This window comes from Homalodisca vitripennis, chromosome 4, assembly GCF_021130785.1.
Source record: "Homalodisca vitripennis isolate AUS2020 chromosome 4, UT_GWSS_2.1, whole genome shotgun sequence".
Lineage (NCBI taxonomy): Eukaryota > Metazoa > Arthropoda > Insecta > Hemiptera > Cicadellidae > Homalodisca > Homalodisca vitripennis.
The window spans coordinates 144,886,514-144,958,602 of NC_060210.1; positions in this window are offsets into that span (position 1 = coordinate 144,886,514).

The window sequence follows — 72,089 nt, forward strand, 5'->3', positions numbered from 1 at the left end:
GGCTCGGAGTCACTCATGAAATAGTGTAACGCCCGGTAACGTTACGATGCCCGTCCAGTGGGTCCGCCGCACGGGATCCGCACGGGATAAAGCAGATAACTGTGGGTCCGCCGCACGGGATAAAGCAGATAACTATGTTTATTCGTGAAAATGTGGAGTGCTTAGATTCGTCATTTACAACAACTACAACAATAAAGGTAAATAATTGTACACTGATATTTCATTATCGTAAACTATGATTGATTGATTAATTGTTAGATTGACACAAAAGTTGAGAAACTGAGTTTATAGGTTATGTCATACTATTGACAAATGTTGATAGTGTTAAGTAAATTATTAGTTTAAATCACTCTGCAATCAATCGTAATTCAGTCGATTGAGAAGAAACAGCGCGTATTGCTAGTCAAACATTTAAAATAACAAATTATAACCTCTAACCTGTCATAACAGTGCGACCAAACAAACGAACTAAACCGACCAATCACCACGCGCGGAGTTAGAATTTAACTGTGTTCAGCAAGAATTTCAAATTCCAATTTTAGTAAATGTTTTATTCAACTTTACCATTTACAATAACAAATTTTAATTAATTTCAAATAATGTACAATGTTTTAGTAAACAAAATATATTTCTATAGTTAAAATTTGTGCAATTCTTATTTTCATTCAATTCCTTGTTCCTATTGTGCAATTTAATAATATTCATATCAATAAATATTCTACCGAGAAAAAGACGTTGTCACGTAAAATCTTCGCCCGTAAAACCGACTTTACAGGCAACCATAATTTTTTAATGTAAACTACAAATTGTATTTCAAATAACAAAGAACTTTTTACATTATTTTTTGTTTTATTATCCTTTTTAAAACGTTTAACAAATAATACTGACTGCTTTAAAAAAACCATGCACACAAAATTTTCTAAAATTTAAAAACACAAAATAGAATAAATAACTGGATGAACCTATATATATTACATGTTTAGTTCTTACATTTTCCAACACCTTTAAAGATTTTAAAAATACCAATCTTTATTATTACGCGCCTCAAAACTTAAAAACAAAAGTATGTTATGAAGCACAATTATTTACAATATTTTTTAATTTTATACGTTTTAAAATGGTTATCAAATATTCCGTTCATGGAAATGTTTTTTAGATGTTCTCTCTCCATCTTAGACCATGTCGTATCTAGATCCTATTTATATTAATTTCATAAACTAGTTGTTTACCTTTGTGATTAACTTATAGGTGGGATATGCTCTAGAATGTATAAAAATATACATAACTTAACCCCTTAAGATTAATAAAAAAAACATTTCCCCAATTTATGTTTTGGCGGTGTTGTTTTATATTCTAAAAGTTTGTATCGAGTTTAGAACAATCTGGAATGTCTAAAATTTAAATAGTCTGAATATCTAAAAGTCTTGTAATATTAAGTAGCTGTGCCTATTATCTCAGAAGGGATATCTCAGTAACATAATTTCACAGCACAATAGACTATTATTTTCTCAAGCAAGATACGGTAAAGTAAAATATGTTAAACGTCACTGGTATTGGGATATCCTGGAGAGAGGCGGAAATCTCCGCTTATCCTCATCTTATACTACTTACCTCAGTTTTCTCTAACATGAGTTATTTTTATACTCCTTTGAAAGTTTAAGTACTATATTGCTGAAATACTTGGAAATATTGAGGTATTATGGATTATTAATAAAATGTGATTTTAATTAAGAATCAAATGTAATAACTATAAAATAAGTTGACAATGTGTACTGTACCTAACTGTTACTTTCATACGTCAAATTGTAAAAGAACTAGGTAAAAAAAAAATAAAAAGTTAGTAAGTTCAATGGCTACTAAAATTTTACTTGAGAGGTATTGACACAACATGAAGTGAGTGTATTCGTTTTTTGTCAGTAAAGTAAGAGTTATCACCCAAAAACTTTGGAGGACTAAACAGTGAACACTTAATTTATTATTGTAATAAACCACAGTTATTAAGTTAAAATAAATGTAGCTTTCGCTAGGTGTATAAATATGAAAATGATATCTCCAACAGATATTTGATAGAGATTTATAACTATTATACATTTTTGAAACTACACACAAACTGTGTCAATAACCACGGAAGGGTAAATTATCTACGTACGTGATTGCAAAAACCAACAGACCACAAGGTGATCATGCGTGGAAACGAGAAGTAGAATCAGTGGCCACTGTTATTAACCTCAGACTAATCAGTTACAGTAATCAGTGCCAAAAATCGCCTATGGTAATAGAATAACTAAGAAGGGTCGTGTATGCCCTACTGCTAAAAAGTGTGTGTGTGTGTGTGTGTGTGTGTGTGTGTGTGTGTGTGTGTGTGTCAATGGTAATACAAGTAACATAGTTATTGTGGGAAGGGTTGTAACAATGTGAATGTTGAGTTTAGCTCCAGTTCACCTTACTCTCAGTGAAGCGTTTTAAATCTGGTGCTGCTACAGACTTGGCTCCTGGGATCTGGAGTTATTTTCATCTAAAGAGGTCCAAAAATATATTATTCATCAGGCTAGAGAAGCAAATACTCCAAGTTAGTCGGAAATAGAATTAATTCCAACCGGGAAGGGTTGCTACAAGCGCTAAACCAAGTGCCACAATTTTTCTTGACCTTTTTAACTCAGAACGCTGAAAAATATGCATGCGATTTGTTTATTTCCGTTTCTAAAATAATATTCTATTTTATCGTTTCCATTACAAGTACTTTCACCTAGGAAGCTAAGTGCTTCGATTGTATGGTTCATCAATATCGTTTTAAAATATGTCGTATTAGTGAAATCGTCCTGAAGTGTTTATACATTTTTTTTAGAAGAGGCCGATTCTCTTTCACTATCTAACTTCAGGGCCTACTTTTCTTACTATTCACGTATAAAATATTATAAATACGGAGACTTACGCATCAAAAATAAGTTAAAAATGTTAACAGCCTTGGAGAACACAACGTTTGGTTGTGGAGTAATTATAAACTAGATTAGACCTCGTGTCTAATGTGTTCCAACTGTTCAGTGCTCTGCTGGAACAGCGTGGGGTGGGTTGTATAGGATGAGTATAAATTTTGAGTAATTACAAACTTGTTTAAGTGAGATTTAAGAGAGAGGGTGAGATGAGAACCTCGTGTCTCCGACTGTTCAGTCCTCTGCTGGAAGAGCGTAGAGTTATTTATGGTGGTGGTGTGAGCGGTATAGCTTAGCGAGGGGATGAGGATAAACTGTGGCGTTACACTTGACTCGGCTGAGTAGCTTGTCGTCGTCTGGAGATCAACAGTTATATATAAGAACATGGTTTTTATTGTACAAAAGAAACAATAAAATGTAACAACGGTTATTATATGTAAATAGAGTTATATTTTGATTGATATTATGCAAGTATGACTTTTAAATACTGAAAATGTAGTAAATCGTTACAATTAAAAGTGTATTATTGGAAAACGTCAAATTATCAAGAATATGATACATAAGGACATATTGATCTTGCTTATGTGAAAATAATGACGCATTACATTTTTTTCAGACCTAAAATAGGACTTATCCAAAGAATGGAGGTGTTTTTCAGAGAATAAAATCAGGAAAATAATATTGCATGTTACATTACAAAGAACACAAAAAAGTAACGGTTTTTACTTTAAAATAAGTATACATGAACATATCTGTCCATCCTTAATAAATGAATTTATTTTATGCATTAAATGTATATATCTTTGAATAACTATTACCACGAACAATATATAAGTGTTACGTGGTAAACGCTTTTCAAAGATACAAGCTTTTTTCTTACCTATAGTAATATGAACCGTAGTTATCATTACCAGTAAACCCGTTTATAAAACTACAAATAAGTTTCAACTGTGTTAGAAATTACTATATTACTTCTGAACATTTATGTCAATAGTTCAATTTGGTTTTTAAATTTCGTATTTTGTAAATGTTTATGAGACTTGTAGCTTTTAACTTATATACTATTAACGTATTATATACCATTAAAACATATGTAATTTCTCTCTTTTTAAATTATTCTTGTCTGATACAGGCAAATAGGTCTAACGGATATCACCGTACTTTATACCGGAAGTGGGTGTGTAACTCAGGCACGTACAAAATTGGATTCACGATCATTGTTTTATCCTATTACAAAATGTTATTATTAATTATTACATATATTAAAAATTATACTTTTAATTATTGTAACATAAACATCTCAATATAGTAATACTGTTTGGATATCCAAAACAGCTGTACTTTATGCATTTAGATATACTTCAGATATACTTGCAAATTCAGCTTACTTTCTCTTGCTCCCTGACTGACTGACTTCTTTTGATTTTGATCAAAAATATTCTGCACAGTTTTTCCACAATATCTTCGAGGTTTGAACTGGAAGGCCTTCCGGATAAGATTTTTTTCTCAAACTACCAATTTCGAATCTCTAGTTAGTAGGTTAGTTTTGAACCTCTGCTTTGTATCTCTGTGATATATGTTTTTCATCTAAGAATGTACTTTTTCCATTTTCAATCATATCTGTACTTAAACTATATAGCGCCAACTCCATATCTAGATACAGTTTTAACTCTTTTTCAATACTTAGTACACCAGCTATAATAACCTCAAATGTGACAATGTTTATTTTACCAACGATGAAAATAATTAAGCATGTAAATGCATACATTCAAATATTAATTAAGTGTTATGATATGTATTAAGTATTATTATGTCATGTTCTTGTCCAGTTTCTTTATTACATGAAGTAATAAATGGGAGGCATCTAGTAATTACAGATTCAAAGCTACACATCATCCGCCCTGTAATCACCATTCGTCAGCTGTTACAATGGAATTCCAATAATAGCAGGAATATTATCCTGTCTTAAACTTCACCACTGCAGGTCAAAATTAATGTCGGTATGGCCCACCTTTTAATTCTAATGTACTTCCATTTGTGGTAGAACTACAATAACATCAATATTCTCAAATAATCCTCATGGTACGTGATAATACGAATGTAAATCGACTAGGTTAACATGGAGATATCTAAATAGTCCTCTACTAACAGCAAAAAATCGAGAAAACATGAATATATTTTATACTCTGTTTGGTAATGCCGATTTCCAAGTTATCTAACACGTTGGACTTTGGATCTGAGTTAGAGTTAGAGAGGTTCAAATCCTATTTGTAACGTTTTTATCAGTAAACAACGACCTTGTGCTCTTACAAGCTTTGTTCGACTCTTCCCTCTTATGCTGTTTGATAAGATCTTCGCACAGGCCAGCGGCTTATGAGTAAGACTCCAAAGGGGATCGTCCTCTCATTAAAAATATAAAAGAATAAAGGGCGATTAGACTCGGAGACCACTTATCTTTCGGAGACCACTTTTTATCTTTGGATAACGGTTTTAATCCTAAAGTAGAAAGTTTCGAAATATTAATAATAACAAGTGAATAAGTTAATATTAGTGTTAATATTTATAACAGGAGAAACATTGAACGCTTAAATATTAACTTACAAGGAACTATATTGTAATTCATTCATTACTCAGGGCCTTTGTATTTTTGAGAGGAGAGGTTTTATAAAAAGATTGATTTTACGCCTTGTTTTTACTCTATAGCACCTTACAATTTCTTAAATATTTTAACACCCACTACAAGCGAACCGAGTTCTCATTAGTTTACTTAATTAGGTGGCGAACAATGTAGGATTACATATAATAGTGTTGTATTACATAATATATGTAGCCTCATCCATAAAGTGTCGTTTATAAGTGAGTAAACTATTCAATATCGAAATCTGAGTGACAAAAGTTGATTCTTTGCAAGCTTGATAATTAGTGCATATATATTAATATATATATATACATATATTAACGAACAATTACAACATTTTTTACAATCACTGAACACTTTCTGTAACTTAAAATTTAGATGGGAGATATCTGATTCAATTGTGAGTTTCCTGGACATAGATATTTTTATTGAAAATCAGAAGTTGAAAACTAAGATCAATATAAAAAACACCAACACATTTCAATATCTACATTATGACAGTTGTCATCCGTCCCATGTCAAAAAAGCCATTCCAAAGAGTTTATCTAAAAGAGGCCAAAATTTATGCAGTGACAAATATCGCTTAGAACAATATATTGATAATTTATTATCAGCATTTTCCAAAAGGGGTTATCCACGCAAACTTTTAAACAACAAACTGAACACTAAATCACTATCAATTGGAACAAATAAATCTAAATTTGACAATAATGGTCCAAAGTTTTTAACAAAATCCACCCTGGACTTTATAAAATTAACAATATACTTCGAGTAGCATACAGTTTATTGGACAGCTCTGCTTCAACTAAAAACATTTTCAATTACATTCCAAAAATAAGATCTAGAAAACCACCAGTTTTGAAAGATATTTTAGTCCATCCAAATTTACCTTAGCACAAAGACCAAGAAACCATGACAGTTGGGTCACATCCGTGCAATAAACCCAGGTGTTTAGTTTGCAACATGTGCTCTACTTCAAAAACATTTACAAGTAGTTCTATAAAAAAATCATATAGTATATTTGAAGACTTAACATGCGAATCAAAAAATATTGTTTACCAAATTCAGTGCAAGTTATGCCCTGAAGATTATATTGGCTAAACGATAAATTCTCTTAGAACAAGGATGACAGGGCACAGGTATGCATATAAACATAACAAGACAGAGCAACCTCTAGTGGCACATGGTTTAATACATAATTTAAATTTTGAAGACACATATTCAGTTAAACCAATTAGAAAAATATCAGAAAATTTAAGTACAAACAGTCTAAGAACCATGGAACAAGCCCATCAACTCGTCACTAAATCAAAATTTCCAAGTGGATTAAATTTGAGGTGACTTAGTCAACAAAGTGAATTTATAAAATTAAATCATATGTTTACCATTCTACATAATTCATTCTTAATTTTCATTTTCTGTGTTGATGTTTTGTTTTATTTTTATTATGTTCTTATAGCCCTATTTATATGTTTGTAATTTCCTGAAGACGGCTTAAGCCGACATATATAAACTGTTACTGTAATGCATTTGAAGATTTCTTATTGAAGATTAATATATATACACCAATCAGTATGCACTATTATTAAGTTTTATTAATTCTTAATAATGTTAAGAGATATTCAGTAATACTTTTCTCATTAGTATTATCTCAAGTTTTAACAATATACCTTAGCCCTAAATGCATAAAACGACATTTCATTGTCATAACACAGTCCTGCAATGATATGTCTCATACTAGGTTTATAATAGTCAAATACTCAGTGCAATAAATAAAGAAGTACGATTTAAATATAGACTTGGTTCATCTTACTACAGAAACATTAAAAAGTTATTAATGGATCTCTGATTAAATAAAAGTTATTTACTAATATGTGTACGTTACAAAATTAAAGATCTGCAAATAACGGGTGTATTTTAAGTTTATAAATACCTGTAACTCAACTTTTACTTAATTATATCATAATAATAATATAACGCTTAATAGAAATAAATCAGTGAAGGCGAAACAATATTAATTCATATGTGAAAAACAAAAATATCCAACTAATCGAAGAACGTATTAGCAAACTCGATTTTATTTAAACTATTCAAGAATGTTTAATTGCCATCGAACAAAATAGCGAAGTAAATAAGAGAAATACCCATTGCAGTAGTGTAAAGCAATATAGGACCAGATCTGTAAGTAAAAGGTAGGTGGCATAGGGAGTTTTAATACAATAATAGAACCTACGAGGATAATTCCCAATTATACATAGGGAGAACAGCCACTAACTGTCAAAAGGCTATGGCATGTACAAACCTTTAGTTGTTTGCTCTAGCTCCAGTGTTTAAATGTTAGTTTTATTTCAGTTGTAGTTTACCACATACTCAGTATCGAAAATTTTTAAAATAAATAAAAGCCTCAAAATGTTTTTTGGAACATCATATTCCATTAGGATATCCACCCAAAGATATAAATTACTTGAAAATTATGTTCAAAATATATAAACCTTGCAATAATTTTGAAGTTAAGTACCATTAAAATAACTTATTTACGCAACTATTAAATACTTTTTATTCAGACAATTACTTCTTCTCAGCCTATTATTATTGGATGTGGCTTTCATACTCTAATTTTCGGTTTCCATTAGGGCGACGTTCTATTTTAAGTGACACAAATAGGTTTTAACTAAGACGCTAAAGTAGTATAAATACGTAGGAAAGAAAAGCTTATAATCACATAAATTCAGAATGCTCTGTGAATGTATGCCAGTGGATCAATATTTCCAAGAATTCTAATAAACTGGATCTAGGGACTCAGAGACGATATTAGAATATTTAGGAAAATACCTATGGAATTCACATCATCAACATTCTTACTATTTTACATGGAAAGCAAAGAAAACCAAGGATTGATAATCTCATTAACAAACGGTCGTTCCGACAAAGTCGCAAGAGCAGGTAGGTTTTGTGACAAAAGAAATATTATTAGTTTAATTGTTATTAAATTCACATCTAATTAATATCTCCAAAACTGTTGGAGAAAAAAACATTACTTAATACAAATCATTTAGGAAATATCATTAGCATTCCGAAACTACTTTTAATGTAATAGATCAGTAGTAAATGCTCAGAAATTTTAACTGCCTCTATTAGCAATAGATGTATCAACTTTACCAAGATAAGATCAGGTTTTGTACCATGTTTCAGAATAATTATGTTCGACATGTTATGTTAATATATATATATATATATATATATATATATATATATATATATATTAACAATATATCTAAAATAAGTGTCAAATATGAGCTTCTCTTATTTGCTGATGATACGACTTTGGTCTTATCACGCTGGACGTGGGACGAAGCTTATAACCAGGCCTCAATAACCTGACAAAAATAAATTGGTTTCACCATTATTCCTTTACATTGAAAAAACTAAGTGTCTGCCAATATTTACTAAAAACTTAATTGATCCAGGTATGAGAAATTTAAAGCTACATTCATGCATTTGTGAACGTATTACCGGTATAACTACTTAATTGTAGATGAAATGAGCTACACGTTCAATATGTTAAAAATACTTTGAGAAAGTTTATCTAGCCTTTAATCAAGAATTTGTGATAGAAGATAATTGTTGATTACAATAAGTGTTGAATATTGAATACGCATTTAAGATCAATTGTTATTGCTTTATTCGTAAAGCCATAAATAACGAAAAAGTTAAGTTTTGAAAAGTTTAATGGCCGCTATATTGGCGAACCAAAAATTTAGCATGGATATTTAACAGATAGTTTTGTTTTTATTAAGTTTCAACTTATTTGGCCTTTTGGAACAGTTATAAATTTTAAAAGCCGTTTTATATAGCATATAACTATGCAAATATTTCAAAAATATAGATACTATATCGTTCCTACTATTTTAAAGTGTATGAGTTGAATTGATACGGCAAGACTTTATTACAAAGAAGGGTGATCCATAATCTCTTAAGATTGATTCCACTTGGGAAACCACAAATATTACCAAAATTATTTGTTTATCAAAGTCTTAAGCACTATTTTTTGTTACATAATTCAATAAATATTAATGGTTAAAAAATATGCACTATTAATATGGAATACACCAATCTAGGAACACTACTACACTGAACAATCTATTAACAATAATTTATTCTCATGTAGGAATGATACCAGAGCATCAACTGTGCAAAGGTAGTTGGCGGTCTGGTAAAGCATTCCGGGTTAAGCCTGACTTAAACTAATGTTATAAGTAAATCAAGATAATTGAGGTATTTATTTGGGTAAGGTTTAAATGGGCGGCTTTGGGATAACAATGACGCCGCCGTATCTGGAGGGGAGCGAGAGTTACCAGACACTGATACTGTCTTTAGTTACTGCTATTAAAGTTTGTTACTAAACCATTGCAAATTTTATCAATCCGGAATTATAAGTCACGTATTCCGTGTATTATTGTATTGAAATGCGTAATGGAGATAACAAAAGGTTTTTACGGTGATTTTACTCCTAAAATATTTTAATTTTGTAAACTAAAACAAATCTAATGAATACCATTGTAACTAGGTTATATTTCTATATTTAAACACATTATTTCACATTACCAATCATAAAGTTTAGGTATAATTTAATAATAGTTCATAAGACCCGAGATTTTATGACTTCCGGCACTGAGCTAAGTGACTCATTGGAGCTTTTGGAGTATAAACTATACTAATTGTGGAACAACCTGACCTCTAAAGATGCAATTAACTAATTGGCTGATCGTTAGTAAAGTTTATCACCCGAGAGACTGGAAATGACTGGAAGAAATGTATATCTGTCTGTCCATCTGTATATCTGAAAAATGAACTTAAGCATGGATTAATAATTTTAAATGTCATTTTTATTTCTATATAAGCAACACTAAATCCAATGATAATACATTCATCCCATGGGATTTGGTAGAGCGTTAACGAACATTTTTACTTCGGTGTTAGGGGTATCCATGGTGGCAACGAGAAAAATCGCAGAATAAGTAAATCTGTAATCAAACTGAGTTCAATCACATACCATTCTAACGTGTTGTAACACAGGTAACGCTATTAAATTGGTTACAGGTATGAATTTTTGCAGACAAACTCAGCGTATCCTTTTACGCGACGCGCGGTGTGGCGGGGTTCTCCTACCTTGTAAATGCTAATAATGTCTAAGTATTATTATACTTACATAATTCAGATTTGCTTACGTATTGTCTAAAATGGTATATTCACGTATGTTTATGAGTTCTGGCTTTCTGAAATATAGCCCAGGATATCTGTATCTTGTACAATGCATTCGCATTGTAGCTTCCAGTCTCTACTGTATCTCTCAGTTCTTGGGAGTTCGCATTAACTGGGATTTTGACCTCTTTATACCGTTGAAAGGGTTTTTGGAACCTCTAAGCTTCCTAATACTAAATTCCTGCCTCTATAAATTCTCAGCCAATAGAAGGGTCTCATAATATTTGATTTGAGGGTTTTGGACATTGGTAGTTATTGGCCTCTTTGTGAGTTTCTTAAGTATGAAAGCCCCAGAGAGATTTAAAATTATTTACTTTAGTGGTTCCAGATTTTTTTTTTAAATTGCATGGAATAGGACTGCTAAGATACCGTTCATTTCCAATTCCAACAACTATACCACATATGCTAGGTAAATTAGGATGTTTATACTATTCAGAGTGATGTTTCCTGGTGAAGTCAATGTGGAATCCACCCTGCACAACAAAATGGGACAGAATAGATAAAGTGTAGAGATTTATTTTTTTATAATCATAAGTAACTTAAATAGTGCTGTGGGTAATTTCTAAGTATATATCTGATGACGCTCCTCTAGTAATCTTTTGAAATATGAAGTAGAGCAGTGAGATGGAATACGTTACCGAGATCACTACTTGATACCAGTAAACATACGATTTTTCACACTGATTTTACGAATAACGTCCATTTTGCTGGCACGTTCTGGATCTGTGAGGCTGGATAGAGTGCGGAAGTTGAAATTTTTCAAATTTCCAAAAGTCGCCGAAAAGTCAGTTGCCATTGGAATTTTAGGAAATTACAATGGACTTCCAAAGAATAGTATGATGAGTTATTGACATTGTCCTTTTCTAGAAATGACTATCAATCATTTCTCATTTATATTAAAGTCTCTATAATTTATTGTTATTTTGATTTTAAATGTTTTTTTTTTTTACTTTTAGTCCCTTCATTTTATTACAATATTTTCTTTTATCGTAGGTAAAGTACAATATTATTTGTAAAAGAAGTTGTGTCTCCATTAGGGCTTATTGATTGATTTAATCTCCATTCAAGTACGTTATATAAACTATTTACTTTGAAATTCTCTTCAATGGGTACCAAGTTGTTAAAATAATATTGGAAGCGAATATATTCATAAATAAAATTATTTTATGAAGTATGCCAATCTAGACAGTCATAGATGACTAAGACTCTGTATTACAATGATAATAATACATTTATAATAAATAGTTCATTTCAGTAAATTTGAAATATTTTTTCATACAATAAAGAAACTATACAACCCAAACGCAATTATATTTTTCCATTTCAGATTCACTGAACCCGCCTACTATTTAAAGTTTTCTAAAAAAGTAGCAACGAGGTTTGAAATTTCATGTCCATCTTTGTAATTAAAAGTTGTAAGTCAGATATATGTTCACTTATCCGTTTTTCAGTACTTTATGAGTGAGTCAACACACTTTGACACAGGAGACATTTGAGATTCGGAATCAAGTGATAACTTCTCTATCTTCCCTAATAGCATACACTCGAATCTGAAATCTGCGTAACTAAAACTAACAAGAGAACTAAGTTTTGCATTAATTAACGATTTCCATATAATGAAAAACTTAGTTCCCTTGTTTTAACCAGAAAAAGATGGGATACGGTTAATTATTATTGGTTGCTTTCAAAACATCTACTACTGGGTATGAAATGATAACATGTAAAATTTTAATAAATGTATCTCAAATACAAATTATAACCCGTTTATTGGATATTTAACAATACATCAAAAACATATTAATTTGTTTCTCCAAATGAATGGTGTGTCCCCTTTAAAAATTTCTAACGCGTAATACGAGAGAGCACGTAACTCGCACTAGCTATTTAAAAATTACAGAGTGTAGCTTATATTAAACACATCCTACCCCACTTAGCTTTATCACTTATCTTATTTGTTTTCTTAAGCTGACTGCTGATCTTGAAATATTCTTGATCAGTTACAGATCCCTATGTGATAGCTATTATAGTCTTCTTGTAGTCTTTAAGAAAAAAATCGGACATTAGAAAATGTTCATGAACTAACAATATCATAATATTTTTAGAATAGTAGTAACAGCATTATCATAATATCAATAAATCATAACTATGAATAAAGAAACATGAGAATAATCTTAGAAAATCAATAATGCTATCCAATCCTGTACAATATAAACTCCATTATACAGCAAGACAATGGGGTATATTATTCTGAATTGTTCTTTCAAAGTGAATATCAGTGTGAATATTATGGACTAATGGAGGATATTTCTTTATGTAGAGAACTTTCCTCGACAACTCCTCGGGTATAAATCAACCTGATTTACTGCTGTGTGTTTCGTTGCGGGGGACACTACTTTGTATAAGTTTCTAAATGAATGCGTAATAAAGGAAACCGGATATAAGCGTCTAAACTGGAGGTAAATAATTTAAAGATATAAAAAAATTATATCTGTGTTTTAAGATATGAACCTAAGACTAGATTATTAGCCTCTTAAAAACAAAAATAAACTTAAGAATAACAAACCTTAAAATAATTACATACTGTGAATATAAAATAATATTCTTTTATTTTTATTTTGTTACTTTTAAATTTTCTAAAAAGATTACAAATTCGTCTTTTCAGTTAGATGTTTAATGGTTTTTATAAAAGTCTAGACTATTTTAATACGTAGAAATTTAAAAATATTCATAATAAAGTTTGTAAAGTTTGGTTCTGATGTTTTTTTCTTTTAGCATAGTAGTTTATATATGTTATAACATTGTATATTACAAACATTTAGTTTTTAAAACTCACAGTGTTTGTATTTCTTCAGGGCTTTTAATTATTCAAATATTAGTTTTATAATTTTCTATTATTTTATAAAAGAAAACTCACAATTCTCCAGTTTCTATATTTTAACACGAGACCTTTCGACATCGAAGATGTCATCATCGAGTGTGAATCAATAATATAAAACAAATATCAGCTGAGTAAAACTTAAGACAAGATTTATATGGTTAAAAGTAAAGTAAAATAAATATTAGTATATGTATAAAAGTTTTGGTCAAAATAGAATTTAGTTATATTTTAAAGGAATGATCAATTCTAAATCGGTCCAAAATCATTGTTTAATATTTTATCAGATAAAATATAATATTTTTAAAGATTCTTCAGATTCTAATTCTTTAGCAAGTGGCAACTTGAACTTCAGCGATGAATCACTCCAGCCCTAGACACTACTATTTACCACTGTCCTATTAATAACACACTGAGATATAAACTACATATAAACAACGTAAAATTTCAACTTAAATATTAACTTTCATTTTATTCGTTGATTGTATTTCATACGTTATGGGGAAAATAGTATTGTTAAAGATTAGGTAATATTTAATAATTTGAAATTAGCGTCATAAAATAAATAATAGTATGAAATGGGTTAGCATTAGCCACTGTATTTTACACGGCATTGTTGCTGAAATAGTTGTTGTAATTTATTTTAATCATAATCCTAACATTAATAATATCATGATTATTAGAAAATTAAAATAAAGAATAAGTGTGGTTTGTTTCTACTGTTAACGATGTACACAAATTTGATAGTAATATAAACCTCATCATGAAAATTATGAGGATAAGATTAATAGCATCGCATTCGCCATAGTATCGCGAAAGGGCTTAATATTATAGTACGACCTAATGGTTTTATTTTCATAGAAATACTGTATATAGAAGGTCAAATATTACGTATATCGAAGCATGAATGTGTACAGAAACATACAAAGGCAAACTTTTGCGTATTTAGTGTAATATACAAAATGATAGTGTTAGTTAATAACTTCTCAACTGTGTAATAAAATCCATCAATAAAATCATATTTTACAGTTTTAACTGAAATTAACGATTTAGAGCCAGTCTTGAGTTCTTCAGATATGAACTTATTTCGATAAGAATTTATTTGCATCAGGAAAGCCATTAATCGAACAAAACATTTTAGTCTTGTTTGCATTCTAGCTCACTTCACTTCATAAACAGATTACTTGGCCTTTGATCGAGTTATATCCAGGTTACGTAGATAATAGAATAGATTGTTTTGTGATCAGATTTTTTTCATTCCAATTACCTAAGACAATAAACTGATTAAAGGTCTGATTGTTTAGCGCTCCTTTAATAAGAATATTAGCTGGAGATATGTTAATAGATTTCCAAATTGATCCATCTCACCCATCTTTTATGTATATTTATAATTCAAAATCAGTGGATCACAGTTGCTATCATAGTAGCACTTGCTGAAAATATCTCCATATACATGTTTAGTGAACAAAACCCCAACGCACCAAAACCACCTCCAGTTACAGAGTATACATTCGTACGATCTCGGCTGTTTAACGCCACTTGTGGAAACTATAACGGACACGCTAGGGGCGGAAAGCAGTTGAAAACGTTCATTTTAAATATAACTTAACAAAAAATTTAAAAGTATGATTAACACACACACACACACACGCACACATATATATATATATATATATATATATATATATATATATATATATATATATATAACTTTATAATGGAATTGATTTTGAAACTGGTTGCATATATATTACCATACAACCATAGACTATATAGAGTCTATTACAAAAATGTATAATTTCTTGTTAATATTGCTTGAAAATGAAGAATTCGTTTGCTTACTGAAGAAAGTGTACAGGCATTATTAAGAAAATTAAAGAATCTGTTCGAAACACCATACCAAGTGGACTTAAAATATAAATTAATATTTTTAACCAGAATTTAATCCACTAAACCTTATAATTTTCCTCTGATTTATTCGTAAATCTGCATTAGTCACCCATATTATGAAAATTAATTTCATTTATCTCCAACAATCTATTTAACTCTCTTTAGGTCCATTCTAACCACCAGTTACTATGATCTGAAAATATCATGTACTTTCAGCACCACCATTCTACAAAACAAGAAGAGCTTGACGTTTGCTACTAGTGAACTAAATATCTTAGAATATTACGAAGTTACAGCTGTTTGTTCTACACTGAACTATTGTTTGTGTTCGCGAATGTAACACTGCTTTCCCCAAACTTCAAAACTTCTTCGACCTAACCTATGTATACCTTTCATATTATAATCTGTTAGTGTGATTCTAAATATGATATACGTTTATGTTATCTCATAGTATGTGAAAGCAATGGTTAACGTATATAAACTTGCAATAGCAGTTAAGTAAATCTTCCCATATTGGGCAGCATAACTGTTATTCATTGACTCATAGTCCTAAAAAATAATTCAATTTTCTCTTCATGCAAATTTGTACTTATGATGAATTTTCAATACACATTTTTTACAGTTTTTTAATTTATTTTGGTTACCTCTAGATAGTTTAAAAAGGTTTATACATTAAGGTTTTGGATATTTGTGCTATTTAAAAACTTTGTTCCTGCTTTAAAGGCATTAATACAATTTATGGAGTTTGGAATAAATTCTGTGCAAAGTGCTAATTGGACATCATCACTCTTTGTTATTGTTATTCACTGAGGGGGACTGAATTGGCCAAGTACATCTTCTCGTTAGGCTGCCACTCATGAGTGAGGTAGTGAATTATAACCAGTAGTTATTGACGTAGGGGTCAACAAACCGGAGCTGTGAATTCGCAACCCCAGATTACAGAACACATCGTCAATCTTTGATGTTTTGTCTTCTGAGGGCGACTGAGTTGCACCAAGTATGTCATCTCTTTAGGGTGCCTTTCAAGGGCAAAGTTCCGGCGTGTTGTTCAGCCTCTGCAGTTCTAGTAGTCATTTACGTAGTGGTCAACGCACCGAAGCTTTGAATTCGGGACCTCAGAATACAGAGTAAGAACGAAATACAGGTACGAGATGTGAGATAGTTCCTGGAACTATACTACCAGTGCTCGCTGTTGACAGTTGCATAGTGCAATTTAATGTACATTGGCTTTGATTAAGGGTTCATTTTGAGGATAAGGGTCGGTGCCTGATAAGGCAGATATGGCTGTTATCACATTGTAAAGCCACGTGAGCTACAAGGTTTATATGCCTGATCAGACGTATCCACCCCTTACTTTCTGTAGATATCAAATGAAAAAATAAAGTCCTTAAATGTGTGTACCAGTTCACATTTTATTATTATTTTCCCTTTTTATTTCCTTTATGACCTTCATTTCTGATAATGTTGCCAGATAAAACAAATAATGAAAGAAAAAATTAATCATACAAATTGCTCCAACTCATTATTCATATTTAATACTAATAACATATCGAAATTTGACATATTATATAATATATGCAGTTTAATTTAAAGTGTACTATAGTATTGTTGTAAGTAAAATAATTTATTTTCAGTTTTATAGTAGCTAACAAATTTTATTTTAAATACCAAATCATTGTTTAATATATCTGCTTTTTATATTGTCATTTTTAAAACGTTTAGTAAATATTAGTTACTTCTTTAAAAATGTATTACAAACAAAATAAAAAACTTATGAACTTAATTAAATAAATATGAAGTACAATAAACAGCTGAGTGAGCTCTATATATATATATATATATATATATAATATATATATATATATATATATATTATATCACTGCACAATATATATCGAGAAAGGAGTCACTACATACTAGGCACAAGGCAAAGGTAGTTCGACAATAAATAATCACAGATTGTATTGTAAAACAATGACCACCACACAGTTTCGTTTTTCTCAGTGTTGTACGAGTCGTTACCTTGCTTCCATTTATCTGAAAATGAACTATCCTGCTTTACTACTTTTAATAAGTTAAACCATCCTGTAATTGTTACTAACATTAATTATATCAATTAATTCTGTAAAACATTACACAATGGTTACAATTTCCAAACAAAACTAACTTAATATGATAATTACATTTTAACTATGAACTACCTGAAATCTATGAGTTAACGTAGTCTATAAGAGAGACCATCTATCTCGATAAAGAAAGAGCTATCGGAGAAAGGCACTGAAGGTTGTAAAGATGATATAGCACTGGGTAGCTCAATTTCAGACAGACGGTAGTTTGGAAGTCACATAAATCTGGAAGTTCAGTTTAACTTCCAAACTAAATTATTTGTATTGTATGACGAACAAGTCATTTATTCAGGATCTCCCGTCATTTGACAGTAATTTGAACCTTAGATTTTTAAAGGAATTTCTAAATGAAGGTCAGATGATAAAATGAAAATGTGTCGAAAGGGATTCACCAATTTATTACAGTTATAAGTATGTCCTTGTACTTTTAATAAGTGCATAATTATCACACACAACATACATAATATTAAACAGTTAATACCATTTATATTTTATTATTACTCTAACTAAATAAAATAGTAGATATATGAATATTATTGCTGTGTTAGCACAATATATTGATACAACTATATACTTACATACATTTGAACGTCATGCAAACAAATTTAGACAGACCTCGGATGTAATGAAACAACCTCGAGCTTTACCCCGTAATATCTCACCCTTACTCTTGATCATTCTTTTTTAATATTCTTGACAAATATATCAATATATTTTTAAAGATATACTAAATCCTTTAGGCGATAAAAAACAAATAAGCATTTTACTGAATACAAAAATTAAAAAATGCAAGACACATTCTGTGATTAAACATAAACATGTGTCTTAGATTAAAATTGCTTCAAATGTGTAGATTAAAATAACATTGTATATTTTAAATACGCTATTAGATAAACACTAAACGTAATTTGGCGCAGAGTATTGTTCAAACATTCATCATACCTGTAATATTAAAGTAACTTTTCACAGCAAAATTTACCATATTTTTACAATTGAGTAGTTACCCAACAACAAACGATTGATTTATGGAGCGGTGTCAATTCTGTGCTCCGGTGATATGACTAATGGCACGATTTAACATTGTCCTCGCAAAGACTTTGTACATTAGCGCTGTGTTTTTACAACCTGCGGGAATCAATTATTCAACTTTATGATTCAGGCTTCAAAATATTCAAGTCTTGATTTGCTTTATGTATATTTTTTTAATTATACATTTCCAGTATAACAAATATTATAGTGTGTTAATTATTGGGTAACGCTGGTAGTAATTAATAACTGTATATCAATTAGTGAAGAAGAAATTATGATAAAAAATATTATGTCATGGGAGAATTCATACAAATTAAATTAGTAACAGAAACTTATAACAATGTGTTTTTTTGTACATTCAAGATTTTGTTTAAAAAGTTACATAAAACATTGCAGACCTAAAACGTATGGTATTCAAATATTTTTTATATATTAAATCAATTATTCATAACATCAGCACGTATTTATTAACTATTTCCTTATTACAAAAGTACTAAAATTTTGTAATTAAAACGAAAGTCGAATAAGAATCATAGTTGCGAGGCATTTTTATTTAAAATTTTTGGCCAAAGTGAAATACTGTCAAATTTTTGTTTAACATGAATGCATTATAAGTTAGACTAATATGAAAAATGTTTTAAAGTAAAAGTAAAATGCTATGTTAGCTTAGTTATAAGACGTTATTTTACAAATTACAGTTAAACTAATCAGATCAGATTTTAAATCGTTCCAGACAATATGTATTATTTTATTATCTCGGGAATGTATGGAACTACAGGGAGGAAGTTAGTTACAATCTAAAAATAATAATAGTTTTTACAAAATGTTCATATATAATGACTCTTAAAATAATGTACTTCAGCATTTAATTAAAAATATAAGCCACATGCTTCTACCTATACTAATAGTCAGCTTATTAAACAGTCAATAGCATTCAGGACAGTACAGAATGGGGTCTTTTATAAGATCGGCATCTGGCGAATGAAAATCGCTTAAAACACACCAGTTTTTAATGGAATACCCTCACAACTGCCATATAAAATCAGCTTGATGTGTACGTGTTATGGATGGTAAAATTTACATTCAAAACATATTTATGAGGATAATTATAATTAGTAGTAAATTATTAATAGTTCATCAACAAATCATTGAAGATAAGCTTTTCACTAAACCGGAGCTTCTAAAACTGATGCCTTGATTTGACCATTAGGCTCTTGTTGTCTGGCCTTAGAGATCTCTTTAGCGAACTATGTTGGGTATACGATATCCTTCTCCTCTATCGAATTGCTCCTACACCAGATTTCAATAAATATTATATACAACTACAACCTTATGCAGGTTGTTCATGCTGCATCACACGTTTGGTGCGAAAACTATGAATTCGATGACATTTATTAATTGACGCCTTCTCCTTTTTTTATTATTTTTAGGAGGTATCTATTCTAAAGTAAGCAAATTTAACTCAACCCGATCCTAATTCCCAAAGGAAACAGAGCCTATTCTTGAGTTTAGGACAGTGACACGTGGATTCTTCCAGAAGACCACACCAAAGGAAAAGACAATTTCCAGGGGCATGGTGAAAAAAAACACTAATTACCAAGGTGAACTTGAGAGCTGTAAGATGGTTTAATTAATTTTACCACTCAAATCGAAAGACATAATGTAGAACTTTGCTGGTGTGAATGTAGACCAATAATCCTATGCCGTCTTCTCATCCCGATTCTGAATTGCTTGAGAACTCCACTTTGACTCAACAAAAATTATCATCCTCAAAAGCCAATGAATTTTCTCTTGACTGCCTGCTGCGAGTATCGCTCGTTGCGCCTTCAATTTATACGCTGCTACACTGCTGCTTGTCTGCCTTGCAGTTTGCCATTTTAATAATGCAGGCTGCATATTGCTGTTCCTGCCTGAGTTCACTCTGTTATTTAACTATTCACGGAAAATATCACACCATTTGCAAATATATTACTGACTGATTTTATTTACTTCAAGAAATTAATTTTATTACATAATTATATCATCGTAATAAATAAAATTACTCTTACAATTAAACAAACTAATAAAAAAACCCTGTGTGGTTATGGGAAAATATAAATACCGAGAATCATATGCAACAAAGAATGGTGATGTGACGTGGCGATTCCTTGCCCGTACTTGTAATGCTGCTGTGAAGACCAACGCAGGACGAGACGAGGTTCTGCACCACGACAACCGTCACAGTGGCCCGCACCCGGCCACCATCCGCACAGTCACTCTTACACCGTCTCCTTGTCGGACTTCTGTGAGAGATTCTGATTTGCCCCTCTCGCCTCTAATCTCCCAGCTGATCATTAAGAAGGACACCAGAAATGCATTCACGGAGCATTGTTTTTGGAATCTAAGGGCGACCTGGTACATAAACTGCAGGTCTTGAGATCTGCACAGTCTTCCCTAGTAGACGAGATTCAGCGTCTGACTCTTGAGTTGGAGAAGGCTCAGGGGATGATCGCTGGTCTTACAGCATCACAATCCAGCGTAGGTCATGACCTGCATCCCCTGCCAGTGGCTCTGAATTCTATTGCGACGCAGACTGAGTTACCTTTCCATCCGCAATCCAGCGTGGTTCATGATGATGGTTGCCAGCATCAGCATCCCCTGCCAGTGACTCTGAATTCTACAGTTACGCAGACTTTAGACCTTTCCACCCATTGTCTGTGGCGCCTGTCGAGCTGCGGTGTCCTGTCCCGCCACCTTCCTCCGGCACAACCTTGAATGGTGCCCAAAGTATGAGTTTGAGGAATAAAAACTGGCCAAAGACTGGGAACTCTAGAGTTAAACGAACCACTTGGATGACCTGAACTCTGACGAGGTACTAGTGTTGTCTCCAGCTGAGTGCCTTGATATTAGGTTTCTTTACTCTCAGTCTGAGCCCTCCTTTACTACAGGTTCTAAACTCTTGCTATCCCCCATAAGTAACTCTACTTTTCCTCCTAAGCATGATTCCACGCAAAATCTACAATAACACTGTAACAGCGTGGGGACTCACTGGAGTTTAATTGTTTTGAACAGGGTTGAGGGCAAGTATGTTCACTTTAGATTCCCTGCGAGGAGACAACAGTACTTGTGCTCTTGATTTTTGTAACAGCCTTGACAAAGTCCTCAGTAACCAAAACATTTCGTTTGAAGAAAAAAATTGTAAGCAACAAAAAGACAGTTTTAGTTGTGGTTTTGAGTTGATAAAAAATGCAAAATCATATGTCTCTAAGTACAATCAATCAATAGGTCTTAATGGAAACTCTAGTAAAGTAATACTAAACAAAGCATCACCAACAAGTAATACTAATGGAACCCCATGAGACAAAACTGTTTTGTCTAATGAGCCCGGACTGACACCAAAATGTAAAATTCATATTTATGGCGATAGTCACTCCAGGGATTTTAAAGAAAATTTACAGCCCCTTTTAAGAAATGAAGAGTTTTTCGAACATTGTTACCCAGGCGCCCATTATTATGGCATTTGTTCTTTTGAAGCTAAGCAGTTGTAGGAAAGCTTTTAATGAAAATGGCATTATTGTTGGAGGCACTAACAATACAGTATGTGAATAATATGTACATTTCTCTGTCAGTAATAACTAATAACCCCTCTGGTTGTTTATATCTCTTCCTGGCCAAGAGGCTTTTTGCAAAGAATGGCAAGCATCTAAGTAAAACAGGCAAGAGTCTTTCTGGTGTTAAACTATTTTAGTGGCGAATGCATTGTTTCCTGAGCAGCAGTTGAGGGGCCACCCCGGATCAAATTTTATATCCTACCAAAACAATTGTCAAACTGCCTCCAGTCCCAGTACCTTTCCCAGCTCTTCACATCATATCCTCTGTCTGACCTGTCTTTTTCTGCATCAAGTCCCTATTATACCACAATCACAACCATCTCTTGTTCTGAAAAGGAGCAAACTGACCCCATGGTTCTTCCGTCGGCCTCGCCAATGTTCTTGGATACTAGCAACTCTTTTTTATAGAGTCAGTCCAACAAATTCCGCCTATCAAGATTCTACACCAAAACATTCAATCCATTTCCATAAAAACTGGTCCTTTAGAAGCTCTGCTACACAGTAGGAATGCCGACATTGCTTGTGTAACCGAGCACTGGCTATCTAAAAACAACTTTACTGCGCTGAATGTTCTATTGTTCTATATGTTCTGAGCTATTGGGTGGCGGTTGGCTTCTGCAGGTCTGACAGGGTCATGGGCGGAGTATGTGCTCTGGTCAGTGATTCTTTTTCTTCTACCGTTGTGGAAAAGAAGGTTATCTCTCACCTGAACTTAGAATTTAATTTTGAATCCGACCACCATTCACATAGTTGAATGAAACACCACAGTCATCACCATTTACAGATCCCCCAGGGCGATTTTTCATTGTTTTTTAAATGTTTTGAGGAATCGCTTAGAATCATACATAAACCTGATCTAAGAATATTTGTCTGTGAGGATTTCAATGTTCATTTTGATAGGCAATATGGTAGGCAGTTTTTACTATTTTCCGACATTTTTTCAAAGTTTTTCAATTAGAGCACAGATTTCATCAGTGACCCGCCCATCACCAACAGGAGGTTCATGCATCGATAAAATTTTAACTAACATCGAGCCATGTGACAGCTGAGGTGGTCCCTTCCTGTTTGTCCGATCAGAAGCACAGCTTGTTACAGCCGTAATTCAGCAAATTACATCTAAGGGGTGTAACTCTGCCCCTTACCGTGTTTTCTCAGACAGAAATATCAATGTTCTTTATGAACTTTTATATTCAGTTGATTGGGATAATATCTTCTTATACGAGGATATAAATGACCAATACGCGTATTCCACAGACAACTATCATCCTGCTTTAACCAGGCCTTTCCTTTAGTCACATCGGAGCGTAAAAAACGTCAAAGGCCTGGTTGGTTGACAGGAGAAGTTCTCTTGACTAAAGAACGTCTCAAGAACCTGTACATTCTGCAGCGTGACTCCTTCTGAACAGCATAGGATATTGTATAAGGTCAATAAGAGAAACTACAAGTTACTAGTTTCATCTCTGAAAACATCTCAGATCGAAAGCCGTCTGAATAAGAGTAAGAATATTGCCAAAACTGTATGGAGCATAGTGTCTGAGAACTCTGGAAAGCAAACAGCTAGAAAAAGACACATTCAGGAGCTACAAGATAATGGAGCTGCATTCTCTGACCCACGGCAAATCGCTGAAATGTTTAACATTTTTTTTATGAGTGCTCCACTGGCTAGAACCATAAACGGAACAAATAGTTGCACTAACAACTCTTCTAAAATAAACAACTGTCAAGTTTCTTCATAGCCCCAACAACACTCCTTGAAATGCACAATACTATTTCATCTTTGAAAACCAGTTCAACACCTGACGTTTTTGGAATGAGTCCTTCAATAATTAGACGGGTTGCTTCACTCTTAAGCCCTCCTTTAACTCAATTGATCAACACTCAGTTCTTCAGGGGAAGTTTCCGTCGGATATGAAGCTCTCTAAGGTCATTCCGGTTTTCAAGAAAAGCAGTAGGTCTTCGCCTCAACAGTATCATCCCATATCAATTTTACCAAACATCAGCAAAGTCTTCGAACGTCTCATTCATGTTAGACTAACAGACTTTCTAATAAGAAATTCCATTCTGACTGACACTCAATTTTAATTTGTTCCTTCTAAATCCACAACCGATGTTATTGCCCAATTTTCCAAATATGTATTTACTCATCTTAACAAACAAAATCGCGTAGCTGGTGTTTTTTGCGATCTCGCGAGAGCGTTCGATACAGTTAACCAGCTGAAACTCCTTAATAAGCTTGAACTTTACGGCATCATGCTGTGGTTCAGGTCCTATCTTTCAAATCGTTACCAGAGTGTTCAGGTTACCAACTCCTTTGGTACGGCAAAGTCAGATTTCGTTGAGGTCTCCATGCGTGGGTGTTCCTCAAGGTTCTATCTTGGGACCTCTTCTCTTTGCCTTGAATGTAAACGACTGTAAAGTTTTGTGTCCCTGAAGCTCGCGTCACTCAATGTGCTGATGACACCACGGTCATTGTTTGGGCAGACTCTTCTATAGCTTTAAATCTTCAATTAAACGCTACAATCGAAAAAATGAATTCTTGGTTCATTCGCAACAATTTATTCCTCAATGTAGACAAAACATCCATTCTTCACTTTCGATCTCAGACAGTGTATAAGGGTTTTGTTGCTTTAGACGAGGTTGACATCATTGAGGTTGATTCAGTATGTTTCTTGAGCGTTCACCTGGATGCTGGTTTTTTCTTAGTGTCAGCATGTAGAGGCCCTTTGCTCTAAGCTCAACTCTGTATTGTTTTCCTTAAGGTGTCTTTCCAATTTCCTGAAAAGTAGTGCACTGAAAATGGTATAATGCTGGTAACTTTTACTCTGTGATGTCATATAGCATAATTCCATACCTCAGTCATGGGGAACTGCTTCATCTTCTCTGTTACAAAGAGTATTCAATTTGCAAAAGAGGGCTATTCGTTTAGTGTTTGGAATGAGGGGCCTCGAGAGCTGTAGGCAAGTGTTTCACCAAGAACATATACTAATCCTCCCCTCCATTTTATTTATTCCGTTTCAATTTACACTTTTAAATACATTACCGATTTTCCTACCCACAATCATATATATCCCACCAGAAATAAAAATAGTTTAACAGTACCCCACCATAGTAATAATATGTTCCGCAAATCAGTAGAATATTTAGGAACTACAATTTATAATAGATTGCTAGATTATTTAAAAGCCAGCACTTCACTTGCATCTTTCAAGAACAAGCTAAAAGACTTCCTTGTAAAAAACTGTATTACTCACTCTCTGAATTTTTGTTCCCACCCAACCTTACAAGTAAAAATTTCAGTAGTGCTGTTTTTCAATATATTTCTTAATTTGTAGTTTTACCAGATATAACAATAACTTTGACAAGAATATTTGTAGTATTTAGTTATTTATACATATTGGCCATTCTCGATACATGTTAATGTCAATGAGAAATAAATGATTTTGATTTTGAGTTTCAATCGGAAATGGTGTTATTACTCACGGTAAGTGCTTCAAAACCAAATTAACAGCGAGAATAACAAAACTTTGATAAATGGTCCCCCCGTGCTAGTTAACTAAGTACAAGTAAGCCACACCACGTGCCGTATAACCGCCTTTTAAAGGCCTCATGCAAAATTTAGTCTACCGGTACTAATTCTCATGTTAAAATGTTATATGATTTTGTTTAGTTTATTTATAAATTGATTTACTCTATGATTTTCTCGTTGCCATTTTGGCTACGCATAAGACCCATGTAAACGTATTTACTAACGTTTAACAACATTATCTGGAGTGATATGCACTTTCATTAAATTCAGAAATGATCTCTTATGCAAATTGTTAAGCTTATAGTTTAGTTTTATTTAGATATCATTTTTGAAATCTAACCCTTCAAGTTATCAACGCTCAACCACTAAAACACTCCAAAAAACCTGCTCATAGACCTTTGAAATGTGCTTTGGAAAACCATGTAGCACTTCAACGCCCTTCGAGCAATGTAAGACAACCTACCAACCGAAGCCAGCAAAGAGGCCTTCTAGAAACATATTTATGAGAGGTCGAATAAAAATGCTATTTTAGATGATAAGAAAATAAATGCATTAATCAACGTTCCTTTCTGTTACTACAATAATTGAAAAACGTAACTCTGCAAACACCATAGCTTTTTCCTCAGCAAAAATCTCACTTCACATCAAGTCCGTTTCAAATATTTTTATCTGGCCCTTTCCTCAAAAAGATTCTCCCTTTCTGAAACTGTCAACCTGAAACTTAAAAAAATTCGTTATCAAATGTTTTGATGGACGTCTTTCAAACCTTGTATGAAGTTAATGAGTTAATATATAAATATTAAATTATATAAAAAAATGCATACCAATGTTTTTAAACCGTATTTAAATTTAAAATTTAAGTAATTTATAAAATAGTAAAATTAAGGTCAAATTGTATTCATGAGTCCACACTCACAGGTAAAGAGTATACGAGTTGACAGTATAAAACTACGAGAAATTACTCGTGATGAAGGATATTTAAGAAGCCGACAAAATATTGCATCGTTAGTCTATTTTTAGTTTAATTGATAAAAAATATTTCGTCTAACAAACACAAGGATTCCAAATCTTCCTGATAATTTAAGTAATCGATAAATATAACTCGTAGTAAAGTACGATTTTAGAGTTGACAAGTACAACCTATCGAAATATATATATTTATAAAATGTCAAATAAATTTCATACTCAAATATACATTTATAGAGTCAATATTAGAATTACTGAAATTTACATATGCATTTGCGAAACTGTCAGCAAAATTTATAATTTTACTTTCTTACACATTGTTGAATAATTTAATAGTCAAACACACAGTTATGAAATTGACTTTATGTAATATGAGGAAACGAAAAGGGTAATTTGTGTTCCACAATACTTCTAACGTTTACACGAACATTTATTAACAATCATATAGATATATCTCAAGTTTTTATAATACTAAAACTCTTACTCTTATTATTATTTAGACTAATAAACTATAAGTATAGACTGAGTGATAATAGAAATACTCTATCAAGGTAAATACTTTGAAGTGCATTTTTTTAGTTAACATATAGAAACATCAAACATGTGTATGTTCATAGATTTCTTACATATGAGTTCTTCAAGATCCAAAACGCAGAAATATATTAAACATAATAATATGATAAAGTAATACAGAAGATCGCTTTAAAGTAGAATTTTGCAACTGGCAACAACATTTAACAAACATTATACACCACTCAGGTTTAAGACAATTTTAAGGTCAAACACACAACTATATATCCAATATAAAAAGAAATACAGGCTATAACGATAAATTACTATGAATTATATCTTTGTAGTTGACACCAATATAATATATCATAAAATAACATACACCCAATGTATGATTACAAATGGTGTATGGTCATATTAAAGCTATTGAGAGTTAATTCCCTGTGTATAAAAGGAGGCCAAGGGGTCACGGTGATATAGTACACCGCTGTGGTTGACGTCTCCACCTCAAATGCACATTTGATGTGTTGTGTGTGTGCTTACATTTGACCGTTTATGAAGGCGAATAGTTTGTGCATATTGATTAACTCTCAACATAATTCAACTCAAAGTTATTATAATTAATATGATTATGTTTATAATATTCATTTTTTTAAATAACGCACTAATTATTATTATACCTAATAAAAAAAATTATGTGCTAAACGCATGAAATAAAACTACTTCAGTGGAGACAAGAAAACAGTTTAGTAAAACTAATTGGTTTAATATTACAATTCTTTATGAAATTCCATATTAAAATTAATCTTATTTAATATAGTACACTTTATTTAAAATGGTAAAAATTAAATTATTTTCCTAAGGTTATTCGATTCTAAAAGAACTTCCATTTAAGTTTTTTCCAAGAGATCGAAAAGTTACAAAATATAATTTTGTTATTAGATGAGTTAAGAATCGAAAAAGTCATTTAATATTTTATATATAATATAATTAATCTACGTTTTTTGAAGTGAAAAACTTCTTTAGGCGCGTTGAGCGTTTTGGTAGAGGGTAAAATCCTCGGTTCGCGTCACCGACATGCTAATGATACTAACCTGCATGAAAAAGTCAGTCTCGCTGTGTTTTTTAACCGTAGACTTGGCCGCGGACTACTAACCTGCATGAAAAAGTCAGTCTCGCTGTATTAAAACTGTCCCGGCGGAGTATGAAAACAGACTGCGAAAATCAGTGATCTTTACGGCTTCCTCTCGCGATTTAAAAGTGAAGCCAATGTCGTACAATTATGTAAGATGCGTCAAATTAAAGCTCTTAATATTGGCAATCTATTGGTTACATTTTTAAATATTAAAAAAATTTCGAAATAATTTTGATTATTGTTTACATTTTACATAGCGTTTACAATGACAAGAAAAAAGTAGTAAGCGAGGATTTTTTTAATTTTTGGTCAGACAAAATTTGTCAGCGAGAAAGTTGTGTGAAAATAGATGAATATTTTTTTTGTAATTTATAATTTTTTTATTGGAAGTTTAGTTTAGCCTGTAGTAGCGTATGAAGTGATGAGTGAACGTTTCTGCCGGAACTGTAGTTGGCGCATTGGCTCACTGATACCGTATTAACTCAATAAATTAGTTTATTGTGCAATAAAAATATCTTTACGAAAGAACCAAGTTAATTTAACTAATTTATTAGTTTTAAAAATATTGTGGGTTTAATTGTTATTGCAATTATATACTTTATCCGTAAGTAAAGTTAAATTGACCACGTGGGAAGTTCAAAAGTGAGTATGAAACATATTAATATTTTTATACAGATAAATGAATAATGAAAACAACGAATATATTTTTAAACATTTTTAATATTTGTACGAATATTTGTATTTAAAATTTAGCATTATTCATTTTAATTAGGTTTTTTAATATTTAACCTCTTCATCATGAAATGAGTATTATTATGGTATAAGATTTATCTTACTAGCGTGGTAAAATAGATTTCTAGTTATTTGATAATATTTTTTCGTGGATTTTAAAATTGGAAAATTAAAAACGCGTCACATTTACAATTACAGATGTACTGCTACTATAACGTATTGTTAATTACTCTCAACTTAATAGTTCCGTTTTCACTTCTATCGGCAGTCCCACTACTGTTTTTTTTTATAATTTTCAAAATATCCATCATTTGAATTTTCTGTGTGGAAAATTTTTAGGAATCAATTTTTTTATTGTTTTCCAAGACGAAAAATGTTCTATAATGATCTATTGCGTACAAAATTTAACGAAGTTTTTTTTTTAAATTAAGCTGTATGATGAACTTGTCTAAGATAAGCGGGTATACTATTATAATAATTTTGTTAGGACTCAAAACTTCTTTATATGTGTTTTGAAAAAAAACCAATTATACTGAAAACTCACAAAATCTCAACATTTCAGACAAACGTGTTGTGAATATAAGCCAATTTTGTTTCTTTTATGATGTATAACAGTGAGTATACAACTATTCTTTCTTATATTTCTGCACAATCAGAAAACTTGTGGTATTTATAAGTGTGAGGCTAATTAATTGTTAGTAGTTAAAAAAACTATTTTATATAGTTTTATAATTAATGAGAAATATGCCGTATACTTATGTTGCACAATACAAATGTCGATATCCTGAAACACCTTATTGAATAAAAACTTGATACAACCTTAATAAAACCATGAATAAATACTATTCGTGATGGATATGATAAGAGACCGAAAAACCAAACGATTATATCTGTAGAAATTGTAATACTTATATCAGAAGCAATGACTTCGTGTTATATTGATCGCTTCAGAAAAGACATTCTTTACTTTATTGCAATGGAGCATCACATAAAAGACTAAAGTCATAAAACGTTATATCTCAGTGTAGCAAATCGAAAGGTTTCCAGTGATTGTTTCTCGATACAGGCTTCATCATAGTCTAACATGTCTTACCAAGCCATGCTTCTCGATAGTCCGTGATCATCTCTACAAAATGTACTGTTTTATTATAAATTTATCTATATTCACATATAATGCAATCAAGTCTTTTTTAATAATGCACTCCGTCTATTTAAAATAAAATATGTATTAAACCAATTAATTGCAAGAAAATAAAAAAAATTAAATAACTTGTAAAATATAAAAAATCAAGATGAGTTGTTTAGTAATAAACAAGATAGAATAGAATAATAAACTGTTTAACATATTTGTTTCTTAATGAATTTTTATTGTTTGAATAGCGTTCTAGATTAATAGCCTTTGTGGATAAATACATTGTTGAATACTTCATAATTTTAGTTAATATTATATAAGGTAATTGTTAATGGTGTACAAAATTGCGTAGTATATATATATTTTTTTAATTACAGCATATACTTTTGTTATACGAATACTACGTTTCGTTGATTAGCATATATGTATTTATTTCTAAGGTTCTAAGGGCACTCCTAATATTCTTGTATAGCGATAAACTAGCCAAAGTCAATATCATTTATAAACAAAAGAAAAGTGGTACTGTACATCTAAAAGTTCAAACCTCAACCTGATTTCTGTAATTTTGTGAGAATTGGATGTTATGGTCTGCACAAAATAGACGCACAAAAATAGAATGCTATCCGTATAATCCACGAGATAAGAGACTGAAGATAAGTCAATATTGACACATTTCGTAATGGTGCATATGAAACAATGGTTGGTAGTGATTAGGGGTAGACCCCTTCAGCTCTACGTTATTTTTTGTAGCTCTCAAAGTAATGGCGTGTGTTCGAATTTTATATATTAGTACGTTAGAATAATTTCTGAAGGTTCTTTGATTTTTAAGTTTGAAAACAAATATACTTGTCTTTTAGTTTACACAATTTTAAAAATAACTGCAACTTTCCTGTTTGCTGGTACCGTATCAAAATAATAATTGTTTTAAACAGTACTTTCAAAACAAACAAATTCAGGAGATATTGACCCACAAAAATGTTCCTTGCGTTGATGCCTTTATACTTAACAAAATACGGTATCATTTGGATCGTGAGCGGTCAAGAGCTTCATAAGTCTAAGGTTTATGTATTTTAAAGAGAGACATAATATCACAGATACGACAAATTCCACTAACAAAGTAAGTCTTTCACTAATTCAACATTATTTTGAAACCTAAAGTAACCTTTCTTCAGCTGGAGGTATTGTTTCTACAAAGCATTGCTATTCTCAAAACCTCATTTATATTGTATATTTTTTATTATGTGTATAAGAACACATCGACAGTACTTCTATAAATAATATACGTATAAATAGTATAAATATCGATGCGTTACTTGTATTTTCTCAATGTAGATAGAGCTTATATGAACTCACGTGTTCTATGTACATTTCATATGTTCACAGCGAGTTTACACTACCTCCCAGTACATTTGTAAACTGAAACAATCAGCTTTGCATACATTATGCTTATCTTAACAATTCAGTTTATTTTATGTCTTTATACATAAGTGACTATTCATATACTGTTCATATTAATACTGTATATTGAACAGTTCAATAGTTTTTTTTGCGCTCTTTTTATGTTGATACACGCTATTGTAAAAAATATAAATAGTAGAAACTTATTTGTAGCCCTGTAGTACTACGGCTCTAAAAACAGGCGTATAGAACTTAAGTAAAGCTCTCCTCCAGCTATACTAATATTAATACACAAAATAATAGTTACTTTAGTACTATATTTTCTATTAGTCACTTATGTAAAAAGACATAGAATAAACTGAACTATTAAGACAAGCATAATGTATGACATCAGATGCAATATATGACCTCAACTACATATACATCAGCACTGACATAATGATTTTAATTATTGCCTATATAAAATAGTGGCACAAGTAATCCCAGTAACCTCAATATTCCTTATCTCAATAATAATTATTGTTATTATTAATGTTTATTGTATAAGTTTCAGTATTTTATTAACTTTTTCCTAACTAAGTAACTATTAGCAACGAAACCTTATTATCCCGTTTAAGGGAGTAACAAGTCGTATGCTTATTCATGTCAAATTCTTTCTCCATTGATCTCAACTTCGGTTCAAAACTTCATTATTTATATGACAATCAATAATATCAAACGTGTTATGGAAATAAGCGTTGGTTTAACATTTTACAAACACCTTGTTTAAGCTCTTTAAATAGTGTTTTGAAGTAAGCAATGCTTTGTGCAAGCTCAATGTCTTCAGTAGAAGAAAATCCGCTTTAGAGATCAAAATGATGTTGAGTTAGTAAAAGACTTGCTTTGTTAGTGCAATTCGTCGTATTTGTGGTAAAGTTCAAAGTACACTGTTTCTCTTTAGAAAGACACAAATCTTTGACTTATGAAGCTCCTGACCGCTTTGCTCTGTTAATGATACAAGAGACGTATTTTGCTAAGTAGCCTATTAACAACCATAGAGAAGAGTTTTAAATATTGTAATTTGTTGGATTATGTAAAAGTATTTTAGTGAAGTTTAACTTTATTCACATGAAGTTCGTATTTAATCAAGATTGAAATTTCAATCATTTACATCATTTGAGCTCAACAAATTGGAATAAATACCAGTTATATAATATACAATAATATATTTTATTTAATAAAATCATCTAAGCATTCAACAGTTTGACAGTCAGTCTGTACCAAACTAGTATATCTTAATGTTATTAAACTATCATACAACTATTTTAAACAAGGAAGACGAAACTATTTTTATCCTACTTCAAAAAAGGAGATTACATAATTCAACCTGTTTCTAACTTCCACTTTTACGTACGTCTATCGACCTTTGCGAAACTACTGAACCGATTTGCCTACATCATAGTGGTCCCATGCTAAACATTTGAAGGATTTGACAAATGTAAGTTCAGTAGATAAATTTGAAAGTTTTACATTTAAAACAATACGGAGCAGGTAAAAAAAATTACAGGGCATTATCTGCATTATCTTTCAATTATTACGACTTGTCTCAAAATTACTAGGAAACACTACTTTTTATGTTTAGCTTTGGAATGACGTCCTTATTGGACGTAATGTATAAAAAATATGCAACCATAATGAAGTAGGCTAACTGGACAGGATTTATTCCTGAGTTTGAAATTTTCGAAATCATTATATATTACCTCAAAGCCAAATTGAGAAGTTTCATGGTCTACATCAGGGTTCCAGAAAAGACTCCTACAGAATTACTTAAAAATATTCCATGAATTAATGAATTTCGGGTAAACACATGAAATTATTTAATAGGTACCCCGCAGAAACTCATGTAATATTTCTCCATACTCCATACGGATTCTTCCAGGAGGCCTCTCTGTAACAAGATAGCGCTTACAGGCAATCACAAAAGAGTTTACGTTGTACCAGCTTCTTTCTTATAGGAATAGATTAATTAATTTTAAAACAAACTGTTTGCATTTTGATGCTTTGTTTTTTCATAGTTTTTTAAATAAACATTGTCATATTTCGTGATATTACGGCTGATGTACTCAGTATTGAATAAAGAGACCTGATATTAATATCTTAATGTTATAAGTAAAACTTCTTTGACTGATATATAAAAGAGATGCAATAGTTAGTTATCTCTAGTGAATTCAAGCCTCTCCCCTTCTACACAGAGGTGGGAATCAATAAGCTCTTGAAAACACTCATACGAATATTTTCTGAGGAAGAGCCAAATTTTACTTTCTCGGGCTTCACTAAGATAATTTTGTATGGAAAATATCGATCATAAACGCTCCTTGTCAGAAGCGAAGGCCCCGGTTGCGCTCCAGGCTTTTAAAAACATCGTATCGTAATCAGGCTACTATTGGCAGCTATGAAAGTTATCGTTGTTATCTGATTTGAACTGACTCGGCATTATATCTTTACGTCTGGTGGCGACATTAAGTGACCGTGCAAAAATGCAAATACCCAACCATATTCAAAATTTATAGTATACTTTCGTTTCCCTTAGTATAAATCCATACATCTTCATAATAATAATTATCAAAATATTTCTGAGCGGTATGTCTGATAATTATGTCTGATAATACTGGGACTTTCGTAAGTAAACTTTTTTACTACAAGCTCCAACTCTTTAAGTGACTTTGACCTCTGTGTGATCTTCTTTACCCCATCACCACACAAAGAATCCGCATTAGAATAAGGTTTTCCAGCAGGTCAGTCTCCGGGTTAACTCTACCAATCCAATTTATGTGGTAAATGTTTTCAAGACATCACTTGCACTCAGTGCATAATGTGGAGTTGGTCCATGTATCATAAAAATTATTTAACTAGAATTGTTCCAAGACGACACTTCTGGCCATACGATTTTCGCTGCATGATCATACATATGACACTGTCTATGGCATCATGAAGAATGAAGGACCCAAGAAAGCAATCTACCGTAAATTCGATTTGCACCTGGTTTGCAATATCCCTAAAAAATTGTATACACCCGATTTTTATGATAACCAATAGTAATTGTGTCTATTGACAATCCCTCCTTAACGGAACGGCTTTTCCTCTGATCATACAATTTCTTGAACAAATTTCGACATTTAACTTTAAAATTTACCTTTGGGAATCCCCATGCCAATGTTTCAGACCTCATAAAATAATTTCTGCATATATTTCTGGTTTCATCTCTTGCACCCAGCCTGATTAAATTTTTTTACTGTATACAAAAATATTCTACACCACTATGCACTCACGGCTTGAATTGGAAGGTGTTCTGAATTGGGTTTTGTTTCTGAAAATACCAGCTTCTAACTACATTACATTCTACATTTTAATTTGGTTTTGTATCTAGAGACGTGTCTTCCATTTCTCCCCTCCATCATATCTGTACTCACACAATAGAGGGCCAAACTCCATATCTAGAATCAATTTCAGCTCTCCCTTCAATAGTGAGTACACTAGCCATGATAACATCAAATATGACAACTAAGAAAATAACTAAGCATCGAAATGCAAACATTAATATATAAAATTAAGTATATGTATCTACTACTGTAGATATTAAAATATAGGACAAACAAGTTTAATTACGACGACTTGTGTATGCAACACTTCCGAAGTAAATCAGTGAATTAGCATAATCTTGTTACAATATTTTCCATGTTACATGCAGTAATGAATGGAAGCATCTAGTAATCACAGAGACAAAGCTACACATCATCCGCCCTGTAATCTCGGCTCACCATCCGAATGGTGAATGGTCAGCTGTGAGAATGGAATTTCAATAATAGCGGGAATATTCTCCTCTCTTATACTTGACTACTAGAAGTAAAATAAAGGTTGGTATGGTCTTCTTTCTAAATCTACTTTGGAATCTATTTTTGGCAGAGCTACAGTTTATATTATGAATAATCTCCAAATGTGTTATGGTGTATAAATAACTCAAATGTGAATTGACCAGGTTATTTTTACGCTGAGATGTCCACCACGTTTGAACAGATTTCTGTGACCATATTGTGCTTGCAAATTAAAACAAATAGTTTTTTAATGATTTTAATAAAAGTAATAGCTTTAAATGTGCGTGTTAATATAAAAATTAATTTAAACATACTAGGCCTATTTATCTTATAAAGTGCCTAGAAGTGATTTGAACAATTTGAGTGCTAAACAAAGCAATAGGCTACATGGAAATATCAAAATATAAAAAGTCCTGTACTAGCAGCACAAGATCGAGAAAACTCGCACATTATATATTGCATATTCGGTTTTGGAACTGCCTATTGAAGAGTGGCCTAATAAGCCGAACTTTGGATATGAGTTAGAGATGAAAACATGTTTGTGACTGTTGCTTTGTTTATCAGTAAAAACAACCATGTGCTGTGGTGACCCTCCCCCTTTATCTATTTTTAAAAAGGGTGTCTTTTTTCTTGTCACTCTCTCCTTAAGAAATTAGAGAAAAAAAGCGATGCGATTCGTATCCCGACAGTGCCATTCGTCCCAAAGAGATTAAATAGAACACTGTTTTCTTGTTAATTCTAACATCAGAGATGCTTGGTAAAATAACGAGCGTTGTAATGCAATAAGGTTAGTTTTAGGACACCAGCTTTATCAACTCCCATTATTATTAGACACAAAAATAATGTTGTTGGTTAACGAATAGGTTGGTGAACCAATATTTTTGTCTGAGGATTATTTTTAATCCTGAAGTGGAATATTTTCAAATGGTATATCAACAGAGTTAAAGTTAATATTTAGTGTTAATAATTATAATATGAGAAATATTCAACATTTAAACATTAACTTAAAGAGGACTAAATTATCCAGACGTTATTTAGGGGATTTGTTATTTTTAAAGGAAGGGTTTATATATATTAATAGTTTGTCTTGTTTGTATTCTTTAGTCTCTTAAATGATTTTCTGATAATTATTATTTGATAATAAGTGGATATACATAGTTAATACATAAATACGGGATATATTGCAAGCATGCTGATCGGCTTTATTGTTTATTATTAAAATATAAAGAGTTATTGTGTAACAACTTTTGTATCAGTATTATCGCAAAAAATATCTTATATACTCATGCAAGTTTTTTGTCAATATATATATATATATATATATATATATATATATATATATATATATATATATATATATGTCATAAATGCATTAAACTGCAGTTTAATTACCACAGCCCACGCTTGCAATGATTTGTCTCGTACTATGTATATTACAGTCAGATACACTGTGTAAAATCACTTTTGAAATGTTTCCAAAACTCCTAACAAAGTAAAATTTAATTCAGGTATTGTTTGTGTTATTAAATAAACAAAAAAAATTATTATTAAAACATTAATTAGTGAAAAAGTATTTACAAATTTAAGTAAAGTCATTTCTAACATTCAAGTTATAACAGAAGAAAATGTGTAAAAAGTGTTTATTTGAAGAACATTGACGCACATGTTTTGACAAGGAGTTAATAATCCGACGTTTCCTTAATTTACATGGAAGCCTCAAGCATCCGGGCACGTTTTCTTTTTACTGGCGTTTTTCATAGATGACAGATTTCAACGATCACTTTTCCCTAGGAGTCCGCCTCTTAGGTTCACTATCCTTGATGTTTTTAATTATCATCTCGAGATGCAGTAATAACACATCTTTATGTCACTTCTTGATTAGTAATCATCACTATTTACTAAGTAGTAAATATAGTGGTTTTCAAAACATACTGTTATCTTTTATCGAAGTATTAAAATTTATATTAAAACAACTTATCAATTCTTTAAATACAAACAACATAACATCATGAAGGCAATATGGTTCTGGAACCAATAAAAATATCTCGAAAGCATTACTTCATATAGGAAAAAGTTTTACTTACCTTCCTTGACTTATCTGAGCCTTTTGATACCGTTTATAGATCAAAATTAGTTACAAAACTAACTACATTGGAGTAAAAAAACACACCACTTAAATGGTTCAAATGTTATTTTCAAAATCGACTTCGGGTGGTTTCAGTAGGAAGTGTAAGTAGTGCTTTATCAGGTATTGAGTCGGGAGTAGCTCAAGGAAGTACCCTAGGTCCTCTTATATTTCTTATCTGTATTAACAATATATGTAAAAGTGTCAAATATGCGCTTTTCTTATTTGCTGTTAATACGGCTTTGGTCTCATCAGACTGCACGTGGGACGAAGTTTATAACCTGACCTCAATTAACCCGACAAAAATAAATTATTTTCACCATTATTCCTTTACATTGAAAAAACTAAGTGTCTTGTAATACTTACTAAACACTTAATTGATCCAGTTATGAGAAATTTAAAGCTACATTTATGTGGTGATTCACGGTCAACGGCTTGCGATTGTGGCATTATTGAGCGTATTACCGGTATAAATACTTAATTAACGATGAAATGAGCTACACGTTCAATATCTTAAAAATAATTTGAGAAAATTTATATACCCTTTAAGCAAAAGTTTGTGATACAAGATAAATTGATTACAATACGTGTAGAAAATTGAATACGCATTTAAGATCAATTGTTATTGTTTTATTCATAAATTCATAAATAACGAAAAAGCTACGTTTTAAAAAGTGTAATGGCCACTATATTGGCGAACCAAACTACCTAACAAATTTAGCATGGATATTTAACAGATAAATTTTTGTATTAAGTTTCAACTTATTTTGCCTTTTTGGAACAGTTATCATTTTTAGAAGCCGTTTTGTATAGCATATAACTATGCAAATATTTCAAAAATATATATACTATACCGTTTCTTTTTTAAAGTGTGTGAGTTGAATTAATATTACAAGACGTTATTACTAAGAAGAGTGATTTGTAAAAATCTCTTAGGATTGATTCCACTTGGGGAGCCACAAATATTACCAAAATTATATATAAATTGTTTAACAAAGTCTTAAGCACTATATTTTGTTTCATAATACAATAAATATTAATGGTTAAACCATATACACTATTTATATGGATACACGAATATAGCAACACTACTACACTGAAAAATCCATTGACCATAGAATAGTTTATTCACATGTAGGAATGATACCAGAGCAGTATCAACTGTGCAAAGGTATTTGGCTGTTTGGTAAAGCATTCCGAGTTACTGAGAAGCCTGACTTAAACTAATGTTGTAAGTAAATCAAGATAATTGAGGTATTTATTTAGGTAAGGTTTAAATGGGCGGCTTTACGATAACAATGACACCACCGTATCTGGAGAAAGGGGGTGAAAGTTAACCGACACTAATACTGTCTTTAGTTACTGCTATTAAAGTTTGTTACTAAACTACTGAATAGATTATAAAACCGGTATTTTATCTGCAATATTCTTTAACTTATGGTTTAGCAGTGCGTGATGTGGCAATAAAACTATTATGGTGATTGTACTATGATGATTGCTAATTTTTCAATTTAAAACAAATTTTATGGATACCTTATGTAACATTTGTAATGGATAAAACACTAAACTGGATTAAAAGGATTAGTATTTTATATCAAAACTTGAGGCTCTGAAAAAAAAATAACTTTATATGTTTAATAACATGTAGGTAAGTTTTATTAATTTTTAATTTCTAATTATACCAGTGCACTAAGTGGTGGTGCACTGGTATGAACGTGTAATAATAAGCAAAATAAGCAATACAAAAATAAAAAATATACCGTTTTAGCTCATGTTTGAAAACGTATTACTGTAATATATATGTAGGACCTATTACACTACACTAAAAAGTATGGTTTTAGATTTCAAACACTATATGATTCCGAACTATATAAACGATATAAAATAACAATTCTTGATTCTATTCGTAGTTAGAGATTGATTTCTTGGGATAAGAACAAGAAACATTATTGCATGCAAAGCGTGTAGGATACATCGCGTGAATTTGTATAAGAACGTGAGTAAGGTATCAGTTTCTTCCAGAGAGATAATTCCTGGTTACCCCCTACCCGTAACAAATACTGAGGTCGTAAAAAGCGGAATTAACAGCGCTCTTTCTCATTTGTTAATGTCATCAGACCTTTACAACCCAGACAAATTTCTCAGGAGATTATGAATCCAAGAACTTTTAAATAACAGTTACCGATTGAGTAAAATTACCATGTGATTTTGCTATGAGTTATGTAAGTATTGTGTGTACTATACAGTTTAAGTACTAACACCATATGTAAATACTATGGGTAATTTAAGTACTGTGTTTAACAAGCTTAACTAATTATTTTTATCTTAGAAAACTTAATGCTCCTCCATTTATTGCTAGTGACGGCTTATAGAAATTTTAAATTATATTGTTTATACTTTAAGATTAAAATAACTCTTTAGACTTTTAGTTTTATAAACTATGGCCTTTTAGACTATGAGTAGCATCCATATTTGGCGGTAAAAGAAAGAAATCGAAGCTGGAAGTAGTTATTTATTTGTAAATAAGAATGTTAAGCCTCTTCTTTTCATAAAAAAATATTATTAGTCTGAAGTAAGCAAATAAATAGTTGGTAGATTAATTTCAAATAGTTATTTGATTCTGCTTTAATTCATATTATATAAATTAAAAGTCTCAATGTTTATATGAGGTTTACGTTCAGTAAAGCGAGAGTGGTGTTACTGAGAGAGAAAAGAACTACTTGCTTTTCTGTTGTATACCTTCTTGTGAAATGTCCCTAATAAAGTATGATAACAAACGTGTTAAATATATTACTTTTAACAAGCTGTTAGTGATTGTAACAAGCTCTTAGAGATTTTAACAAAGACATAATTGACTATATTTACCTCTATGATTTTTTTCATTTTAAGTTTTATATTTACTAATTTATAAATAAAAAATTGTTGTGATGCTTTAATAAGAGCACAATGTGCAAAGTTTACAAATTGTAAATAAATAATTATTGTAGAACGATGAATTCATTTGTTGAATGAGTAAATGAATATGAAATTTGTAATTCAACTTCTCCCTCAGGACTCTATTTGGAGTCAAGTTATGCAGTTTTGTAGCAAAAAAAATATCATTTTCTGTCTGCCTGTCTAGCTTTCTACCTGTCTGTCTGTCTTTCTGCATGTCTGTCTGTCCATACGATATCTCAAAATCGAACTGTCCTATTGAAGATTATGGAAAACTGTATGGAAAACACCGAGTAAGATTATGATGCTTGTGTGACATAGGGTTTGCCTGAGTGTGCTGATAGACACACAATAGTTTATTTTTATTACACTAACAATAGCATTGTTTTAGTATTGGTTTTAAAACATAGATAAAAAATGTTGGTAAAAATAGTATATGTATCATTATCTGGAATACTACTTATAACCAATATATTGTAAATTTAAGATATAAAAAACAAACCATAATTCTTTTTCTTGGTGTACGACTTGTGTGCTTGTTTAGCAACTTACAGCACAACTGAGTGTATCATTATAGACAAACTACTCCATTTAGCATTCTTACTTAACGTTTTAATTCTCTTAAATTCATTGCTAATCTAAAAGTATTCTGTCACAGACTACTTAGTGTAATCGCTATTACAGTCTACTTGAAGTCTTTACAGAAAGTATCGAGTTGTAGCAGACATTAATTTTCATGAATTAACAATACTGTTTGTTTTTTATATTTATAGAACGGTAGTAACATTATCATAATAAAATAAATAAATGATAACTATGATCGAATAAATATCATATGATTTAACCATAGAAAACAAATATGTTATTTAATCCCATACAGTATAAAGTCCTTTGTATAGCGAGACAATAGAGTATTGTGTTTACGACACAAGAGATTGTATTCGTAATTGTTCTTTCTAACTGAATATCAGTGTTGAATTTCATGGACTAATTGAGGATATTTCTTTATGTAGAGAACTTTCCTCGACAACTTCTCGGATATAAATCAACTTGATTTACTGCTGTTTGCTTCGTTTCGGAGGACACTACATTGTATAAGTTTTTGAAAGAATGCGTAATAAAGGAAACCGGCATAAAGTGTCTAAGTTGGGGGAAAATAAACTGAACAAAAAAACGGGCTGACTTTAATTATTAGTCTCTTTAAAACAAAAAAATCTTTACATAATTAATATGGCTGTGTTATGCATTCTAACTTTTTATATTGTTTTATTAATTTTCAATTATCTACAAAAAATGTCCAATTCCTGTTGTCCGTTAGAAGTTTATTTCTAAAGAGTTCTATACTAGTTTATAATAAATTCCAAATAAAGAAACAATAATTTATAATAATGTTTGAAACATTTGGTTCTGATGTAACTGGGGCTTCAAGTAGGGAGGTATTCAGTAGAGGGCACACAAGACTATATAAATGTGGAAGCCACTAGCCAACGATGCATCATCAAATGTGAGATGGCACCAATGACCTCACCACCTTGATGATCTCTGTTGATATTTCATCGTTTTCAAATATAATCATTAATCCCTAATTTTGTATTTCGAATAAATTTCCATGATTTTTTGTTACCAACCTTACTATCACAAATGTTCAATTATTTTCATTCATACCTATTACCAAGCAAATATATTCAAGTAGAGTTATCTAATTTTTTACTCAATTTAAATTGTATAAGCCCAGTTTACTATAATATCCAGAAAGTTAACTATAAGGTTATCAAATGTATAAAGTAAGCAGTCAATTTAGAAGTTCGTGACTCTACCAGGCTGACGCAGCAGTTTCTGTTTGTAAAGTTTTAATTAGAGACACGTCAAGTTGGTAGTGAAACAGGTCATTGATAATCATATTTCAAAACGTTTGATATTCTTTAGATATCGGGGAAACTATAACCTACAATATATTTCTGTCATGATCGTCTGTCTCATTGGCTTGCTTTAGCGAAGCTTATCACTCGTAAGGATAAATAATCCATTTCTGTCTATCTGCACGATATCTCCAAATGGAAATTAGCTTGATGACCAGAGAAAAGAGAAATTGTGTAAGCAAATTAACTTCATCCGCAAGACTTAAAATTATGCATGAAGATTCATTTCTATATTAAGAACACTGAGTTTAATTATGGTACATGGCATTCTATAGGATTTGGCTCAGCAATAGCGAATATTTCTATATTGGTTTTATGGGTATCCACGATGGCAACCAACAAAAGCAGAATAAATAGATTTGTAAATAAAATGAACGTAGGCTAATTACTTAATGCATGTGGCTTTTAATTATAGAGTAAAAAAGTGGAAGTTCAATGGTAAAAGTCGGTAAGAGTATTTGCCTAACCGGAACTTTTCTTATTTTAAAAAATTCTATGAAATTAGAAAAATGTATATGTATGACGTGCAATATATACTGAAGGAAACATCTTTTTGTTTTGCTGTACGAAGTCAAATGTCCGGAAGAAATCCTGCTTCCTTCATAATTCTTCAATCTCCAAAAGCAAACTCAAAACAAAGTATTAAAAGTTTTGTTCTACTGAACTTAAATTAAGCATGAAACTTAATTTCTGCATTCGCAGGAAGGAGCTTATGATTCATGCCTACCAAGGAAATTGTTTGAGAGTCATTGAAATCTATCACTCAGTAGGCTGACGCAATTCTTTTGTATGCTGAGAGTACGTCAATGTTTATTTTTTGCATTTATGCCTAACTATATTTATGTTCATAGGATATGCAGAGAGTTAAATTTGCTGTATACTTCAAATGTTGACCATGTTTAAAATAAAAGATAGTTTTAAAATGAAGAAAAACGTTTGAAAAGTAGGGAAGTTGAATAATTGTAATTAGTTCATTTCAGTCTAGTTTCATTCATTTTCTTGGAAGTATACAATTTATTATAAGCTCTATAATTATCTAATATGAGCATTAGCCACTCAAACTGCGTAGTTGCTGAGAAGAATTATTACATTAAATTTATTGTATTTAAATCTTAGTAGGCACATTTTCAAAGTTAATTCAAAATAAAAATAATAAATAAGGATCGACCATACTTTGTTTCATTTACTGGCTAATGTTATATATGCTAAATTAGTTAGAAATATAACTTCATCTTGGCCTTTTGTTCATCACGGGAACAAGAATATAGTACCACAATTTCTATCGTCCTTAGAGAGACAATATCATAATAACACTAAATGGTTTTATTTTCATTGATATACGGTACAAAAAGGCTAAAACATTACAAATATGCAGAAATGCATGTGTAAAGAAGCAAATTTTCTGAAAAATTTAATATATTCAGTGTAATGCACAAAATAATATTATTAGTTAGTAACTATCAGGTCAATAATTCATTTAATAAATAAACCATATTTTACAGTTTTAACTAATAGTTGAAGAACCATGTAGAACCAGTTATTTCGATAAGAATTTATATGCCTCAGGACAGGCGATAATCAAACAAAAAATTTTAGTCTTGTTTGCATTCTAGCTCACTTCACTTCATAAACGGATCATTTGGCCTTTGATCGAGTTACATCCAGGTTACCTAGATAATAGAATACATTGTTTGGTGATGAGATTTTCATTGCTTTAATTCCTATAGACAATAAACTGAATAAAGGACTGAGTGATTAGCGCTTCTTTAACAAGAATATAATCCAAGACTATTTTAATAACTTTAATAAGATGAATATAGTTTCTAGTTGGATGATTACGATTTCCCAATCATATTCATCCATTTCACCCACCTTTTATATATTTGTTGTATACAAAATCAGCCTATTGCAATTGTGCACTCGGAAGTACTTACTGAAAATATCTACATATACATATTCTGTAAACATGACCCCCACGGCCCCAAGCAACCTCCAGTTACACAGTATATTCTTACAAACGTGGCTATATAACGTGGCTTGCGGAAATTACAACTGTCCCACAAAAAGCCTAAACAAGTTGAAACCGTTTATTTAAACAATTCATAAGCTAATAAAATATAACATTATTATTCTTATAGGCCAATGTGTATTTATCTTCGTGAACATGTTTACATAATTACCACTTATTTTAAGATTCTCTATTGTTTTTAAATTTTCTCAGCAAACTCAAAAATGTGTACTTACTTCGCAATTGACATAAATATGACTATTCCCAACAACTGTGTGACGTCAACTGGACATTAGGAAGGGTTCCATGCAAATCTGGCCATTAGAACCGTAATGGCTGAACTTTCTCTGCGTCCTGCTACAAAGTATGCATACACACATTGTTTATATCATTGATTATATAAATTTATTTTTTTATACCGTTGATAAGTGCTTAACAATACAAAATTAACTGTTCATGTTTTTTGGGTGAAATTCATCCAAAGAGAATGGATTTTGAAACCTGGTAGCATTTTGTTGACATAAAAACTACAGAAAGTGTAAGTCGAGGCAAAGTTTTGAAAAATACTATTATCAATTGAAGAATTAGTTTGATTACTGTAGAAATTTTACAGGTATTATTGAGAAAATGAAACACTAGACTACTACGGTTTACTTTTAATGCATCTTACATCATTACAAAATCTTGCTTTAATCCAGAATTTAATCCACTGATGTTACTATAATTTATTCCTTTACCTATTGGCAAAATATATATTAGTCACCCATATTATCAAAATTATTTTCATTTATTCCATGTTTTTAACTCTTTCGAAGTCTGTGCTAACCACCAGTTACTATGTTTTGAAAATAATATATACTTTCAGCACCACCAATCTACAGAACAAGAAGAGCTTGACGTCTGTAAGTAGTGAACTACATGATCTTAGAATATTACTGTTTCTGTTAAGTTTCTGCGCCTACCAGCTGTTTTTTTCTGCACTGAACTATTGTTTGTTTTAGCGAATGTAACACTGCTTTCCCCAAACTTCAAAACTTCTTCGACCTAACCTATGTATGCCTTTCATATTATAATGTGTTAGTGTGATTCTAAATATAATATACGTTTATTCTATCTTATAGTATGTGAAAGCAATGGTTAACGTATATAAACTTGGAATAGCCGTAACATAAACCTTTTTCATATTAGGTAGCATTGAGTATGGTCAGGCTATATTCAGAACGCTACATTTATTATACTGAAAAAGTTTTAATTTAATAATTTCTCAATAAGTTATATTTTAATGATCACAAAAGTTATATATTTCTTTATTTGTTTCAATTCGTATACATTATTCTACCTGAATCCATGTAATACATACAACGATCGTTATAAAGTGTCATATTATGACCCATCAATGTTCATCATTCGCTAAAACTGAATAATTTTTGTTTTTGACGTGACAACGTCTTAAATTAGGTTGCGGCTCGGAGTCACTCATGAAAAAGTGTAACGCCCGGTAACGTTACGATGCCCGTCCAGTGGGTCCGCCGCACGGGATCCGCACGGGATAAAGCAGATAACTGTGGGTCCGCCGCACGGGATAAAGCAGATAACTATGTTTATTCGTGAAAATGTGGAGTGCTTAGATTCTTCATTTACAACAAATACAACAATAAAGGTAAATAATTGTACACTGATATTTCATTATCGTAAACTATGATTGATTGATTAATTGTTAGATTGACACAAAAGTTGAGAAACTGAGTTTATAGGTTATGTCATACTTTTGACAAATGTTGATAGTGTTAAGTAAATTATTAGTTTAAATCACTCTGCAATCAATCGTAATTCAGTCGATTGAGAAGAAACAGCGCGTATTGCTAGTCAAACATTTAAAATAACAAATTATAACCTCTAACCTGTCATAACAGTGCGACCAAACAAACGAACTAAACCGACCAATCACCACGCGCGGAGTTAGAATTTAACTGTGTTTAGCAAGAATTTCAAATTCCAATTTTAGTAAATGTTTTATTCAACTTTACCATTTACAATAACAAATTTTAATTAATTTCAAATTATGTACAATGTTTTAGTAAACAAAATATATTTCTATAGTTAAAATTTGTGCAATTCTTATTTTCATTCAATTCCTTGTTCCTATTGTGCAATTTAATAATATTCATATCAATAAATATTCTACCGAGAAAAAGACGTTGTCACGTAAAATCTTCGCCCGTAAAACCGACTTTACAGGCAACCATAATGTTTTTTTTTTTTAATCTTTAGGCTGAGTGCAAGTCATATCACTCAGGGTGTAGGCAGATGTGTCTTAAGACCATCTGTCTGTCTGCAGAATATATTGAAATCTGAACTGTTGATTAACTATTTCAACTCGTGAAACTTAATTTATACCTTAAATAGGCTTATATATGGTCATGAAATTTGCCCTATACTATACTTAAGAACCCTGTATCGCAAAACTTGGTATTTCATACTCGTATCATATAAAAACCTGTATGAATATTGTATTATTGTAGTAATCATGTAAGTGCTGTGACTCAGCATACAATAGGTTGGTGACAGCGAGCCCTGCGGTGGTGGCGGAATATCGCTCTCATGTCGCCTAACCCTCCGAAGGAATCAAGCATGGTATAGAATATATTGTCTCTAAGAAAAGTTTATTCTAAAGGTTCAACAAATAGTTACTCGTTGACAAATAGTCTTAACAAGTAATAAAATTTCCTATTCATATAAAATATTTCACTCGTTAATAAATTCGTAAAACAAATTTGTATCATATACAATTTTGTACTAAACGATTCAAATTGATACACAAATTGATTTTTACTATTATTAAGTTATTGTAGTTAACTATAGATAGTTTTAAAATCGCCACTCGTTAAAATATTTTTTATTTGTGCGTGTGTGTTCTGTACTTTTCCACCCATCAGAGGCATCAATTCAATTCATAGAGTTTGGAATACATTCTGAGCAAAGTGCTAGTTGGACATTGTCACTCTTTGTTATTTTGTTACTGAGTAACCGAAAACACTTCTCGTTGGCTGCCCCCCATGATTCAGATACCGGGGGGTTGCGCAGCCTATGTATTCATTTGCGGGGGAGTCATACGTAGCTGTAAATTCGCAACCCCAGAATACACAACGAGAACAGAATAGAGATACGGAACAAACAATTAGTGCTCACTACTGACCGTTACATCGTACAACCCAGTGTAAATCGGAGTAAGGGCTTTGGCTAAGGATACATTGTGGGGATAAGGATCGGTGCCGGTTAAGGCAGATTTATATGTAAGGTTTATATGCATGGTACCAACTCTCCTTGCTGTAGGAATCAAATTAAACAAATCCTGTCATTACTATGGGTACTAGACTCAGTTTTAGTTTTCTTTTCTTTTTATTATTTTATTTCTCACCTTGATTTCTGTTTATGTTGCTGGCAAAACCAATAGACTATATAATATAAGGCAAATTTAATCAGAAAAATAAATAAATAAATTATTACTATTGGATATTGTAGACACTTTTCTAAGTTTTACTTATTATGACACACGAAGTTTAATTTCAATTCCGTTTTATAGTATTGTTAAAAGTAAAGTAAAGTATTTCGATTTTTAATGTAGACAACAAATTTTATTTCTAATAACAAATAACTTTTTACATTATTTTTTGTTTTATTATCCTTTTTAAAACGTTTAACAAATAATACTGACTGCTTTAAAAAAAAACATGCACACACAATTTTCAAAAAATTAAAAACACAAAATAGAATAAATAACTGGATGAACCTATATATATATTACATGTTTAGTTTCTTACATTTTCCAACACCTTTGAATATTTAAAAAATACCAATCTTTATTATTAACGTCTCAAAACTTAAAAAGAAAAGTATGTTATGAAGCACTATTATTTACAATATTTTTTTATTTTAATTATAAGTTTTATAATTGTTATCAAACATTCCTTTCATGTAAATGTTTTATTAGATGTTCTCTCTCCATCTTAGACAATGTCGTATCTCGATCTTATTTATATTAATAGCATAAACTAGTTGTTTACCTTTGTGATTAACTTATAGGTGGGATATGCTCTAGAATGTATAAAAATATACATAACTTAACCCCTTAAGATTAATAAAAAAAAACATTTCCCCAATTTATGTTTTGGCGGTGTTGTTTTATATTCTAAAAGTTAGTATCGAGTTTAGAACAATTTGGAATGTCTAAAATTTAAATAGTCTGAATATCTAAAAGTCTTGTAATATTAAGTAGCTGTGCCTATTATCTCAGAAGGGATATCTCAGTAAGACATAGTTTAACAGCACAATAGACTATTATTTTCTCAAGCAAGATACGGTAAAGTAAAATATGTTAAACGTCGCTGGTATTGGGATATCCTGGAGAGAGGTGGAAATCTCCGCTTATCCTCATCTTATACTACTTACCTCAGTTTTCCCTAACATGAGTTATTTTTATACTCCTTTGAAAGTTTAATAAGTATTTTATTGCTGAAATACTTGGAAATATCGAGGTATTATGTATAATTAATAAAATGTGATTTTAATTAAGAATCAAATGTAATAACTATAAAATAAGTTTACAGTGTGTACTGTACCTAACTGTTACTTTCATAAGTCAAATTTTAAAAGAACTAGGTAAAAAAAATAAAAAAGTTAGTAAGTTCAATGGCTACTAAAATTTCACTTGAGAGGTATTGACACAAGATGAAGTGAGTGTATTCGTTTTTGTCATTAAAGTAAGAGTTATCACCCAAAAACTTTGGAGGACTAAACAGTGAACACTTCATTTATTATTGTAGTAAATCATAGTTACTATGACAAAATAAATGTAGCTTTCGCTAGGTGTATAAATATAAAAATGATATCTCCAACAGATATTTGATAGAGATTTATAACTATTATACATTTTTGAAACTACACACAAACTGTGTCAATAAGCACGGACGGCTAAATTATCTACGTACGTGATTGCAAAAACCAACAGACCACAATGTGATCATGCGTGGAAACCAGAAGTAGAATCATTGACCACTGTTATCAACCTCAGACTAATCAGTTACAGCAATCAGTGCCAAAAATCGCCTCTGGTATGGAATAACTAAGAAGGGTGTGTGTGTGTGTGTGTATGTGTGTGTGGGTGTGTGTGTGTGTGTGTGTGTGTTTTTTTTTTTTTTTTTTTTTTTTTTTTTTTTTTTTTTTTTTTTTTTTTTTTTTTTTTTTTTTTTTTTTTTTTTTTTTATAGAGGTACGAAAAAGATCTTCCAAAGACACCGCCATCGCTAAACTCCACCGCCCATCTTTACGGCAGATATCCGATGTCGGTAGTGTGGGATTCCTACCCACTAAAAAAACATTTTCCTCTCCCCTCTCCCCGTAGATGGTACGGAGAGGACTGGATTGGAACCGCGTTAGCATTACTTCAATCCAGTCCGTGCTGCGTCTCACGACGTCCACTCCTGGCTACTGGTCCCTTTCTGCAATTTTGTCTCTTAGAAGCTGCTGCGCGTAGGCTGCAACGGCTGACCAGTTTTCCTCTTTGGCAATCATATTGGTCACCAGGCTTGAGGGGGACAGCCTGGTGCCTATGATCTCTTCGATGCTGCTCCTATAGTCCTTCCACCGAACACACTCGAAGAACGTGTGTTCGGCATCGTCGATCTTGTCTGGGCAGTATTTACACGTTTGCGTGGTGCACAAACCCATCTTAAAAAGATAGGCATTCAACTGTCCGTGTCCCGTCAGTAGCTGGGTCAGGAAGAAATCCGTATCCCCGTGTTTTCGAGAGATCCAGACATTGATGTTAGGAATCAGGCGCTCCGTCCATCTGCCCGTCTCCCCCAGCGTCCATCTGTCCTGCCACTCACGTAGCGTTTCCTTTTTTGCTGCCGTTCTTGCCTCCTCAGCGTTGACACCATTTACTTTGGCGTCGTAGAGCTTTGCCCTTTCGAACGCCAGCAAGTCGATTGGCGTGGCTCCCGCCAATACCAGTACAGCCGCCTCCGAAACCGTGTGGTAGGCACAGGTGACTCTGAGCGCACCTCGTCGTTGCACCGCTGCTATCTTGCGCCGGTAGGTCTTCTGTTTGAGGATATCCGCCCATATCTCCGCTCCGTATAGCAATATGGAGTGGACTACCTCTAAGAGCACCCTCCTTTTTCTGGTTCGCGGTCCTATCGTGTTGGCCATGATCCTCGACAAGCTGGACACTACCCTGTTTGCTTTTGTGCACGCGTTTTTCGAGGTGTTCTCGGAAAGACAGCTTCTCGTCGATTACCACTCCCAAATAACGCAGCGCTCTTGTAGATGTCAATGTTGTTCCGCTTAAGTCGACGGTGAATGGTTTAGGGAACCATTTTTGTCGAGTCAAGACGACGATCTCAGTCTTCTGCTTGGCTAGCTTCAGGTGGTGTTTCTCAAGCCAGTTTTCCACGGCATCGATGGTTTCCCGCACGAGTAGTTCTGCCTCCTCGGCACTGTCAACCACTATCGTAGCCGCTACGTCGTCCGCAAAACCCGTGAGCTTCACTTGTTTTGGTAACGGTATTTGAAGGAGCTCATCATAGTTGGCGTTCCAAAGATCGGGCCCCATGATTGAGCCTTGCGGCACACCGGATGTTATGTTGTATTCCTGCGGGCCTTCCGTTGTGTGTGTGTGTGTGTGTGGGTGTGTGTGTGTGTGTGTGTGTGTGTGTGTGTGTGTGTGTGTCAATGGTAATACAAGTAACATAGTTATTGTGGGAAGGGTTGTAACAATGTGAATGTTGAGTTTAGCTCCAGTTCACCTTACTCTCAGTGAAGCGTTTTAAATCTGGTGCTGCTACAGACTTGGCTCCTGGGATCTGGAGTTATTTTCATCTAAAGAGGTCCAAAAATAAGTATTTTATTGCTGAAATACTTGGAAATATCGAGGTATTATGTATAATTAATAAAATGTGATTTTAATTAAGAATCAAATGTAATAACTATAAAATAAGTTATTATATTATTCATCAGGCTAGAGAAGCAAACTCCAAGTTAGACGGAAATAAAATTAATTCTAAACGGGAAGGGTTGCTACAAGCGCTAAACCAAGTGTCACAATTTTCTTGACCTTTTTAACCCAGAACGCTGAAAAATATGCATGCGATTTGTTTATTTCCGTTTCTAAAATAATATTCAATTTTATCGTTTCCATTATAAGTACTTTCACCTAGGAAGCTAAGTGCTTCGATTGTATGGTTCATCAATATCGTATTAACATATGTCGTATTAGTGAAATCGTTCTGAAGTGTTTATAACATTTTTCTTTTAAGGAGAGGCCGATTCTCTTTCACTATCTAACTTCAGGGCCAACTTTTCTTACTATTCACGTATAAAATATTATAAATACGGAGACTTACGCATCAAAAATAAGTTAAAAATGTTAACAGCCTTGGAGAACACAACGTTTGGTTGTGGAGTAATTATAAACTAGATTATAGACCTCGTGTCTAATGTGTTTCAACTGTTCAGTGCTCTGCTGGAACAGCGTGGGGTGGGTTGTATAGGATGAGTATAAATGTGGAGTAATTACAAACTTGTTTAAGTGAGATTTAAGAGAGAGGGTGAGATGAGAACCTCGTGTCTCCGACTGTTCAGTCCTCTGCTGGAAGAGCGTAGAGTTATGGTGGTGGTGGTGGTGGTGTGAGCGGTATAGCTTAGCGAGGGGATGAGGATAAACTGTGGCGTTACACTTGACTCGGCTGAGTAGCTTGTCGTCGTCTAGACATCAACAGTTATGTATAAGTACATGGTTTTTATTTTACAAAAGAAACAATAACATTTAACAACGTTTATTATATGTAAAAAGAGTTATATTTTGATTGATATTATGCAAGTATGACTTTTAAACACCAAAAATATAGTACATGGTTACAATAGAAAGTGTATTATTGGAAAACGGCAAAATATTAAGAATATGATACGTAAGGACATACTGATCTTGCTCATGTGAAAATAATGACACATTACATTTTTATTTCAGCCATAAAATAGGGCTCATCCAGAGAATGGAGGTTTTTTCAGAGAATAAAATCATTAGAATAATATTGCATGTTACATTACAAGGAACACAAAAAAGTAACGGGTTTTACTATAAAATAAGTATACATGAACATATCTGTCCACCCTTAATAAATGAATTTATTTTTTGCATTAATTGTTATATCTTTGGATAACTATTACCACGAACAATATATAAGTGTTACGTGGTAAACGCATTTCAAAGATAAAAGCTTTTTTCTTATCTATAGTTATATGAACTTAATGTATTTATCATTACCAGTAAACCCGTTTTTAAAACTACAAATAAGTTTAGACTGTGTTAGAAATTACTTCTGAACATTTATGTCCATAATTCTATTTGGTTTTTTAAATTTCGTATTTTGTGAATGTTCATGAGACTTGTAGTTTGTAATTTATACACTATTAACGTATTATATACCATTAAAAATATATTAATCTCTCTCTTTTTTTTAAATTATTCTTGTTTGATACAGGCAAATAGGTCAATCAGATATCACCACACTTATACCGGAAGTGGGTGTGTAACTCAGGAACGTACAAGATAAGCGTTCACGATCATGTTTTATCCTACTACAAAATGTTATTATCAATTACTACATATAGTAAAAATTACACTTTTAATTTGTATAACATAATCATCTCAATATAGTAATACTGTTTGGATATAAAAAACAGCTGTGCTTTATGCATTTATATATATATATATATATATATATATATATATATATATATATATATATATATATATTTGAAGTTAGCGCACTGAAACAACACGGCTTATAAGCCAGATGAGTTTTCAGATCTCTGATATAAGTAAACAAAAAATTATTACTTTATGGACAAATTAAAAAAACAATTGTTAATTTTGCAGTATCATAAGAGATATATATATTATTTTTTATTCAGTGTGAAATTGGACTACATGATTATAACCACAATCTTCAATAAGCGTGAATCTGGATTACAGCTGGATCTGATGCATCAAAAGTGGAAAGTTGGATCTAGTGCACTTGCCAACTTGTGTGACATTTTACATGCTGGATAAGTTATGATTTTATTCATTTACTTATGTACATTCGTTATCAAAGCGGTACTTGTATACTTGTTACGTAAACTTACACACATTCGCAAAAGTGTTTTAGTATCTTTCTAAATAATCAGTTACATCCAATATTAATTTAATTGGGATTTAGTACATCAAGAAATTCAGATCTATTAATTAGGCCTACTTATTACTTTCTGTAAAGAAAATTTGGTTACTGAAATGATAGATATGATATGCATGTTAAAATAATCTTGAAAAATTTGAATCAGATCATATAAAGGAAAATAATTAACAAACTAAAATATTACAGAAGGATATCAATCATGGAGTTGACAGATAAGCATTTTGTGTCATATTTTATTAATTTTCTAGCTTTAAAATAAAGGCCCACTATAGTATTCAACGAAAATATTTATCTCTAGTAAATACAAATGGTTGCATCCGCCCTTCTACACTGAGGTGAAACCAATAAGCTCTTGAAAACACTCATAAGAGTATTTCCTAAGGAGGTGCCAAATTTCAATTTTTCGTGCTATAATAACTATGATGATTATTTTTTTAAAGGAAAATGCAGATCTTAAATGGCCCTGATCAGAAGTACACACCTTTATCCTTAGCCCACCACTACACACAAAAACTTCGTAGGAGGTTAACTCACAATGAGCTAAGGTAACGGGTTAATTCGACCAATCTAATTTATGTTCGTCGAACCATTCTTTCACAAACAGTGCATAGTGTAGCTCCATCTTGCATAAAATTAACTAATTAGAATTATTTTAAAGTGAAACTAGTTATGTCATTCTCATTGCATTATCATGCATCGACATTTTAAATGGCATCATGATAAATGTAAGGCCCAGGAAAGCGGTTTTCCGTAAATTCATTCATTACACACTGTGACATTAGGTCCACTTTGGATAGTTCCCAAGACAAAATGATACATCAGATTATTTTGATGTGATGTGTCTTTTTACAAACATTTATATAAAACACAGTGTTGTTTGATCATAAAATATATCATGTATATCATATATCTGATCATATTTTGGCACTCAAGCTAATATAACATTGGGAACCAATATTACAGAACTGTATCAAATAATTCCTGCACATAGTTAGGATTTAATGGAGAGAATTCAGTTTTGTATGCACTGTATAGCGGATAAGAGCTTACTTTCTCTTGCCCCCTGACTGATTGACTTCTTTTGACTTTGTTCAAAATAGTCTGCAATGTTTTCATAATATCTTCAAGGTTTAAATTGGAAGGATTTCCGGATCGGATTTATTTCTCAAACTACCACTTTCAAACAACTCTGTCTAATATATATTAATTGTTTTTCAAGATTGTATGTTTTCCATTTTCTGGCCTCCACCATGTTGGTACTTGAATAGTATAGTGCCAACTTCATATACTGTTTTAACTATTCTTTTTAATACTTAGTACACCAGCCATAATAACGTCAAATGTGGCAATGTTTATTTGAACGACGATAAAAAAATTAAGCATCTATATGTAGACATTCAAATATTAATTAAGTATACATGTCTTCTGTCACATATATTAGAATATAGGGCAGACGACTATGGTAACTTGTGTATGCAGTACTCCTGAAGTACTCGAGTGAATTAGCATGTTGTATTCACAATAGTTTCTGTGTTACATGCAGTAATGAATGGAAGCATCTAGTAATCACAGAGACAAATCTACACATCATCCGCCCTGTAATCTCGGCTCACCATCCGTCAGCTGTGAGAATGGAATTCCAATAATAGCAGGAATCTTATCCTGTCTTAAACTTCACCACTGCAGGTCAAAATTAATGTCGGTATGGCCCACCTTTTAATTCTAATGTAATTCTTTTTGTGGTAGAACTACAATAATATCAATATTCTCAAATAATCTTCATCGTACGTTACAATACGAATGTAAATCGACCGGGAAGGTTTGTATCCAGATTCCAGAAACTTTTGAACTTATTTTTACAACTAATTTGTGTTTAAAATTAAAATTAAATTTTTTATAGTATTTTTATTAAAATTATTGGCTTCAAATCAGCGCGTTAGTAGAAAAGTTAATTCAAACAAACTAGGCATACTTCTTGTAAGTTCCCATGAAGACAGTTAAAAATGTATGTTCTAAACGAAACAATACATGGAGATATCACAATATAACAAGTCCTCTACTAGCAGGACAAAATCAAGAAAACATGAATATTATATATTTTATACTCGGTTTGGTAATGCCGATTTCCAAGCGATCTAAGACGTTGGACTTTGGATCTGAATTAGAGTTAGGGAGGTTCAAATCCTATTTGTGACTGTTGCTCTTTTTATCAGTAACCTTGTGCTGTGTCGACTCTTTCCCCTTATTCTTTTTGATAAGATCCTCGCACAGGCCAGCGGCTTATGAGTACGGGCTGAATAAGGCTTCAAAAGGGATCGTCCTCTCATTAAAAATATAAAAGAATAAAGGGCGATAAGACTCGGAGACCACTCGTCTTCGGTTTCATCCCCGCAGTGGCATTTGCCCCAAATTGTCTGAAAATAAAAGCGACTTCTTGTTTTCTCTAAGACATCGGAGGTGCTTAGTAAAAGAACCAGAGTTGTAATGGAATACAGTTAGTTTTGAGGACAACAGCTCAATGAAATCTCAAAATTGTTGACCACAAAGTCAATGTAAAAACAAATAGTTTCGTTAATCAATAGTTTTATCTGTGGATAATGTATCAATCCTTAAGTAGAACATTTAAAAATGTTACAATAACAAATATAGAAGTTAATATTTATAATAGGAGAAACATTGAACGTTTAAACATTAACTTGCAAGGAACTATATTGTAATTCATTCATCACTCAGGGGCCTTTGTATTTATGGGAGAAGAGGTTTTATAAAAAAAATATTGATTTTTCGCCTTGTATTTACATAGTCTATTGCACCATATAATGGTAAATTCCTAAATATTTTAACGTCCACTACAAGCGAACAGAGCTCTTACTTAATTAGGCGGTAAACCGTGTAGGATAACATATAATAGTGTTGTATTACATAATATATGTCAAATATATGTAGCCTCAGCCATAAAGTTACGATTATAAGTGAGTAAACTATTCAATATCGAAATATAAGTGACAACATATATATATATATATATAACTATATATATATATATATATATAACTATATATATATATATATGTATATATATATACATGTGTAGTTATATGTATATGTGTTTATACGTTAGTACGAGACATATAATAATTATAAGCATGACTGATTATTCAGAATAATGTAAAGAGATATTTAGTAAGACTATTCCCATTAGTATTATCGTAATAAAAATCATGTACTCATGTGAAGTTTTAACAATATATTTCATTCATAAATGCATAAAACGACATTTAATTGCGATAATATAGGCTTGCAATGATATGTCTCATACTAGATTTATGATGGTAATTTTAAATAATTTTTAAAATAGTTAAAAGCCTCAAATACTTTTGGAACATCAGATTCCATTAGGCTATTCACCCAAAAATAAGAATAACTTTAAAATTATGTTTGAAATATAAAAACCTTGCAATAACTTTGAACTAAAGTATCATTAAAATAACTTATTTACGCAACTATTAAATACTTTTATTTATATCTTATATCTTCTCTAGGTATTATTGTATGTGGCTTCCAATACTCTAATATTTGATTTTCATTAGGGCGACTTTCTAATTTAAGTGACACAAATAGGTTTTAGTAAGACGCTAAGGTAGTGTAAATACGTAGGAGATAAAAGCTTATAATCACATAAATTCAGAATGCTCTGTGAATGTGTGCCAGTGGATCAATATTTCCAAGAATTCTAATAAACTGGAGAAACTAGGGACTCAGAGACGATATTAGAATATTTTGAATATAGAATGGAGATCTATGGAATTAATCATTCTCAGTATTCTAGATGGTAAGCAAAGACAAAGAATGAGTGACAGTTTGATTAACAGATAGTCCTTCCGACAAAGTCGCAAGAGTAGGTAGGTTTTGTGACAAAATAAATAATATTAGTTTAATTCTTCTTCAATTCATAACTACTTAATATCTCTGAAACTGTTAGAAAAAACATTGTTTATTACAAAATGTTTGGAAAATGACATTAGCATTCCGGAACGCCTTTTCAATTTAATAACTGAGTTGTAAGTTTTCAGAAATTTTAATTGTTACCATATTAGCAATAAATGTACCAGCTGATCGACCAACTTGACTAAGATAAGACCTTGTACCTTGTTTCAGAATTACGTTCGCCAGGTGTTGATTGAAAAAGTCTTACGTATAATCGGCATATTGGAATGTGTTTGAGATTTTTTAATTGCAATAAATGTAGAAAATGTTTTGCGCATTCAAGAAAATTTTAAAAAGTTCATAAATAACGAACTGGCAATTTCCTAAACATTTTATAGCTATATTGAAACCAAATGATGCCCATGCTGGCTATAAACAGCTTAGATATTTAAAAAGTCTATTTTTATATTGAGTTTTTAACTTTTTTGGGGGGGGAGGAGTGTTATTTGTTATACAATCCGCTCTATAAAGCATATAAATATAAAATAATTAGAAAAATATAAATAGTATTTCGTTTCAATTTTAAAATGTATGAGTAAAATTGTTATTAACAGTCACATTGTAAAGAAGATTAATTAATTAAAAGATTTTTTTACCCATTTGGGGTTACAAACATTACGATGAGTCTTAAGCACCCTATTTTGATTCGCAATGTAATAAATATTAGTGATTAAACAATAAATAATATTTATAAGGTTACGTCAATCTACCAACACTACTACAATGAACAATCTATTGACTGTTTATTTGGTCGTAGTCGAAGTTTATTCACATGTGGGAATTATACCAGAGCAGTATCAACTGTGCAAAGGTAGTTGGCGGTTTGGTAAAGCATTCCGGGTTAAGCCTGACTTAAACTAATGTTGTAAGTAAATCAAGATAATTGAGGTATTTATTTGGGTAAGGTTTAAATGGGCGGCTTTGGGGTAACAATGACGCCGCCGTATCTGGAGAAAGGGAGCGAGAGTTACCAGACACTGATACTGTCTTTAGTTACTGCTATTACAGTTTGTTACTAAACCACTGCAAAGTATATCAATCCGGAATTATAACTCATGTATTCTGCTTCTTATTGTATTGAAATTCGTAGTGGAGGTAACAAAAGGTGGTTAAAGTGATTGTACTCCTTACATATTTTAATTTTGTAAATTTAATGAATACCATCGTTCCGAGAAGGTTATATTTCTATAACTAAACACATTATTTCAGCTTAACACTTACAGAGTTAGATATTATGTGTACACCGAATGGACAATACACATGGGGCTGGATACCGCTGAGGTCGTAGTAATGAATACTCGAAATTCGAAGTTTACGTATATGTTTAATATTGGCAAATAAACCTAAAAGCACCACTTCTAGTTGGTAAAATAAAAAAAGTATTGCCATGTTGCTGCCAAATAGAGTATGAATTGTCTAAAATACGATACCATGGGATGGGCCTAAATATTCCAATGTTCTATGGATTGTACCTTCGAAATTAATAATTATTAAAACATTCAAAATAACTTCCCTTTAAGATGAAATTGTCTCACAAACGCGGGCGTCAGCATTCTTGGCTCGACAATGCAGCTGTAGTCGGAGAGGAGGAAGGTTAGTAGACTGGAAGTTTAAAACATGAAGTAATTGGGCTTGAACTCAAGAAGTGAGCTCGAAGAGCGAACAACAACTCGCCTAAAACAAAATCGCGACGGTATTAGCCATTTATCGAGACAACTTATAATCACGACAACGTGGTCTCGTCAGAAGGACATCGCCACAAATATTATCCAAGTTGATCTGGCAAATAAAACACATTCAAGGTAAATTACTTTACAAGTTATAATTTTACTTTACATTAAATTCAAATTATATGTCTCGCATGAAAGGGCTAACTAATGATACGAAAATATAAATTTTTACTTTTTTTAGGTTCGGCAGCTACAAAGTTCCCGAGAGAAATAATTAATAGGCGTGTCAGTTAGGTTATCAACCAATTTAGTTCCAAGAACATCGGATGTAACTTATACTAACCAGTAACAAGTAACTGGGTTGCGAAAATATGTATTGTAACGGTAAAACTAAATAACGGTACAAATTGTACAGTTAGTTCTAAAGACCTGACATTTTATGATTTTCCGGCACTGAGCTATCTGACTCATTAGAGCTTTTGGAGTGTAAACTATACTAAATTTAGAATAACCTAACCTCTAAAGATGCATTTATCTGATGGGCTGACCGTTAGTGAAGTTTGTCACTAGAGGGACTGGAAATATTTAATTTATGTCTGTCTTTCCATCTGAAAAACAAACTTACATCTGGATTACAAATTTTAAATGTAATTTTATTTCTATATAAGCAACACTAAATACGATGACAATGCATTCACCTCATGGGGTTTGGTTGAGCGTTAAAGAACAATTTTACCATGATGTCAACGATAAATTCGCAGAATAAGTAAATGTGTAATCAAACTGAGTTCAATCACATACCATTCTAACGTGTTGTAACACATGTAACGCTATGAAATTGGTTAGAAGATATGAATTTTTGCAGACAAACTCAGCGTATCCTTTTACGCGACAACGCGGTGTGGCGGTGTTCTCCTACCTTGTAAATGCTAATAATGTCTAAGTGTTATTATACTTACATAATTCAGAGGTCAGATTTGCTTACGTATTGCCTAAAATGGTATATTCATGTATATTTATGAGTTCTGGCTTTCTGAAATATATCCCAGGATATCTGTATCTGGTGCCATTTAGAGCATTCGCATTGTAGCTTCCAGTCTCTAGTGTATCTCTCAGTTCTTGGGAGTTTGCATGACTGGGATTTTGACCTCTTTATACCGTTGAAAGGGTTTTTGGGACCTCTAAGCTTTCTAATACTAAATTCCTGCCTCTATAAATTCTCAGCCAATAGAAGGGTCTCATAATATTTCATTTGAGGGTTTTGGACATTGGTAGTTATTGGTCTCTTTGTGAGTTTCTTGAGTCTGAAAGCCCCAGAGAGATTTAAAATTATTTGCTATAGAGGTTCCCGAATTGTCTTAAACATTGCATGCAATAGAATTGCCGAGATGCCGTTCATTTCCAGTTACCAACAACTATACCACATATGCTAGGTAAATTATGATGTTTATACTATTCAGAGTGATGTTTCTGGTGAAGGCAATGTGAAATCCACCCTGAAACAATTGCACAGAATAGATAGAGTGTACAGATTGTTTTATAACCATAAGTAACCTTAGCAGTGTTGTTGGTAACTTCTAAGTATACATCTGATGACGCTCCTCTAGTAATCTTTTGAAATATGAAATAGAGCAGTGAGATTGAATGCGTTACCGAGATGTAGTTCTCTCTTCAATTGATCACTACTTGATACTAGTAAACATATAATTGTTCACACTGATTTTACGTGTAACGTCCATTTTGCTGGCAATGTTGATACGTTCTGGACCAATGAGACTGGATAGAGTGCGAAAGTTTAAATTTCTCAAATCGCCAAAAGTCACCGAAAAGTCAGTTGCCATAGGAATTTTAGGAATTTACAATAGACTTCCAAAGAACTCTCCTATAGGAGTTATTGACATTGTCGTTTTCTATAAACGACTATCATAAATGTCAAGAAACATTTCGCAATTTATATTAAAGTCTATAATTTATTGTCATTTTGATTTAAAATGTTTTTCTTTACTTTCAGTCGCTTCATTTCATTACAATATTTCTTTTCTTGTAGTAGATAAAGTACAGTATTCTTTGTAAAAGATGTTTCCATTAGGGCTTTATTGATTTAAACTCTACTCAAGTGCGTTATAGAAGCTATTTTTTTTAAATACTCTTCAATGGATACCAAGTAGTTAAAATAATATTGGAAGTGAATATAATTTATAAATAAAATTATTTTGTTACGTATGCCAATCTAGACGCCATAGATGATTACAGACTCTGCACTATAATAATAATAATCCTAATAATATTATAAATGCGAATATTTGAATGTTTGGATATTTGGATGTTTGGAGGTTTGTCCTCGAATAACGCTGAAACTGCTATACGGATTGTGCTGAAATTTGGAACAGGTATAGCTTTTGGTCTGAATTAACATTTAGAGCGTTTTTTACCACCAATAACACATTCATATCACCAAATAAAGTCTAATTCAAATTGAAAAATTGGTTTGTTTACATCGAATGTTATGATTAGAACGAAACGTAATAATGTTTCATAATTCAAATTAAACTGGCACTAAACAGCTGTTGACAGCTATAATTCGAAAATATTTCTGAAACATCTGTTTACATTGAAATTTTATCAATAATAAGTAAACAATGCTTGATTGGTAGTGTAATGCAGATAGTAAATAAAACATTAATATATAATTTTTACTCCAGATTGCACCAGTGATGAATTAAAATCATCTAATGTATTAAATACTGTTATAAAACTAACCTTAATGAACAAAGTTATGAATTTTTAACATAAGTTACTTTAAACTGGTGGGCTTCCTTGACATTATGATATTACATTATAATAATGGCTTACGGAAAAACAGAGAAATGAATACTAACATGCCTTAACGATTCATTCTTTCCCTGGCTACAGCCTAAAAAACAAGTGAAACGCAAAACTTTAATAACGATTTATTTTGAAATGTTGCATAACCTTAATAAGAATTTCCCCCTTATACCGGGCTAATAGGCTTTTCAGTCCTAGCAAACTCAACTATCGAACGTATATAGTATTTTGATCGAGGCAATATGGCAAGCTAAACTGTGACATAGTAGGTAAGTGAATTTAAACGATCTTAAGTAGGCACTTTTAAACCGAAGTAGTCATCTCGGTCCTACGTAAGTATATATATATATATATATATATATATATATATATATATATATATATATATTTTCTTCGTCAGAACAACAAGGCAAACTCTACTATGGTACTGGAAATACCTTAGACCTGAAATATATGACAAGGACTGGAAATATACGCTTTTTGACCAAAGTAAGTTTCCGAGACCTGTGTGATCCGAGATTTGTGTTTTCTTGATCGGGATTACAAGGCAGATTTAGCTGTGACGTTATGTATATAATTAATTGGAACCAGAAATGCTCCTACACGTACCAAACTTGATACTGTATAATAATTAAGTTAAACTCTGATACTATTTACCATGAACTTAATAATATCTACTTGGTGTATGCCTACTTACGTTTTAAAATGTTTGTAGGACTCCCATCATATTACATCATAATTGCTTTTTATTATAAGGACTTCGGTTCTAAAAATTGCGTGCGAAGCCGCGGGTAAACAGCTAGTACATTTATAAATTAATAGTTAATTTTAGTTTATTTCAATTTTTTTCATACAATAAAGAAAGTATATACCCCAAACGCAATTATATTTTTCTATGTCAGATTCACTGAACACGGCTACTATTTAAAGTCTTGTCTAAAAGTGGCCACGAGGTTTGAAATTACATGATCATCTTTATATCTAAAATCAGATATTGTTCCCTTATTCTGATATTATCCGTTTTTCATTATTTTATCATTGAGTCAACTTACTTTGATACATGAGACATTTGAGATTCGTAATCCAGCGATATCTTCCCTTTCATGGCTAATAGCATATACTCGATTCTGAAATCTGATACGTAATTAAAACTAACAAGGGAAGTTTTTCATTAATTAACGATTTTCATATAGTTAAAAATTTAGTTACCTTGTTTTATCCAGAAAAGGAAGGGATACGGTTATTTTAACCACACATTTTTGCCTTCATAGTGAAAAATAATTTGTCAAGCCGAGATTTTTAGCTACGAATCAGATTTCAGATTCAGGTTATATGCTATTAGCAAAGAAATAGAAGTTATTAATTGATTCCGAATCTTGAATCAATGTTTATAACTTTAATTAACTCTTTTACAGTCCTCAATATTTTATCTCTCATTTTCAGATGCAATAAACAATTGTTCTATCTCTAAACACTTCTATCTGGTAAGAAAAACCAGTTGAATATGGAGCATATTGTGTTATTATCCAAAGAATGTAATAATAACTAGAACTGATTCTTTTGACCATTGATAGCCTGTATAACTACTTAAAGCCTGTGGTGTTGAATTTATGATATTTTTGCTGTTTAATAGTTTAAAACTGTAGCGTAGCCTAAAATTGGCGTCCCGGTGATGAACAATTAATAACTAATTATTATTGGTTGCTTTCAAAATATCCACTACTGTGTATTAAATGATAACATGTAACATTTCCAATAAATATATCTAAAATAAAAAGTATATTGGATATTTAACAGTAAATCACAAACGTATTATTTTGTTTCTCCAAATGAATGGTGTGTTCCCTTTGAAAATTTCTAACGCGTAATACGAGAGAGCTCGTCACGCACATTACCTACTTAAAAATTACAAAGTGTAGCTTATATTTTATAAACATCCTACCCCACTTAGCATTATTACTTCTCTTATTAATGTTCTTAAGCTCACTGTTGATCTTAAAATATTCTTGATCAGTCACTGATCACTATGTGACAGCTATTATAGTCTACTTTTAGTCTTATAAAAAAATAGGACATTAGAAAATGTTAATTTTCACGAACTAACAATATCACAATATTTATAGAATAGTAGTAACATCATCACAATATCAGTAAATCATAACTTTGAATGAAGAAACATGAGAATAATCTTAGAAAATCAACATCCAATATCCTTTACAGTATCAAATCCATTATACAGCGAGGCAATGGAGTATATTATTCTGAATTGTTCTTTCTACGTGAATATCATTGTGAATATTATGGACTAATGGAGGATATTTCTTTATGTAGAGAACTTTCCTCGACAACTCCTCGGGTATAAATCAACCTGATTTACTGCTGTTTGTTTCGTTGCGGGGGACACTACTTTGTATAAGTTTCTAAATGAATGCGTAATAAAGGAAACCGGATATAGGCGTCTAAATTTGAGGTAAATAAATTAAAGATATAACAAAACATTTCCATCTAATTTTTTTAAGATACGGACCTAACACTAGATTATTAGCCTCTTAAAAACACAAAAATCTTAAGAGTAGCCAACCTTAAAATAATTATGCCATAAGTTCTGTGAATATAAAATAATATTGTTTTCTATTTTTATAATATTTTTTACTTTCAAATTTTCTAACAAAGTTACAAATTCTTCTTGTCTATTAGATCTTCAATGGTTTTATAGAAGTCTAGATTATTTTGCTACCAATTATATTATATAAATTTAAAATTATTCATAATAAAGTTTGAAAATTTGGTTCCGATGTTTTTTTTATTTTAGCATAGTAGTTTATATATGTTACAACACTGTATACTAAAAAGAATTAGTTTTCTAAAACTTACAGTTTTTGCATTTATTCAGGGTTTTTAGTTATTCAATTATAAATGTTATGGTTTAAAATATTGATCATTGACAACATTATACAAATATCGCAGCCACTAAACTCACAAGCATAACAAACTTGTACAAATGAACCTACAGATAAAAAAATAAAAGGGCCCATTATCACCAAGCGTTTCTCAATTTACATAATATCTTTACATAGTATTATAGTTGCATAAATATTTATAAATAAAGGCAATACAAAACTAAGGTTAAAAAAGTAAGTATACAAGTTAAACATAATAAATATAAATGATGTGTCCTGTATTGTGAGACATTCCCTGGTAAGACAACCACCCATTCATACATATACTGTGGCTCCCCTTATTCAGGAAATAGCAATAAAGAATAACCAATTCACACTTTTGATAATAATAATAATAATAATTGTAACCAGAAAAAAACCATGCCAAAAATACTTAATCATCTGACAATAACAGTTGTATATTCGAACACATTAGAATAACAGCCAAACTCATACTCAGTAGCAGACTACAGGCAGCCCTACACATACCAAGCGGCAACTTGAACTTCAGCGATGACTCACTCAAGCGATAGACACTACTATTTATCACTGTCCTATTTATAACACACTCAGATATAAACTACTACTGTGTTTATATCAAATTAAATTTTTGAATAAATACAAGCAATGTAAAATTTCAAGTTTCAAGTTTAATGATTTATTTTTTTGTATATTTTTTTAAATTAGTAAAACTTTAAATACTATTGAAAACTTAAATATTTACTTTTATTTCGTTGATCGGATTTGATACGTTATGGGGAAAATAGTATTGTTAAAAAAGATTAGATAATATTCAATAATTTCAAATTAGCGTCATATAAATAGTAGTATAAAATTGGTGAGCATTAACCACTGTATTTTCCACAGCGTTGTTGCTGAAATAGTTGTTAACATTTATTTTATTCAAAATCATAACATGAATAATTTCAAGATTGTTAGAAAATCAAAATGAAAAATAAATACGGACAAGTGTGATTTGATTCTACTGGTTAACGTTGTTGAAACTTGATAGAAATATAATCCTCATCGTGGACATTATGATCATAAGATTATAGTACCACAAGTACTATAGTATTCGGAAGGGCTTAATATTATAGTACGGCCTAATGCTTTTATTTTCATAAAAATACGGTACACAAAAGGTAAAATATTGCATATATAGAAAAATGTATGTGTACAGAAACAAACAAAGACAAACTTTTGTATATTTAGTGTAGTAGACAAAATTATAGTATTAGTTAATAACTTTTCAACTGTGTAATAACATCCATCAATAAATCATATTTTACAGTTTTAACTGAAATTAATTAACGATGTAGAGCCAATCTTGAGTTCTTCAGATATGAACTTATTTCGATAGGAATTTCCCTCAGGAAAGCCATTAATCGAACAAAACATTTTAGTCTTGTTTGCATTCTTCACTTCACTTCATAAACAGATTACTTGGCCTTTGATCAAGTTATATCCAGGTTACCTAGATAATAGAATAGATTGTTTTTTATAAGAGTTTCTTCATTCCAATTACCTTAGACAATAAACTGATTAAAGGTCTGATTGTTTAGCGCTCCTTTCAGAAGAATATTAGCTGAGAATATTTTAATGTATTTCCAAATTGATCCATCTCACCCATCTTTTATGTATATTTATAATTCAAAATCAGTGGATCACAGTTGCTATCATAGTAGCACTTGCTGAAAATATCTCCATATACATGTTTTGTGAACAAACCCCCAACGCACCAAAACCACCTCCAGTTACAGAGTATACATTCGTACGATCTCGGCTGTATAACGCCACTTGTGGAAACTATAACGGACGCGCTAGGGGCGGAAAGCAGTTGAAAACGTTTATTTTAAATATAACTTAACAAAAAATTTAAAAGTATGATTTTTATAATCAAATTAATATATATATATATATATATATATATATATTATATATATACACACACACACATACGTGTGTGTGTGTGTGTGTGTGTGTGTGTGTAGCTTTGCATAATTACCACTTACTTTAACATCAATGTACAAAAATTCTCTCTCTTATTTACGTTTTAATCACTACTGTTACTACATTATTACAACAAACCCAAATACGTATTCTTACTAGGACATTCAGTAAAATGTAACTGTTTCCAACAACTGTGTGACGTCAACTGGACATTAGGAAGGGTTTCATGCAAATCTGGTCATTAGAACCGTAATGGCTGAACTTTCTATGCGTCATGCTTTGTAACTTCTTTATGATTGTGTATATCAGTAGTTATATATATACAGTGTACACACACACACACACATATATAATATATATATATATATATATATATATATATATATATAATTAATATTATATATATATATAATTAATATATATATATATATATATAATATATATATATATATATAATTAATATTATATATACAGGGTGATTCAAAACTAAACGGCAATCTCATATATTTTATGCAGATAAGAATATGCATATTTGTGCGTCTGTTTTATTTTTAAATAAAGCTAAATTTCAATACCTATTATTAATTTTTTTCTTAAGTAATTCACATGAATCTTTTCAGAATTAAATGTTCTACAAATCTGTTTAAGAAAAAATGACCTTTATTTAACATTTATGGAAGTAATCTTACGTTAAACACAAAAATGTGTTATTTCTTTGCACCAATTCTTGTGTTTTACGTAATATATCTCTGAAAGTATTGCATTTACAGCTCTGGGACGAATTTTAATAAATTTTGCAGATATAAAAACATAAAAAACAATCGTATTTGTATCTTTGTAACTACCTTTACCATTTTTATACGTCCTGACTTCACCAAGGGTTCTGAAATCCGGGCGAAATCTTTCGCTAGGCGTAACTCGCTAACGAAGCGTTTCCGGGCATATGGTTATATGAACTTTTTTACTTGTTTTTAGCTATAGAATAAGCTCTCGAGAGATTGCCGTTTAGTTTTGAATCACCCTGTACATATATATATATATATATATTTCAATATAATTTCAATAAACATTGAATCACAAAAAGTACCTGCTCCGCCGGGAGTCGAACCCGGATCTCTCACTTGCCAGGTGAATGTGCTACCATTACACCACAGAGTGCTTACTTTTTCCGATTCAATTATTTTGTATTTGGCCGTATCTGTCACATATGCGTTTAAATAAGTAAACTAACATATGATCGGAAGACCAAATACCTGTCAAATGACTTTTATTTACATTAAATTGTATAAATGGCAATTGCCTTATTTAATTTCAATAAACATTGAGTCACAGAAAGTACATATATGTATATAACTTTATAACGTTCAATGGAATTAATTTTGAAACTGGTTGCATATATATATATATATATATATTAAAATACAACCATAGACTATATAGAGTCTGTTACAAAAATGTATAATTTCTTCCTAATATTGTTTGAAAATGAAGAATTCGTTTGCTTACTGAAGAAAGTGTACAGGCATTATTAAGAAAATTAAAGAATCTGTTCGAAACACCATACCAAGTGGACTTAAAATATAAATTAATATTTTTAACCAGAATTTAATCCACTAAACCTTATAATTTTCCTCTGATTTATTCGTAAATCTGCATTAGTCACCCATATTATGAAAATTAATTTCATTTATCTCCAACAATCTATTTAACTCTCTCTAGGTCCATTCTAACCACCAGTTACTATGATCTGAAAATATCATGTACTTTCAGCACCACCATTCTACAAAACAAGAAGAGCTTGACGTTTGCTACTAGTGAACTACATTATCTTAGAGTATTACGAGGTTACTGCGCCTACCAGCTGTTTGTTCTGCACTGAACTATTGTTTGTGTTCGCGAATGTAACACTGCTTTCCCCAAACATCAAAACTTCTTCGACCTAACCTATATATGCCTTTCATATTATAATCTGTTAGTGTGATTCTAAATATAATATACTTTTATGCTATCTTATAGTATGTGAAAGCAATGGTTAACGTATATAAACTTGCAATAGCAGTTAAGTAAATCTTCCCATATTGGGCAGCATAACTGGTATTCATTGACTCATAGTCCTAACAAATAATTTAATTTTCTCTTCATATGAAATCTTTCACCCATTAAATATATTATAACATGCAAATTTGTACTTAGGATGAATTTAAATACACATTGTTTTACGATTTTTAAGTTACTTTGGTCAACTCTAGGTAGTTTAAAAAGGTTTATACATTAAAATGTTGGATATTTGTGCTATTCCAAAACCTTTTCCATCCTTCAGAGGCATCAATACAATTCATGGAGTTTGGAATAAATTATGTGCAAAGTTCTGACTGGACATCGTCACTATTTGTTATTGTTATTCACTGAGGGGGACTGAATTGGCCAAGTACACATTCTCGTTAGGCTGCCACTCATGAGTGAGGTAGTGAATTAGTACCAGTAGTTATTGACGTAGGGGTCAACAAACCGGAGCTGTGAATTCGCAACTCCAGATTACAGAACACATCGTAAATCTTTGATGTTTTGTCTTCTGAGGGCGACTGAGTTGCACCGAGTATGTCATCTCTATAGGGTACCTTTCAAGGGCAAGGTTCCGGTGTGTTGCGCAGCCTCTGCAGTACTAGTACTTATTCACGTAGTAGTCAACGCACCGGACCTGTGAATTCGCAACCCCAGATTACAGAACACATCGTTAATCTTTGATGTTTTGTCTTCTGAGGGCGACTGATTTGCACCGAGTATGTCATCTCTATAGGGTACCTTTCAAGGGCAAGGTTCCGGTGTGTTGCGCAGCCTCTGCAGTACTAGTACTTATTCACGTAGTAGTCAACGCACCGGACCTGTGAATTCGCAACCCCAGATTACAGAACACATCGTCAATCTTTGATGTTTTGTCTTCTGAGGGCGACTGAGTTGCACCGAGTATGTCATCTCTATAGGGTACCTTTCAAGGGCAAGGTTCCGGCGTGTTGTTCAGCCTCTGCAGTTCTAGTAGTCATTTACGTAGTGGTCAACGCACCGAAGCTGTGAATTCGGGACCTCAGAATACAGAGTAAGAACGAAATAGAGGTACGAGATGTGAGATAGTTCCTGGAACTATACTACCAGTGCTCGCTGTTGACAGTTGCATAGTGCAATGTAATGTACATTGGCTTTGATTAAGGGTTCATTTTGAGGATAAGGGTCGGTGCCTGATAAGGCAGATATGGCTGTTATCACATTGTAAAGCCACGTGAGCTACAAGGTTTATATGCCTGATCAGACGTATCCACCCCTTACTTTCTGTAGATATCAAATGAAAAAATAAGGTCCTTAAATGTGTGTACCAGTTTACATTTTATTATTCTTTTCCCTTTTTATTTCCTTTATGACCTTCATTTCTGTTAATGTTGCCAGATAAAACAAATAATGTAAGACAAAATTAATCATACAAATGGCTCCAACTCATTATTCATATTTAATACTAATAACACATCGAAATTTGACATATTATATAATATACACAGTTTAATTTAAAGTGTACTATAGTATTGTTGTAAGTAAAATAATTTATTTTAATTTTTATAGTAGCTAACAAATTTTATTTTAAATATCAAATCATTGTTTAATATATCTGCTTTTTATATTGTCATTTTTAAAACGTTTAGTAAATAATACTTACTTCTTTAAAAATGTATTACAAACATTTAATCAAAATTAAAAACTTTAAATAAATATGAAGTACAATAAACAGCTGAGTGAGCTATATATATTATATCACTGCACAATATATATATATATATATATATATATATATATATATATATATATATATATATCGAGAAAGGAGTCACTACATACTAGGCACAAGGTAAAGGTAGTTCGACAATAAATAATCACAGATTGTATTGTTGACCACCACACATTTTCGTTTTTCTCAGTGTTGTACGAGTCGTTACCTTGCTTCCATTTATCTGAAAATGAACTATCCTGCTTTACTACTTTTAATAAGTTAAACCGTCCTGTAATCATTACTAATATTAATTATATCAATTAATTCTGTAAAACATTACACAATGGTTACAATTTCCAAACAAAACTAACTTATTATGATAATTAAATTTTAACTATGAACTACTTGAAATCTATGAGTTAACGTAGTCGATAAGAGAGATCATCTATCTCGATAAAGAAAGAGCTATCGGAGAAAGGCACTGAAGGTTGTAAAGATGATATAGCACTGGGTAGCTCAATTTCAGACAGACGGTAGTTTGGAAGTCACATAAATCTGGAAGTTCAGTTTAACTTCCAAACAAAATTATTTGTATTGTAAGACGAACAAGTCATTTATTCAGGACCTCCCGTCATTTTAAAGTAATTTGAACCTTAGATTTTTAAAGGAATTTCTAAATGAAGGTCAGATGATAAAATGAATATGTGTCGAAAGGGATTCACCAATTATTATTACAGTTATAAGTATGTCCTTGTACTTTTAATGAGTGCATAATTATCACACATAACATACATAATATTAAACAGTTAATACCATTTATATTTTATTATTACTCTAACTAAATAAAATAGTAGATATATGAATATTATTGCTGTGTTAGCACAATATATTGAATACAACTATAGTATACTTAAATAAATTTGAACGTCATGCAAACAAATTTAGACAGACCTCGGATGTATTGAAACAACCTCGAGCTTTCCCCGTAATATCTACACCCTTACTTTGGATCATAGAATGACGTGAGGTGGCTTATTTTAAATATATAATTAACCTCATAAATGAATTTAAATCTTTTTTAATATTCTTGACAAATATATCAATATATTTTTTAAGGATATACTAAATCCTTTAGGCGATAAAAAACAAATA